Below are 72,089 nucleotides of genomic sequence, written 5' to 3' on the forward strand. Positions count from 1 at the left end.
AGCCCAGCCAGCTCTGCTCCGGGCTCAGGATCAAGGATGCTGCCAGTGGGCTGGTACATTTCTGCATCGCTGCCTATGAGCTAACCCAGCATCCTAGAAATGAGCATCCCGGGAACTGTGGAGCAGAAACACTGAGTGGGCAGAAAAAGAAAAACTATCTTGGTGTGTCATTATCCAGGGTATTCAGCCTCTCATTACCATGTGTAATGGAGAGCTGAAGAGTATCAAAACAAAACACTGAGGAGGACACTGGCTGTCTCTTTTTATCACAACATTTCCGGGTGCTGCTGCCTGTGTTCTTTCATGACAGAAGCAACTTCCAGCCAGCCAAGAGCTGGCAACACAAAGTGTGGGAGCAAGAGGTGATCCACGTTGTGTGGCTCCACTTCGTTGCTGGGACTTGCCAAAGGAAAAGATCTGTTAGCAAAAAAGCTGACAGGAAGCCACTAGTTTGAAGACAGTAGGTACTGAACACAATTGTCTAGGGGATGGACAAAGGCACCGTGTGTATGTGTTCATGTCTCCCACCATCACTTTTAGTCAGATGACTCTGCTTGAGTTTTCTGTTTGTGGTGGTAGTTTTTAAGTTTTATGATACTGTATTTTAATTTGGTTGTTAGTAAAAGCAGGATTTAGCAGGAGCCATTGAAAATATTACTAAATGTATGAGTGCACACTTAGAGTAGGTGATAAATTTCAAGAGGCAGAGTCTTTACTACTGCATGACATAGATATGCACATATCTACGTGTACACATCTAGTAAGTAAGGCTAATGCATATTACAGCCTCACTCCACACCAAAAGCAGCAGCTGAGTAACTCTCTTCAGTAAAATATTTTACCAAAATCACTGCTCTATTCATTTCCAAGTGGGTAGGACTGACATGTGGAGTAGCTTTGTTTCCACTGTAATACGAAGCCTGAAAGCAAAGGAACGCCGACCTCTAACCTGTCCCCTGAAATTCTTAACGAAGCAGCTAACAAACAGGACCAACAACTTGAAATACTTTGGTTTCAAAGAGAGTTTGAGAATGCTCTTAATTTTTGAGGAAAATGAAGTGACTGCTTTGAATTGTGATCCACTCAGAGATCACCTATATTCTGGAAGATAAAACAGCAGAAAGAGAGAGATACAATAAGATGTGTGTAACCAATGTCAGCGTGGTTGGAGGAGATAATCTGTCCAAGTAGGAAATCTGATGTTTTCAGACAGACTTAGTAGCAGACCTGGAAGACCAGACATTTACTGATAGATCTTAGTCACAGACCCTTAAATAAATCTTCATTTTGAGATTGTTTCTCATGCAGAATATTCAAGGTACACATTTTTGTCTAAAAATCTTTGCTTTGGGTAACAGCCATGAGCATGAGTAAAGGCCATGCTGGGTAACAACCGAAAATCTGGCTGCATGAAAGGGAAGCTCACTTCAGTTAATCAAATCTGACTTCAGCATCTTTGAACAAAGCCTTTGTTTATGATATAATGAGTGGGCTTATGTGCTTCATCCAACACAAAAATGTAAGATCCCTCATGTTTCCCTCCTCCTGTGTGCAGTGATGCACAGGTAAATGAAATAGGGTAAACCTCACCTAGTTGGAAATGGCAAATAAATTTATGTGTTTTGGTTTCAATGCCCAACAACAGGTATGGCCCCTGAACTGAGGGCAGGCCGCCATGTAATCATATACAACTGTTAGGGCACCATCAGAGATAGGTGCAGTTTTCACTCAGGTGTCCAAATTCAGTCCAAGTTCATTACTGACTTGGCCCATAATCTTTGGATCATAGCTGGCCTTTCTGTAGTGATTTACATGAACAAGTCATGAACTCTTGTAGAAAGAGGAAGAGAGAAAGGTTTTACCATGTAGTAGGTTCACATAGTAGGTCAACATCTAAGTGAGAACAGAGGATGGTGGCCTCAAAGGCCATAAATTGTTTCCAAGAGATCTGTGCAGGGTGATGACAAGTATACACATCCTATGGAGCAGGTGTGTGCTGCAGCACAACCCATCATGACAGCTCCCAAACACTGAGGAGGGACTCCTGGATCCACTAATGTAGGTATAGGCAAAGAAAATCATCTTTACCTTTGTTACAGAACAAGCTATGCCTGCAAAATTTTTAGGGACATCTGAACTTTGGCTGGGAAATTATTTTGGGGAAAGCTCAGAGTCTTCCACTCACCAGGTCTTTCTCCTACTTGAGGGACCCAAGGTGCATGCTGCTCTTCTGGTGTGAGGCTGTGGGCCACACTTTTAAAACCATTTGCTCTTCAAGTTGCGAGTAGGAAATATGTAAGGAGTCATAGTGATCCAGGGCTGAGCTAACTGGCCTGTGATCATTACATGGAAACTGTTGAATATATCTTCTCAGCTGACCACTGGAGGCTCAGTAAGCCAGAGTCCTGACTTATAGAATCCTGACTCTGCATATAAGAACAGAAAGCACAGACAAATATAAAGGTTTCTGCAAGACCACGCATAGCTATGTCACATCTAATTCCATCTAAGTGCTTAAACAGAAAGGAACAAATTTTCTGCTCTCAAACAATTACCCTAGAGCTTTTCCCACCAAATACTACCACAGGAATCAGAGGGCAGAATCTTCTCCATGTTATAACACCCCAAGATATCATGCACAGCTTGGCAGTGCTGGCTCTGTTGAAAGACAGTGTGGTTGCATATGTTAGTGTTAACTCCTAACAAGTGGAAGTGGAGTTCAAATTCTGCAGTTTTTCTACATTTCTCAAGCTCCGTGAAATAAAATATTAAATTACACATTATTATTTTTAAGGCAATATGTGCTTGAAAACCATTTATACATGAAGAAAACAAGGCATGGGGAGAACACAGTAGAAAGTTAAAAGTATAATTGGGATGGCAAGGCAACTAGGGGGTTAACATTGTTTGGCTTTAGCTGCTTAAAGCACTTACATCTAAATTGACCCCAGGTAAATAAAATAACCAATCCTGGAAGGCTTATATAAAATACACTGATGTGTTTGTCTTGTGTTTGAGAAAAGTACGGAGGCTGAATTATGTATGCTGTAGCCGTTGCCAGCATCAGAAACTTCTTTAAATAATTAGAGCAATTGGGTAGCCAGGCATCTGTTTTCCCTTTTTATGAATGAGGAGACCTCATGGGCCAAATGAATGCATAATGTTGGCATGCTTGGCTTAAATGGATGGATACCAAACTTACACTGTGTAAATTTGACCCACTCACTGAGCGTTTCTTAGGGAAGATGGCAATGGCCATGTTTCCTGAGACTGTAGAGAAGCTGGGCTCTGTCAGTAAGCCCCAAGTCACAGGTTCATTTATTTGCCCCATAGGGAAGGGAGAGACAAGAGGTGACAAAAATCAGCCTTTTCAGGTTTGCCAGTAGCTATATTGAAGTGAGAGCTGATAAGCCCCTGTCCCTGGATCTCCTACAGCGTATGGCATGGAAATGGAATCTGACTGGGGGTCTGCTGTCCCGAGTGGGCAGGCTCAAAAAATGAGAGTTCATAGTGGGAAATGGGAAAGCGACCCTTTTCTGTGACTGATATGTGGAGAGCTTGAGCCTTTCTGATTGAGCAGTGACTTTTTTAACTCTCGTGGATTTGAATTGTTTGTTGGTTTTTTTTTAATTTCTGGGCAGTCACTTTTGAAAACTTTTGACCTCATCTGCCTCTACAATAAACAAAAGACATAAAGCAAAGTGAACTTGGGCTTGGAAAGATAATCTAATAAGGGACTTGAGCAAACTCAGAAGTTACTACTGTCTGTAAAGACTGTATACTTTGAGAGCAATTTAATATGTAGTGCATTGGCTGTGGGCATGCAGAAAATACTAACTAGGACCAAGAAGTCAGCTGGGTTTCCTTATTCATCTTGGACTCTATCTTGTAGCAGAAAGAAACAATGCTCAGATATTGCTTTCCTTTAACTATTTCAAGATATATCTCTGTAGAAAAAAAGGAAAGAGATTAAGGGTGCACTTGCACTTGAAATACAACAGGGAGCTATCATGGGCATTAGGAAATCTTCATTATTTTTGCCACACAGTTGAATTTACCCATACCCCCTATGCCCATACCTTCCTAATGCCAGATTTAGAACAGAAGCTGCCACAAATTCGGTGTTGAAACATAAATAAAGTGAACAGTAAATGCCGGGGCTGGAACAGCCCCCATCACATTTGGGATCAGGAAATGCCAAGGGTAGCTGCTCAGGAAAATTTTGCCCTGATTGTGTCACAGACCTTTGGATCTGAAGGGATGTAAGCAGCTTTAAAAGCTGTGACGTTATTAAAGTGGACAGTGATGTTAGTATTTCATCAGTCCGCTGTCAGAAACAAAGTGACTGCCACAACAGAAATCCATTTTAAGAATCACTTTTTTTGTCAGAACTTGCAGTTATTGCAAACAAAAATCTATGGTGACTGAACAGAACTGGGTCTGTAGGAGTGCAGCATATGGATTTTGTTCATCTTGAACCCAGTGTAGGTGGGGATTGAGTCTTCCCAGGGTAAGTGGGATATATTTCTTTGCTTTACTACCTCATAAAACCTGATTCATCAGCATAAAGCCCCTTGTATGAGGAGTAAAGTCATCTGTTTAGGAGAGAGCTCTTTGTTAATCAAAAGTTTCAGAAGTGCTGAATTCAGTGCTGAAATTTGCAAACGAGGACCACGGCTCTCAGCAAACACAAATGGCTTTTTCAGCATGCTTTCCCTATCTGCGTCCTGCCAGTGCGGGCCATGCGCTATCACTGCCACTGTTAATTCAGTCTGGCAAGAATACCAGGTCTCACTCTGGATCCCAGTGCCCCTTACCTTGGCAGTAAAGCTCAACTATTCACTGCAAATCAGGCCTGGAAAATGTAAACCCAGTAACAGTCTTCTGTCTGTTCTTCCTGACTATTTTCCCGATGTGTTTTCTGTTTATGCTCTGTAGGGCATCAGGTGTCAGAGCAAGTAGGTGATGCCAGTAAAAGCCACTTCACAGTAGAGAGCTCGTGGCTGCCTCCCAGCAACTGAATGCATCCCCTCTGTGGTGCCCTTATCCTTGTCTTCTCCAGCTTTGGCTCTGGGCACTGAAGACTGTTCAAAATGCCGTTTTTTTCTGGAGGCAACATGCAGAAATCAGAGTGCTGCTCTGGCAAGCAGAAGTGTCCAAACATGCAGCAGGGCCAGAACTGCCAGTGTGTTTAATGGGTGGATTAATGTATTTTCTTTACTGGTATGTATCTTTCAGAACAGGTACTTGCCAGAGTTCATGAAAAGCCCCTCTGCATGCATCCCGTGCACAGGCTCACTGTGTAAGGGCTTACATTGCTCTCTCCCAGTTGCGTGTGGCCCCCCTCTAGGGTCTCCTTGCTCACTGTTCTTGTAGAGACCCATTTGCCTCCAGGGAGACAAAATTTCCGGCTGGTGGAGAGAGGAGCGGGTTTGCATACCCACGTGCCTGTGTAGGAGTGGGGGATGTCAGCACAGGTGGGACTATACAGGGTCCCCTCAACTCCTGTGGGGTGCTGCACCCATAGAAACCTATCTTTGTGTGGATCCAGGTGATGGCAACACCTTCTCTGGGGGATTGTATGCATTGTGGAGACAAACTGTCCCGTGTTTCAGCAAGGTTGAACTTAGTTGGCAAGGAAAGAAGAGAGATTGTGGGATCCTGGTTCTGGGGGATGACAGAATTGGGGAAGGCTATGGGCAAATGGTGTGGGGGGTGTGTGTGTGCGGAAATTGGGGTCCAAGCTGTTCATTGCCCTGTGAAGGTATTGAAGCTCCGGACTACTACTATCCGTCACTAAAACATGTTCAAAAAATTACTCTGCTGTGTGTGAACCAGCCCCAGATTGGAAATATTGCTGTCTGCCCAGGGTGGCCTGCGGGGCAGGGCTGCAAGCAGAAACCTCATCCACCTTCCTCCCGCTTGGGATATTTGCGACTAAGCTTTTATTGAAATACATGTGCAAACAGGTCAGGGTTGGGGAGTGCAGGATGTGAAGAACTCCTATGACCCTTTTCGCTGCCCATTTTTACCATTTTATCCAAGCATCAAGTTCTTTGGGGCATTTCCAGCCACACAGAGCAAGGACCTGTACTCTAAGTGACAAAAGATGTAGACACGAGTCTCTGCAGTTCAGTAGCCTGTATCTATACTTTTTGTAAGCCAGTAATTTCTCACAATTAATCCACTTAAAGCAGCAGAAAACAGGCATTACGCATAAACATCTCTCCATGCTGTAGCAATTCAATTAAATATAAACTCATTAATGTAGAAATAGAATAGGAAAAGAGAGCCATCTTTCTTCTATGATGCCTTCAAGGGCCACAGAAGGATCCAATGCAATTTTAAATCCTTCTCTGAAATCAAGTCTTGAGAAGAAATGCTGCTCTTTTTTTTACATTTAAAAGAAAAAAAAAATTCTTCAAATCCTATTAGAAAAATAAATCTTTCTGAATAAGCTCTATTCTCTATTCCTTGCCTCCAGTGCCACAACCATGTATTATAAGGTGAGCTCTGCATTTTGATCCCCAAATTAAGAAAATCGCTTCTAATAAATTGCTTAGTCACAAGCACAGTTAAGCTGAAAATACCATTTGCATTCTTGTAATTGCCAGCATTAAATCTCCATAAGAATTGTAAAAGGAAAGCCTCTACATTTCATGCATGCTAACTCCTCAGAGTGTTTTATACTATGGAAAATACTGTAAATGCTTTCAAGCTACTTTAATAATTGACATTTTCCACCTTAGGTTCTCAAAGCTCTTTTCAAAGAAGTGCAAACAATGAAAGAAGGTGAAAAATAGTTTTGGGAGAGGAGAATTAAATTACACGCTTGTTCTTATGAAGTAGCAGAAAAAAAAGAAAAGCAAGCAGCTTTTGCTGAAAAGAAAGCTGAGAACACAGCAATTATAGAGCTGAGTTTGAACAGGTGCTTGGGGTACTGAAGGTACAGAGGAGGATGTGTATCTGTAAAAAGACCAGGAGCCTGTCTCCCAGGCCTTGCTCCACAAAAGGCATCCGAGAGGTGTTGCTCCTCACAGCTGCTTGCTGTCATCTCCGGCTGATGGTTACCACCCTGCAGCTGGCCTGGCCAGCCCTTCTCTTCTCCACCTGAGCAAAGGAAGCTGCTGTAGGAAAGCCCTGTCTTCTAACCTGGCCTGCTTTACTCGGACTGATGGGGAGCTCCTTCTGCAAGTAGCTCAGTAAGTAGCTTCAAAAACCAGTAGCTTCTATCAGAAGAGATGTTGCAGGCGAGTTCTGGATTTAACAGCCCTGTGAGGGACGCCCATGGTCCTCATGGCTCCCAGAGACATCCAGGGCTGTAGAGATATGCGCTTCAAAGATGTGTGTGTTGGGGAAGGAGTTGCTTAGGTCCGGGCAAATGGGAAATGTTTCCTGCTGCTACACTCCCAGCCCTGCAATGCTGCCCTGTGTGCTGAGGTCTGTGCTCGGACTTTGGTTTGCAAAATCCTAAAGGTTTCTGTTGTGACCTGGTTAGAGGTTGTGAGTCCCATGGAGAAGTCCAGGGAATAACTAAGGTGAGAGGAAGGCTGAGTGGGCATCTGTTGTCTTAATTTTGGTGAGCTACAGCTGTAGCTATATCTTGGTGTGTCCAGATCCTGGTCAGTTTCTGCATCTCCACTGACAGTTCACTGAGGCAGAGCTGCCCAAAGTGGTTTTAAACTCTCCATAGTGAGTTTATCTTAGGCTGTTCAGTGCTGGTGGTGGTTTCTGAGAGTCCCTTAACATAAAGTAAAAGATGTTTTTGATCAGTGAGAAAGGCATCCGGCAAGTTGTGCTTCCATAGTGTACTTTCAGGGAGGACAGAGGGGACCATCCTGATTCACACCAGTGTAAGAGAAGGAGGTGTCAGGCCTGCAGAGCCACATAAAATGATGCATTCCCCTCCTGAGTGAGCCAATAAAGTATGGAACCAAGCTGTGTCAGCTGCGAAGTTAAATATTGCACACTACCCGGTGTTACAGATCACTGATTGCTTTGGCTGTTTGCTCTGGTGTGGTGGGATGGTGGAGCTGCTGCTGACAGCCCAAACAAGTTGTAAATAGTGGCTGGTGAGGCCCCTGGTGCATCGCACAGTGGTTCTGCGTTCAGCCCCCGTTGTGTTTGCTGAGCTCCCCTCTCACCATGTACTCCTCACAAGAGGAGCTTTCTGCCATTGAGAGGTCTTTGCCATGGGCTGGGATAGATGTATATGTACTCTGCATCGATACTTAAATGTCTGATGGGATGCCAGCAGAAGCTCGCTTTGTCTCCTTTACAGCATTGCATAGGAAAGCCTGTTAAGAAACCTGCAAGTGCTAATTATAATTGTTACCATCCAGCTGTTCTTGTCCAGCTAGGCAGACAGTGATTTTTTTTGGAAATTACATTTTAAAGCTTCTGCTGCTCTAAAGTGAATTTATTTGGTTTTCACAAAATTAATGCTTTATGGCTTTCTTTTTTCTTCTTTTCTTTCAAAATGTGAATACTTTTCATCGTCTAATAAAAAGTCAATTTACAAGAATGAGTAAGAAAGTTGACGCAAGTACTGATTTGCAAGTAATAAATTGGATTAATTTGTGGTAAGTGATTGTTTGCTTTTAGTCTGTTGTTCTGTTTGTTTCTTTTCACATGCAGTGGGGGAAAGGAATTGGTGTTAATGTGAGGGATGCAGTTTGCCAGACAACTCTTCCTAGTTATGGCAAGTTTTGAGTAAACTTCCTGTTTAGATTGTTTCATATTTCCAGGGCTGGACTTTCTGAAAGTCACAGTCAGGGCATAAAATCAGGCTGATGCCCGCTAGGAGATACAAGAAATGAAAGAGAACAGATAAATGGACTTCAAAAGAAAAGTGAGTATGGCCCTCTGCGTGCCAGCTTTTTCCATCATCACATCTGCTCTTCTACAAGAGCGGTGCATACAGAAGATGACATGCAAGCAGGGTTTGGAAAACGGGGTATCAAGAATTTAGCAGCACTGTAGGAAACAGTGACAGCGCAAGCACATCTCCATGGAGTCAGTTGCTATGAAAAATGTGGTTCCTAGGAACTAGACATTAGTGCTTGGGCTGGTATTTCAGAAGAGATTTGCAAAATTGTCACTTATATAGAACGGAAATCAACAGGTTGAACCAAGAGTGATCCCAGAGAGCCCATCTGTGGGGTGGCAGAGGTGGTGTGTGCACGTTTCATGAGTTTCTATGCCATAAACAACTGTTGGATAGTATATAATTTACTGCTTTCAGTGTGGCTATTGTTTCTAATCTGCAAAACTTCAAAAAGTCTAAGAACAGTTTTATGCACAAGAATTTCATTAGGAGGGACTAACTTAATCCTGCAGTGCCCGAGCACTTGGTCCTCCTGTCTGTTCCTGACAGAACATTTCCCTATTCTGTCACTGGCTCTCATTTTGAGATCCTGTGGATGAAATCTTTGTGAGTTACTATTAATCAATTTGCTGTTGCCTACAAAGCAATAGGACTTCTGTCCCACATCTCTAGGATAGAAAGGGGTAACCTTTTCTGCCCCTGCTCCAAGGGACAGACATAAACACATAAGCAAGGGCATGATGGAGAAGGGAAAGGGAATGTTTCCCCTCTGATGCCCTCTATTTCTCTTTCCCTCAGCACTGTGGGGAGAAGCTGTATGGAGGATGTAGGTGTTTATCTGGCTGTTCTGGCAGGAACAAACAGCTGTTTGGGAAGATTTTGGATTTTCCTTAGTGCCTCAATAGCCAATCTTACAGACCTGATCATGTCTTGAAACTGCCATGGCCATAAACAACAAAGTTGAGGCATTACTCAGGGCTGGGGGGATTTTGCCCTGGATTTGCAAGGCATACTGTTTGTGATGACCCTTTCTGAAGGATAGCATTGATGGTGGGGTTTGCTGCGGTCACATGGCTTCTTAATCACAAGGTTTTACGCGGCGAGCATCAGGACTGGAGTGGTGGTACAAGGAATTTGAGCCAAAGCCTTGAATTTTTATCACTCCAGGCAGGCAAAGGAGTTGTCTCTCTTTCTAAATGATATTTAAGGATTTTTGCGGCTGAATACCATTATCAACAACAACATTTCGAATGAATAGCCCTACACATATATTCCGCAGATGCAATGTGAGTAATTGTGAACACTCCTCAATCTTCCTCTTCCCACTCCCCTCTCCCCCTTCAGCCTAAGCACAAACTCTCATTTCAAGGCTATTCATATACTCTTAAGTCACTTCTGACATTTCTTTGTTGTTGCCTAACGAAGGCTGGGTTGATGGTTGATTTCTCTGTGAGAAATTCTATATAAGCCCGTGCTGAGATGTTGTCATAGGATCGGAACTGGGCAGCAGTTGCAAATGTTAGTATTTGTCTCTGGAGTTTGTTTATCTGCAAGCCTGAATGTCTGCATGGTGTATGGGGCTTTGTCCCACCCCCCCCTTGGTTTTCTGAGTCCCAGTGAAATGTCACAGTCCCAAGGATTGCGGGGTTCAAAGAGCAGCCACACTGCTGTGCCCGCCACGCTAACAAGGGGCCTCTGTGTGCCCTTGTTTGGAGGGAGACATCCCACCAGGGACATGCTGGCTGCTCCTCCTGGCTCTCCCAACCCTTTCCAAGCGCTTTTACACTCTTCTTTCATTGATTTGGTTTGTTTCTTTTTTTAAGCTTGTTGTTGAGCAAGTCAAGTCGACCCACGCCTGGTTAACAAAGCCTGAAATAATTGTGACTAAGTCAAAGCAGTGCTGAAGGGGGAAACCAGCCACACAGACCAGGCTAGTTTCCCAGCCCTAGTGAGTGTACTTAATCCTTGCTGGGTTTGTCCAGGTGTCGAGGAGGGGCTTGAATAGCAGCCAGAGGCTGGAATTGTGCCCCCTCGTTGCCTAATGGTCTGGTCTTTTGTCCTCTGTTTGTAACCTGGGCTACTAGAGGGATTTACAGACTGACAGGCATGAACTGGATTTCTTGTAAAGTTTGGAAAAGCTTGCTTTGCTGCGTTGTCCTTATCCCAAGGAATGAAAATGGTCAGTTGGGGGATTCCTATGATCCTTCTGCTCTTTGAAGATTAGGTAGGTCAGTGAAATGCTCTAAATTCATGAGAGATGAAGTAAACTTGGTTAGTGATTCAATAGAGAAAATAATTTCAACACTGTTAATGACTGTGGCTGCCCAGACTACAGCTAGTTTTTACTTTGCTTACTGTGCAAGATCCCTTATTAAAAAAATAAGATAAACCTGATGTTTTCATGGCAGACATGCTTTGGGTTCATTCTGCTATTCAGAAGGCCTGATTGCTTTGATTATTCTTCAGGATTAGAGGCACCTGAGGCAGATCATTTTCATTAAAGACCTTTGGACTTTACAGCTGAGAGACCATATGCTGAGCATCCTTAGACCTGACTATGCCTGCTGGTCTTGCTAGGTGAAGCACAATTCCAGATTTTGCAGATGGAAGAATTAGGGAAAAGTCTTTAGGTTATTGAGCAGCTTCAGCGTGTGCATCTTATTCAGAGAAATTAACTATGAGGCTAGAAGTATTGGCCCAGGTATAGATTGTTAACACTACTAACTTAATTCCCATTGCATATGGTTCTAAATGGGGGATGTTTGCAAATCCATGCTGTCTTTGCAGGAGGACTTCAGGGAGATTACTCTTGGTATTGGTCTTCTGATGCATGTGCTATGCCTATTTGCTGCTAGCGTGGTAAATGCTTAAAGGGCAGAACAGGTAAGAGCTAACATTGTGGGAACTCCCGTTTCACTATTCCATGGTGAACAGAAATAATTGTGGGTTAATGTGATTGCTTGGACTGTGTAGCCCAAGTGAAAGAGTTGTGTCAGAGACAAGGATGGTGGTAAACTACCTGCAAGGCCAAGTTGTACATGTGAGTGTTAATAACTGCGCTTTATGATTAATAACTGCAGTGATTATGGTGTAATACTCTTATGTTGCAAATTATGAATAATATTGATAATAAGAAATAGTCCAGAAAGAGCTGATGAGATTTAGATACACATGTGCCCTCAGGACTCTCTATGCTGTTTGCACTGTACTTTATTCTCCCTAAGTAAAAAGCAAAAGACCCCATGGTCCCCCTTCAGCATATCTAGTCTCATCCCTTGCTGACTGTCTCAAGCTCCTCGCTCCTCGCTGACTGGTAGCGTGGGCTCAGCAGGCAGAGAATTCCATCTGTGGCCAGCCTTGTCCTTGCATGTGTGGACCAGAGACAAGGGGAGGAAATGCAGGACACAGAGAAAGTGTTTTACAAATTTATTTTTGTTGATTTGCACACTTTAAATGCTGAAGCACATTCCCTTACCTGCACTTGAGCAGTAATGGATTCTGGACCTTTTTTTCTGCCTACAGCCACTTGCTGATGTCTTGGGTACAGCTGCAGAGCACTGATGCTTTTGGGCTGGAAGCTTTTAACCTGAGTAATTTCACCGACAAATGTGCTCTTGCTGTTACCGAACCTGGAGCACAGGTTGGTGCCTGCAAAGGCATCCATCCTCTTTTCCCCTGAGTAACTTGCAAAACCAGATATTCAGCCCCACAGCTATGCAGTCCCATGGTATTACCATACAGCCACAAAGGACTGTAGCTGTAAGCCTTTCAGGAGGGAGGTCTGCTGCAGTCCAGTCAAGGCTTTTTCAGTGTTGGCTCTTTCCAGTTGTCTCTCAGCAAGTACGCATCCACTGGCTCCTGGGCTCTTGCTCCCCTGCTTATCTCATTCTTCCCCTCTTATATTTTTCCCCTACTCTGCTCCTATTCTAGTTCATTTTCACTATTTCCACCACTTCCCCCAGTCTAACCTCAGTGCACATGCTCAATGGTGTATAAACTAGTAGAGAATTCAGCTGGACTTTGAGGGCACTTTTGGAAATGGTCTTGTTGCTCTGCCTTCTCCCTTGCCCTTTTCACATCATTTTGTGTCAGAGTCTGAATCCTGCAGACCAGCAGCACTGCTGTGACACTGCAGGGCAAGAATTTTCCCTACTTAGCATTAAATTAACAGAAATACACATTAAAAGCTAGTCTGGCATTTATGGCCATGGAGGCTCTATGAGCAGGTGTCTGGCACACCTGTGGTTGCAGGGACTTCCAAGAACCGCATCCAATGGGGATACATGGCACTCCTCTTTCTTTGCAGGAAAACCTAAGCTTTCAGCAGTGAGAAGGCTCAGCCCAGCAGGGTTACCAAGCTGGATTTTGTGTTACACTTAGAAGCTTTCAAAACCGGGCCCTAGGTATGGCTAGCCCAGCCTGGCTTCATCCAGCTGGGACAGGATTTTGCCCTAAATTATTTCATCTGTTTCTGCACCTATGGCATGCACTTTTATCTGGAAGAAAACTGTTTACTTATTTGCTTTTAATTATTTATGGTAATGAAATAGCACCCATATCCCAAGATTTTCCACAAAAATGAATACTCTTGTAGTTCAGATCTGGGGCCATGAAAGAAAACACAGTTCACCACTGTTGCTTATAATGTTTATTTGTTTTTAACTTCAAAACACAGGTGATTTTCTCAAAACAAATAGAGTAATGGGGGAAATGAAGGCGGATGCTCTTTGTAACTTTCCCAAGAAACACATCTGGAAAAGTATACTTTTGCAAAACAACTACATTTTAGCAAACCCAGACAGTGAGATTGCAAAAAGTCATAAGTAGCAGTGAGGTTAGCAACCATTGCTGTTGGGGTTTTTTTTCTTCTTTTTTTTTTTTCGCCCTTGTTTAATTTGTAAACGGCACTAAATGAACCCACAATTTCCACAGCTAATACAGAGACATTTGTGCAGAAGTCTCTGGGTAGGTAGTTAATGTCCAAGATGGGGAATTATGAAGATATATCTCCTCACTTTCAATCTGTAAAATAAACTTGGTGGAATAACTGGATATTGTAATATCTGATAGACTTGCTACTCATTTAAGTCTACAGTCTAGCTATTGAAATCACTATCCTTAATTGCTACTTAGTTACATTTACCTAAAAGTCATTTTTTACCCATAGGCAGGTACAAAAACTTTCTTTAGAAGCAGCAGTGAAGTGTTGGATTATTTTGTAAATAGCTCTGATGCCACACTTCATCAATACTCTCAAAACCTAAGTGTAATTTTTGGTTTCTTTGCCCGTACAACATCTCTTGCTCCACATTAATAGTCAGTAGAAGAACAACCACTTTGGAGACAGATCAGAAAAATTAAAGGCAAGCTTTCCTGAATCTGAATGCTACAGCCAGGCCTGGCTCACTGGGAATTTTGGGGAAGGTGGAAATAATTCTGCTGACCAACAAGGACAAGTATGAAGCCACTGTTCAGATGACAGCAACTAGCAAATGCCAGGATCTACAACTCCTAGCACCTGCATAGACACAGGCAGAGTCAGGCACAGGCAATCAGACACACACCCATGCAGGCACAGGGCTCAGGTGGTGGGCACCCCTTGGGGAGCACAAAGTTTTGCCTACCGACTCCTGGCTGCTGGAGCTGCAGCAGCTTCACGGCTGTCTCAGCAGGGCCCACCTTCTCCTATAGCACCACGGAGCAAAAATGATCCTCTGCGGCTGGGAGTGCTGAAGAGCAAAAAATGTATTTTGAAATTTAATCTCCTAATTAATAAAAATTGGTTAGGAACATATTAGTTATTTTTGTTAGCTAATGCCTGCTCTTCACAAGTCTGTCTTTCGTTTCCTGCATTCATGTGAAAATCAAATGTTTCTGGCACTGGCTGTGCTGCCCACAATGTAATGTGCTTCATAGCTTTTTGTACCTACATAGAAGGAAAATATCACTTTACCATCTGATTTGCTTGAGCTGTATAGTCATCACTGCTATAGCAAGAAACAGATGGACTGGGAATTAGGAAATCACCCAAGCACTGATCTGAAGAGAGTCTTCCTGAACACAAAGCGGGTGCGTGTGTTAAGTGGCCACAAAACTTACAGTCTATCACATTCAATATCAGGGTTATTAGACGGTGTATCAAGAATACCAAAACACACTTCCTTGTTTGCTGGAGGTGGGGTATTGGTTGGACTTCCCACCCCAGAATCAGGGCTTGGTGCAGGGTGCGTTTCTCCTGCATACTTCTCTTCTTTCTGAGAAGGCTCCTGTTGTTTTTGCTTGAGGTTTTTGAAACGTTTGAGCTTCACAGGGTCCTTGACTTCCTTGGCACAATGGAACAAGATGAAAATGTCCCTCCGAAATTTGGAGCTCATTCCAAAGTAGATAATGGGATTGTAGAAGCTGGCAGACTTAGCAAACAAACTGGCAAGGATGCTGGTAAGATTGGGTACAGGGTGACCAAAGGCAGACCATATAGAGATGACAGCATATGGTGACCACGCAATAATGAAGGCTGTGCAAATGACAATGGAAACCTAAAAGATAGCAGAAGAATAGTCTTAGAACTATTCTTAAATCTTAATTCCACATCAGGGAAGCAGCTTAAACACTTGGCTGGAAGGGAAACATCAGATTGTCCTGAGGGTATGGCTCACAGCAGAGTACGGGCAAGCAAACGGTTAGCATTGATGGGGCCAGGCAGTCCTAGAAGCAATATATCTAATTTTGGCATGGTGGTGTGCTTGAGCAATGCCTCATCTAAAGGAATGAAAATAGCTACAGTCCCCTGTATGTTTATATGAATTAAGGGGGGTTCTGGTAGAATTAAATCAACAGTAAGTAAATTGAGATCTCCACTGTAACTTCTGTGTATGCTCAGAAGTAATGTAACTTCTGAAAGAAAAGAATTTATGCCAAACCAAACTTTTGTTTTTGTATGGTATAACCCATTCCAATTATATTTAAATTATTTTTCACATGTGATGTAGCACCAATATTAGCCAACTAATGGGGGTAGGAGTTTTAAACAATCCTCATATTCTTCACTGAGTTCAGACTCTGTCACTAGAGATTATAGAGAAATAAAACGTGACTGATTTGTTTTGTTCTCTTCTAGTCTAGTCGGGACCAATTTTTGGAAAGACAGATTTCATTGAGATAAATCCCACACAATGAGAAACCCAAACTCACCCTGGTGACGTCCCGCTCCATTCTCCTCTGTCTGTCTGTGGGATCCCCCAGTCCTGTTAACGCATGGCTTAGCTTGACAGTATTGATAATTGACACATATGAGAAGACCATGACTGACACAGGTAGGAAAAAACAACAGATAAAAATGGAGACAATGTAGGACTTGTAGATTGTAGAGAAGTTGGCTTTTGCCCAGTCTATCTCACACGTGCCATACATGCGATCTGGAAAGCAAAAATAAGTTGGTTAGCATTTTTAGAACAAATTCAGTTCAAATGCTGCATTTTTCTTCTTCTAAGCACTAAAGAACAGATTGATTGTTCTGATTTAATGAGTTGTGACATCAATTTCCTACATAAACAGTTTTTCAAGACCAGCTAGACTGTATCAAGTTTTAATGTGTATTACCATGCTGTCCAGTTAAGATTTCCAGTGTACATCCATAATGCACAAACTGTTATTTCTGAACAGGAAGTTGTTATACTTTATTAGAAAGATAAAAAGGGCATTCATTCAGTAGGTTTGAGATTTTTGAGTGTTAACTACTCTTATGTCATGATCTTCTACATATTAACTTCCTAAGATGAGCACGTAACAGCATAACAAACAATTGTGAAGACACAATATGCCAGATGTAAAAACTCACTACTTATAAAGCAAAGTAGGAAATAAAAATAGCGAGGGGTTTTAAATAGAAACAAAAAGGCAATTAAATTTTTATTGTATTGAGAGCCATGAAAGCAAATTGATATAGCTAATAATAAAGATTATGGGAAGATGAAACATATAAGTACTTAGATAATGAGACATTTTATTAAATGGGAAGCGTACAGAGCTGCAACTACAAAGGACCTGGAGGCTCTTAAAAATGAAGCTGGGTGGATTGCAGCCAGTGGGATTTACAGAAGGACACTTGCTGATCAGGTACTTAAGGGAAAAGGCAGTGGGAATAAGGTGCAGTCTCTGCTTAAATACTTTTATGAATAACAGCTGACTTCTTTACACCATCTGATGTGTTTGCAAACGTATCCTGATATAAAAATTGAGTTCAATAGCATTAGAGGTTTTGTACAGATTGTGAATTATTGATTTTTCTTTTTAGGTGGAAAAAAGCATTTTTTTCTGGCAGCTATGGCAGCAAATTGAATTATAAATAAATGAAGCATGAACCAAAATTATGTAAGTCAAGTATTAACAAGCCCTGGAGATACAATACAGGTGAAGACTGCATGATTTAGCAACAGATCTCTCTCTGACATCCAGTAATAATTCTGAAGAAAAAAATCTCTCTTAATTCCTCACAGGTGGTAGGAGGTTTAGACAGGATGAATTAAAGAAGCAAAAGATTTAAATCTCTTTTATGATTCTCATCAAAAAGACCTCAGTATTTTTAACACCAAAAGCTCTAGGTGTTGCTATCTGGATGTGTTCAGTAATAGAAACAGATTTTTGTCTCCTTCACGTTTTTCTTGAGTAGACCCCAAGATTCAAAATATAACCATAATATCTGGCTTAATGTCAGGTTTCTGCATTGTGAAAACTTTTGACTGAAAAAAGCAAGCAGCTTCCAGATGACATGAAAAGAAAATCCTGTAGATTTTCTGTGAGTCAGAATTCAGAGATGTGTTTCCCCTTTCTGCAGAGACATTAGCAAGTAGCATTTCCAAAACTCAGCAGGGCCCCGGGGACTCCTGCATCTGCTGTGTGGAAGCAAGAGGACCAAGTCAGCCACGTGTAATGTGCTGTGGTCTGCTGGCACCGGCTGTCTGCTCCCAGACTTGCCATTTCTGGGCTCCCACCTCTCCGCAGGTGTCCTCAATGGAAATGTTTTTAGAATCAGATAGCCCAGGAACCTGAAGCCATTGTGTCTCTCAGTAGGGAAAAGTGGTCTTGAAGACCACTGTCAAGGAATTAAATCCAAAGGACAAACAGGATCCATGGAGGCACATGGATGCCCTGACAAGACAGTGATGCCCAAGAAGTCCCTGGCTCCAGTTTAAGGCCAAAAAGGGCATCAGAAACACTTCTACAAATGAAAACTAGTAAGATTAATGAAAAAAGAAAACACAGATCACCAGAAGATAAACCGAAAGTGACCAGTCTAACCCTGCCAGGTTTTTGACATATCCAGAGTACAAAAATATAACATAAAATTAGAACAGTCTAATAAACAGTCTCAGCCAAAACATCCACTGAGCCTACTATCCTGGTAACATTTTAGTTTGGGAAGGATAGGTTTAACCAATCATAGAATGGTTTAGGTTGGAACGGACCTTAAAGATCATCTTGTTCCTGCCCCCTGCCATGGGCAGGGACACCTCCCACTAGAGATGGAATGGAAACGTATGCTTTTCTCACACCCACACTTCAGGGGTCCAGAGATACCTCAAGGTTTATGTATTCAATCAGTAAGAGGATATATTCACATAGCTGCTTCCTAGATTTAATGACTTCTCAAAGGATGAAGATGCCTACACAATGCAGGCAGATAACTGCTGGACAATTTCAGTCACATGATTTCAGTTGTTAAGACTCTTGTATCATTATCATTTTTCCCAGAGATTAATTTCATTCAATTTTTAGAGACTTAATTTGAGACAATTTCTTCAACTTCTCCCCAGGAAGCAATTTTCTGATGTGGGAGTATCCCTTAGCCATTGAATTACCATGGTGTTCATACTAAAATTTTTGCCTTCCCCCCGCCTCCTTTTTTGCTATGGCCTTATCTTGCACCCTAATCACTCCTGACATCTTTTTATTCCTTTACTATGTTAAGTTTTCATATTTTCAACAAACTGTTTCACCAAATCTTTCTGGCTTGTCTTATTATAGTTTCAGGTTTAACTTGCTGGAACTTGTGTTATTTTCTAGCTTCCTAATCTTGACAGTTTTTGAAGGATGTCTTTTAATAGTTTCCTTTATCTCATTGCTTAATCATGCCAAATATTTCTGGCCTCTCTTTTTTCATAGGTAATATGCACTTGGTCCAAGTCTTTCCTGAGATATCTTCAAAAAAATCTCTTTATAGCTGATACCAAAGCGGGCAACACTCTGCACAAACGTCATGCATGATGAATGATTTTCTCAGTTCCACTGATAATCAGCCTTGTTTATCACAAACAGCAAGAAAGAAATGTAAGTATCTTTGTTCAGTTAAGTGGAGAGGTGCCAAATAAGTACAACCGAAAGATACCTGTTACCTGTATAACTGCCCCAGCCAAGTAATGGAGCTGCTGACCAGAAGAAAGCTGCTATCCAAATGAGAACCAGCGCCACTGTCATACTGCTGTTGCTGATGCAGTGACCTGCAATAGCATGGTTTAGTCAGAAAGTAATATCTAGAAAGGCAAACATATCTCTGAAATCTAAATGCACTCCTATACTAACAGCTCATAAGGAAAATACAGCTATTTAAAAAAATATTAAGACCAAAAAATGCATATTCATAAGAAAAGCTTAATTTTGAAATCATCTGTCAGGCTTGTGTTCAAGACTATTTGTGAACAGTGGAAATGCATGGCTTTTAAGCAGGAGACAATGTGTGTATTGAGCACTGCAGAGCTGGCAAATCCTACAACAGACATGTTTTGCAATTTTGTAAAAAGCAGGAACTGGTTGTATTTTAAGCTTCACATAGAAACAAACAAGATATGTCTAAATTCAGAGGTTTTTCTTATTCACGTCAAGGTTTTCCCTGTTAAAAAGCAGGAAATACATTAGATGCTAAAACAACATTAGCCATTCAATATAAATTATTTAATCTGTTCTGCTGTTGCCATACTTTGTGGTTATTTCTTCGCTTACATGGAAAATACTTAGGCATCCACCAATCTCTGTTCCTCAACGTTTCTGTAAAGTTGTACTGTGTACTTGCTCAGATTTCCTCAAGAGGCAAACACAAATTATGCACGCCCTTAGAAGGTGGCGTGATATAGCTTTGCAAAAGAGAAATGTAGGTTTTAAATATGACTTAATAATTTGCAATGAATATAAGATATAGAATACATAACAGCCAAATTCCAGCAGCTCCAACAGCAGTTTGTGTTGAAAATTAACTTCAACAAGTACATCATTACAACAAACTGCAGGAACTTCCTGTGGAACAAAGACCACCCTGCAGAAGTTCTTTTCACAGCTAACACTACTCATGCTATTAGAGAGAAAAACTCGTATGATATATTCAGTGTATTTGTGCACACTTTACCTGTGGACACTAAGAAGTTCCCGCTTGTAAGGTGATTCAAGCAAGTTACAACAAAGACATGAAAATTGATAATACATTAGCTAAGGATGGGTGAAAGGAAGACTAGGGAGAATTTATGGGAAGTATAGGGATAAAGAAGAGAGAGTACATAAGGTTCTCACTGGAAGTCAAAGTTTTCAGTAGGCAGGAGATCCAGGATGAACGGTAAGGAAAGGTTTCTACTGCTCCTGGGAAAGGGAGTGCCTGGGGTGAGTGTGGTGATGTAAAGAGGCATAAAGGAAAAGGGGCAGATGATGGCAAGTAGATACAGACTTGCTGATGAGGGTTTCACAGAGCAGGAAACACGTAAAGGATTTCAGACCAGATTTCTACGGTGTAACACTCATATGCCTTTAGAGAGGCATTTATACCAAAGGTTAATAAAAATGAAATTCAAAAAAACAGGGAGCGGTTATTAAAAGGTTTCTAGCACTGGAGAGAGTAATGAGGAGTGGTTGTTTGAGATATTCAGTTACAGATCAACAGGGCAATAGAGAAGGAAGAAGTGTGAGTGTGAGGCTGTGGTGATGATGCTTTGCAGATCTGGGACACAAGCAGGGGACAGGGACTATCTGGGCAGAGTCAGGTCATAGTAATGTCTGGGGATGGTAGGAGTAATTTTAATCTCCTGTGGTGTGAAACTGTCCAGGGAGGGGAGGCCGGAGAGGCATGTGGGGATGGGAGGCTGCGCAGTGCTACAAAAGCTGGAGGCAAGATGTGCAAACTGAATGTTCCCAGTGCCATCTAAACCAGTCCTTGATGCCTGCTGTGTGCAAACCCTGGCAAAACACCCAGAAGAGTGAAAATATTTGTATGTAGGACAGCTTTCTGAACCAAGGATCTTATTAGTGACTGGAAACTTCCCAAAAATCATCTCATAGAAGATGTAATTTGTTGCTTACAGTGTGATCCAGACACGCATCACTTGGGAGCCATTTAAGTTGCATTTTGAAGAACACAGAGGGTCAGCAGGACCTGTGGTGTCTTTGGCACAAAGGGGAATTTAACCCATGGTGACCAAAGTGTACTAGTAATAATTTGGCTTTTATTGGGGTTAACCCTGAAACCCTATTCAAACATGTTTGTAATGTAAATGACTACTTTGTGTTCTGGTTTCCAATGCATCTAATTTATATTTGATATAAATTATCAACTTCAGCCTGCAACTGAAAGAAAAGTTTTGCACTGGGTTCAGTGAAGGCAGAGCTGTACCTGCCTTTATTTCTTACCTCTCTCAGGATGGCAGCCCTTGATGTAGCGAGTCACACTGATTACTGTAAGGGTGTTAATGCTAGCCAGGCCAAAGAGAAGTGTCAGGAAGCCATCAACCTGAAAAACAAAGCAGTGATGTTCTTTTACTGGGGAGAGCTCAAGGGGAAAAGAATAACAGGAATTGCTCCTGTCACTTTCATGTCAATGCTCTCCAAAGTTTTTCCAGAAACCCAACTAGCCAGGAAATATAAAATGTCAGGGGCAGTTATCTTCTTTAGGATCAGTAAACTTATATAAGTGTTCTGTCGCATACATAAAATAAACAAGCAAACATACACTCACATCTATGGTTCCCAAAAATCACTTGTCAAATGAAGGTTGAACCAAAAAGAAGAAAAGCCCTGAATAGGCAAAAATGCACTGGATGCAGCTGCCCCACTTAGGCAGAACAAACAGGCAAACTGAACCCATGAAATTCAGGCCAAAGAGGGAAGAAGGTAGGAAACAGTGGGCTTGGCTGAATAAGAAAAGCTTTTAAAAAAATTAAATAAAACCATCCAAGGCTAAATCGTTCTGACAGATTGAGTCTCAGTGTTGGTGCTACTGATTGCCTGCTATGATTAAGCCCTGATCCTCAGCACCTCTGACTGACGCAGGCAGATCCACACGGCTGTGCGGGCTCCCACTGACGTCAGTGTCTCAGCAATAGACACACAGGACGGTGACAACTCTGCAAGTTTCACTGATGGGTATAGGAAGGAAGCCGCTGCTGACTGTGGCGGAGAGGGATGTAGCCATCTGCTAGGGAGCACTGTATGACTGGGAAATGATCCAGGCAAAACGCTGAAGGCAGTCCCTTTTCAAAAAACTTGCAATGATGTACCAAACTGGCCAGAGCAGAACAACTCTTGGAGGTGCCAGTTTTACACCGAGTGAAGCTGGACTATTAAGCAAGTGTCTCTGGACTGCAACTTGGCATTCAAGTGGCAAAATTATCAGCGGCAAGGCACATCATTATTCTACAGGAACAAACTCTGCCTTTGTGCGAATGGGCACTACTCCCGTGGAATTCAGTTTATCCCAGCACTGAATCTGGGGCTTCAATCCAGCCTTAAAGCTGAGAGCATGGCAGATTGTATAAATTAAATTGGGTGAAGGGTTAGGAAAGGGCTGCTTCATCATTTCTTTCACTGGTGGTTTTTCTTGCTGCCAACACCCTTATATTGACTACTTACTTCTTACATGCCACATCTTAAATGCATGCATGACTTGGTACCACAACAATCTATATCCACCTGTGCTCCTCTTACAATCAGCTCATGCTTGGTATATAAATGCAACCACATTTACACCAAAAATCAGACTTCCTTGGATGCCACAGCTACTTCCTAGAAGCTGCACTTGGCTGAATTTGGCCTGCTCCGTGCTGTGGAGATTGGTGAAATACCTGAATATGCAAATGTGCTCTGCATTTCATTAGCCTTATTGATGCAAACAGCTGCCACTTCTCCATTTGCTCTAACAATGCTCCACAGATGCAGAAAACAGCGTGGCCAAGGACTACTGAGAAACCAGGCTGCATAAGCTTCAGCAACTGCACTAGTTAATAGATTAGAATGGAAACAATGTTTCAGCAATGATGCAAATAAACACTTTGAAATTAATTTTAAAGACCTATGAGATTGCATACTAAAGTAGTAGGACAGGCTTCTTAGTGTGTATCACAGCCCTCCTACGCTGAAAGTGGTTGAGTTTTTCTGAAATACATCAGTGTATGTTTTATCACCTGCAGAGGTAGCCATTATTCTCCCATCCCCCTTCCCTGACATCAAACCAAAGAGAGACAATTATATTAAGTGATCAGTTCAAACAGCCCTTGAGCACGCTCAGAAGGGAGGAAAGTGGGTCTAAAAATACACTCTTGCCCTTTACCATTTAAGATGAAAGTCTGTCACCATAAGAAAGAACAAGCCAAAATGTTTTCTTTGGAGTGGTGCCTTGCTAAAAAAAAAATGCAGTTTCACCTGAGTCAATACAGTTCATAGGACTGAGCCATTGTCAGCACCACGTCTTGTTTTCATACTATTTCATAATAGCATTTCAGCAGATCAAAGTACTGTGGCTTCTGCTAGCATGGGGGCTAGCGTCAGAGATTTGAACAGGGCCACAGGGTTACAAAGGGTTAATAAGTAGTTAAAGGAGCAGCAGTCTCCTGTGGGTGGCTGTGCTAGTAGCCCCTGTGCTAGCCATAGGCTCCATGGCTTAGGAACAGGTGAGAGGGTGAAATGCCAAGGAGGAGAGGGAGATCTGGGGATAACAAGAATGCCAAGATGAAAGGAATAAAGGAGGTGACTGAGGTGGGTCTCAAGCTGCAGAACAGCCCATACAGAGACCATGGTGTCTGGAACATTAAAACAAGAGAGAGTATCCAACAGGGTTAGGGCTGCTTTGGGAGCAGAATCCTCAAACCAGTATCATCCCTGCCAAACTTCTATTGGTGATGAGCCGGCCCTTCAGCCTAGCTACGCACGCGCCATTTCCCAGCAACTCTATCAATTCTGCAATACATTTATATTGGTGTCACTTAGACATATGTCTTCAGAAGAAAACGAAGCATCTTACTCCAGCTGTAGCCAACCTATTTCAAGCACACACCTACTGGATACGGAAGAAAGATCTCTGCTACTTTTTATACTCCTGAACAGACAACACTGACTGTAGGTAACAACCAAAGCAACTGCTTGGAACCCAAAGTAGTTCGCAACAGAAAAAACTGCTTTAGCACAGTCCCAATTTCTATAGGCAGAGATATTAATATGAACAGGGAACAAAACCATGATATTTTCTGCATCTTTAAAGATATATGGAATGACAGCCAAGGAAATACATAACATTTAATTACTTTGGAAGATCGATGCTCTTCCCCTTCCTGGTTCTGGTTTTCCTTGTTTTATCCCACCCCCAGCCAGCTCCTCCCTTCCACAGTCATATTATTTCCGCCATTTTAAGTAATGCAATTTTGTCCTTCCTATCATTAATTATGATCAACTAGCAGCAGTGCTAATAGACAATAGTGAATTCTGACATAAACACAAAGTTGATTGCATGGTAATTTTGATCCACCAGCTTTCCTCTTCGCCAATTAAGAAACAGGAGTAGATTAGCATTTTTAGAAGCTTTTCTCTCAATGTTATACCAATATTACTCCCTTGGCTATATCGATACTCACAGAACTTGCTCATTATCTTTATGTTGCCTGGAAGCTAAGATATAATTGAAGAAAAGTCCGTGTTTTTTTCTGCTTTGTACTTGTGCCTGATTTTAAATCTCGCTAATGTTCGTGGTGCACTATTTACAACCGACAATAAACAAAGCTCCTAGCGCATGCAAATTTATTTCTTAAGCTTTGCTGCAACACAGGGAGCGTCAGGCATCCCCAGTGCACCATCAAATTTTTAGCTACGAGCTTGGGTGTGCCCCAACTTTTATTAGCTTTAATACTTATGCATCCCTACTGAATTCATGAGTGTTGTCTTTAAAGGAGATAGAGTAAAATATAGCCTACTGTTCTCATTATTGGATTAATCAAGGTTTAATGGCACAAAAACATATTGCCAGAGCAGCTATAACGTTTCAGTTGAGGCTGAAACATCAATCTCACAGCCAGCGCGGCTGCATTGCTCCCTCCTCTGGCCAATGGCGAATTTGTTGCAATTGCCTGAAGTGAATTTCCTTCCCCTCAGAACCACCACGACCTATCTTTCTCCTCTATTAAAGATGAGCTAATGAATATGTAAAGAAAAACTTTTAACAGTGATTATTTTTACACTGCATATACTTAAAGTCACCATGACAAGTTCTCTCAGAATATTTCTTTGAATACAGATCAGATTAGCCCAAGATCATTATGTAAACAGATACTGGCAATAAGCCTCCTTCAACCTCAAGAGATAAAAAAGCACCTAATCAATATTTAACAAATACGCTTGGAAAAACAATTGTAGGCACCTTTGAATTCAACATGTTTTAAAATTTAACAAGTTCTTGAAGTTTGCAGTAAGTGAGAAAATATTCCACTTGAGTCTAATGACAACATTATTCTCCCATACCTCCAATATATCTATAATTTGTTAACTGGATTATTTATGCTTACAGTAACTTTTCTTTCAATTGGAAGAACTAACAAGGTTTGTAATCAAAATCAGTCAGGAGACTACATAAAACTCCCAATGCACTCCAGCTCTCCTAAAGCACTCAAATTGTTTCTCTAAGATTTACTATAAGACAGGAAGTAAAAAAGACTTATAATTTACCACAATTTCCACAACACGAATCTTTTGCTCATGCCGCACTGCTGCGCTATGGTTGCATTCTGCCTTCTAAAATGTCTCAGCAAGCTTCAAGGGTAGCTCTGCTTGGAGGTGATTACAGTAACCCAGGCTATTATAGGTCTCTGACACAAACAGTACTTCATTTACTAATAAACAATGAGAACTGATATGCTACAGAATTAGATAGCTTATGCCATTAAGTGAGACGATCACACAGTGTTTTGCATTTACCAAGTGATTGAACCTTTCTGTTGATGGCATATATTTTAAAGATAGGAAAAATATGGATGCAATATTTAAGCTATACAATTGTATGTACTGATATATAGTTATACTAACTATACTATATAGCTAAATATACAGCTCAGATTTTGGCTTTGGTAATGTTAGGGAATCCAGAATAAGGCTACTTGTTTGCTTGTAGTTATTTTAGGTTTATATACTGAGTTAATCAAGTGTGATTCAGCTTATACTGAATTTGGGCTAACTTTTAGCCATTAGACTTGTAGCCCTCTCAGGTCACAATTTATATTTGTACTAGTACATGCCCCTGTCAATGAGCAGGGTGATGAATGCAACAACCCCACCAAGGTCACATCATTTTTTAACAAATAGACAGAAATTTCTTTCAGAATTGCCTTACACAGCCTCATCAAATTAGAATCTCACTTCAAGTACCTCATCTCCACGTGCTTTGGAGCACCTCCTTTCTAGGTCTGGGTTGATGAGACCATGGCAGGTTTCATGTCTCTCCTGTCCACCCATAAAAGAATGAATGTAGCATGTAGCTCGTACCACCCGATGATCCAGATACAAAGAAAAGACTTCCATCTTCAGGTTAAATGCTGTATTGCCATTGTCTTTTTGTGTACTACCATACAGGGAAATTAAGAAGCACTAGATGGGAAATTCTAGCATTGTCCTCTGGGAACATCAGCACTACATAGTGTAAAACTCTTTTCAGTGGGCCTGAGCCAACACTCCTCTCCACTTCAGTCATATAAATTCAGAGCCTACTTCTTTATTGCTAGCAGCACCACTACTATAAATAAACAAACACACAGACAGACAAAAGAAGAAAGCAGCTGCATGAGTCACCTGTCTCACCTTTACCTTTCCATAGAAAGCAAGGCTGGGCTTTGCAGCCTGTGGTGATCCTACCCCAAAAACTCAGATCCTCCATTAACATCAGGTTAAACTCACGCTTTTATTTTCCAAGTAAAGAAGTACTGTCTTTGCCTTTTCAGAATATCATGGTAAATGTTTCTGGAGGCCTATAGATGTCTCAAGGGAGGCAGAGGTCCCACGGACTGTTCATGGGCTCTGCCAGGACAGCCCAGAGATTACAAATGACCCTCCGCATTCTTCAAGTACAATTGTCTGTGCTGTTTCCCAGCAAGAAGGAATTTGCTTACGAAGCCATCATCAGGTTAATACAAGGTCATCTCTGACAGCTGGCTGAATGCCCACCAGTGGAGTTATTACTCTGCTCATAAGGCTCCTAGGCACAAGGCAGGGCAGGTTAGTGATGGTACCAGTTCAATCATTAAGAGACTAGGACAAGAACATTCTATGTCCCTAAAAGCCTGAAAAAGCTGTATGGCTGCTAGGAGATCTCCTCTTAGGTTGACACTCTTGGCTCCTCTGGAACCTCTACCAAAATAAACAGAGAAACAGTAGATAACTGATTTATCCCAAGAAAATTGTTAGTTTCCTAAAATGGATATGGACTGCAAGGGTCTTCACATAACAACTGTGTATGATGAATTGGACCAGACAACTCCTAACAGGAGATTCACATGCATTTCCAGACAGTCCTAGTAGCCCAGTGATAGCCTAGAAGAAAGTGTAAAAGATAGAGGTTATTCTTAGCTTAAGGAGCTATCTGGAAAGCAACCAGGTGCAATCCCTTCTGCAGTAACAGTGATGTGGAAATACTGGATGTTGTGTCATAGAAGCAATGGTCATCTTGTAATTGATTCAGTCAGGACAGGATCAGGGTCACAACCCAAATTGCTTCCTGCGCACTAACAGTGTGCTGACTTAGTGCAATAATTTGTGAAAGAGAGGATGAGCAAATGTGAGCTAGGACAGATATTATCAGAATTATTTTTAAGTTTCATATGAAATTTGGCTTGAAAGTCAGTGAGAGGATGTGGCACACAGAGAGGAGCCAGAAGAACACAAATTGTTCAGTCCCATGGTGAGAAGATCTTGAATGATGAAGGTAAGTGATGGACAGCACTTTTTGAAAGAATAAATTTAATCTTCTAGAAAAACACATCAGCACAGAAGAACAAGGAAGGCTATAATTTTCCATATGAGGAAACAAAGAAAGGATGTTTCAAAGCACTCTAAGAGAAAAAGCTAGTGCAGGAAACAAAATTTAGACTTGGGAAATTCCTGGTTCTGTGGGAGCACCACCAGACAACAGCTGCAGCAAAGGCAGCAGCATGTGGTTTAAGGAAGTGCTTGGGTGGCATGGGACAGGCTACATCAGACTTGTTAAATAAGGAAACAGAGAGTTTGAGCATTCACAGTTTTTCAAGTACCAAATATATAACTTCCCTAATTTGTTGCAATTGGCTGCAGAACTAATCATTTACAGAAAAATGAGGGAGAATTCATGGCTAATAAAAACTGTCATAATCTTCCTGCAGTCACGTTAGTTACACTGAAATGATCTTCTATGTTGTTAATGATTCTGTTTGTGTAAAGGCACAGTTCCCCCTCCGCTTCCCTGCAGATGTATATTTCTCATTAAAATTTAGCTCACAGACGTCTACGTGAGTTGCTTTTACTTCTTTGATGCAATGTATATGCTTTTCAGATTATAACAAGGTGGACTAAAAATAAAGAAATAGGGAACACTAATAACTCTGCAACATTTTTCCCCCCAGTATCCAAATCTCAGTTATTCGTGGAAACAAGATTGAGGATACATTCTAGTTTTCATAATATTTGAGATACAAAAATTGCTCAGAAAAACATCTGGGAGAGGAAGACTTGTATAGCATAGCACAGGGAAAGTAAAGGGCAATATGTTTTTGAATTTGCTTTATAGATTGGTCTCCACATCCTACCTTTCACAGTGAATTAGCGTGTTAAGGTGAGCTGAAAACAGAGCTAATGTTACACAGCTTTTCTTCAGCACTTTTAACACCTGTTTTATCTGTTAATGCTCTTAGTGCCAGTTCCATGATTTGACTTTGGGTTATTTTCATCTTACTGAAATGTCAAGAATGATAAGCTATATATAAGTAAAATCCCAGCAATATCACACCACAGTACTGTGCTAGGATAGTCAATAACTACTTTTCACTTCCTTTTTACATTTGGTTAAATTTCTTTTAACATCTTTTTGGGAGATAGCTGAACATTTTTCAACTAAGCAGACAGTAGGCCACATTCCTGCGCTATTATGATTTGACAGAAAAATAATTTAATTTTTCCATTCCAGCTACATGTTTGGACAACTAGGATATACACTGATATTGCAAGATATTTTATACTAAGCAAAGTTGAGCTAGCTCGGTCTTTGGATGAGAAACCTCTCCAACATTAGACCCCTGCAGAAAGCCATGCTGAGGATGAAGGTATACACCTGCAGCATGTGTTCTGGCTCCACTGTGCATGACCAGTGAACCTGAGGCTTGTCTGCACAGACAGATGTTCCCCACAGAGACAGAAAGGAGGACAAATGTGGAAGAACAGTTGTTCAAATGCTCTCAGATGTGGGCAAAGACAGTATCAGCGAACATCACTACGTCTCCCAGTAGCCAGCAGGGAGGGAGGGTGAGCAGGAATAAAACTTATCCACCTTGACGGATGTTGCTAGGGGTAAAGATGAACAGCTTGTGGATTTGTCCGGGTTTTATGAGCGAAAGCTCTACGGTGAGTAGGGTGCTCACGTGGATGGCTGCTGGGGAGAATGAGAAGCAGAGGTGGGGGTGAGACATGCACACAAAGGGTGCTTCTTACATATGGAGTGGGTTGAAAGCAGGATGATTTTGCAAAGCAAAAATTAACGGATGGTGGAGCAACATGAATGGGTGGTTGTGCTGAAAACAGTTCGACAAAGAATGCACACAGACACTGGGCTGAAGCAGTGTGTGTTACAGTGGCCTTCTAGGGCCTAAAGGGGGCCTACAGGAAAGATGGGGAGGGACCCTTTATCAGGGAGTGTAGCGATACAATGACAGGTAATGGTTTTAAACTTTAGATTTAGATAAGATATTAGGAAGAAATTCTTTACTGTCAGAATGGTGAGACACTGGAATAGATGTTGTGCATGTCCCTTCCCTGGACTTGTTCAAGGCCAGGTTAGATGGGGCTTTGAGCAACCTGGTCTAGTGGGAGGTGGTTGGAACTAGATGATCTTTAAGGTCCCTTCCAAATCTAACCATTCTGTGATTCTATTAGTGCTGCCTGCTGCTTGCTTCAGTAATCTCCCAAGTACTAGGAAGGTAGGAGAAAGAAAGCCTGTGAGGTTCCAGTTTGTTCCCTTCCATCAGACATTGCTTTTCTTACCTGGTCATGCTGACTGCTGAGCTACCACTTATCATCTTATCGAGAACATGAGGGAATATTGTACCACATACAGTTATACGTAAACACTGTCTTGGTATTTACAAATGCATAAAATCACAAACTAAGTCAACAGAGCCAATAGTCTAGCTAAGTCAATGGATTAGTTGGTTATACTGATTATATTAAAGGGACAGCAATCGATGATTCTCAAAGTCTACTCTATTTATAAAAGAACATAAATGCTTCAAGGGTTTTTGATTTATCAGACAATTTACAGAACATTTTGTTAAAAGAAGAAGGTATTAATCTTCTGTTTTCTCTCTCTGTGTATAGGAAGAGAGATAAATACATGTTCTAAGAAAGCAAATGCCATCAATAAAATATAAAAGAATTTATTCAAGATTACAAATCCTCCCCTCAAAACTTCTGGAGAGCCCATATATTTTCATCTATATTGATCTCAGAATTTCCTATTGTTGCAATTCTCCTTTTGGTGTTGCAGATCCCCATCTCTAATTTATACAAAAGATGGACATTATTACTTCTCAGAAATGTCATACTAGACCTCTGAACATCTAATAACACCAAAAATGCCGGATTTTTTTTAAGTGCTAGCAAGAGGCAGTGACTGGAAGCTAAATCTACAAAAGGGGCTAAGGGCCACCATGCTCAGCTATGCAGGACTGCAGCTCTGGTTGCTTGCCTGGTGCAAGGAGGGTGGTGGCTTCAAGCCTTAGGTTGGACATGGCAAAAGCTAGTGGGCAAACGATGCTCCTAAAGTAGCCAACAGAACAAGATGAGGGCCATATCTAACCTCCCTTTTGATTTTTAATGCCTTACTCCAGGCCACGAAAGATTAGAATTGCCTGGTATTCACAGACATATCCTATTCTTAACTGCACAATACCTTTCAAAAATTAAGCAGTGTCACTGTGAAAAGCAGAGGGATTGCTGATCCATTCTCTCTTTTTTCCCCATGGAGATTGCAGGAGAAGCTGGATTCACTTTTCTCCATCCAAAGGTGCTCAGATCCACATCCCCTGCCTGGGAACATAAGCCCTAAGACTATTCATTGTATGGGGATGCTCCACTCTCCTTAGAAAAAACAAACACCGGAGCCCGGACAAAGAGAAACTCCCAATGTGAGTGGGCAGACACCCATTGGAAGAAGGGGAACCCTCCTTGTCCAACAGCAGCATTGTTAAAGCAGGGGCTATTGCACCTCCATCTTTTCTTAGAGATCCCCATTTGTCTGGGATTTCACCTGGCAACTTGATCAGCTAAACCATGATAATTTGGAGAAGTCTGTTAAAGCACAAGAAATTCTAGATATTTCTTTGCGTCAGGCACTGAGTTTGGCACTTCTAGAAAATTTTGGACTTCCCAGCTACATCACGCCCTTTCAGGATGCACACACACCACAAGTCTGGTACTGACAGGCAGATTGTGCACAAATGAATTAGGGATAACAGAGTAAAACACTCGGTGCATGCAATGTGGGGCTCACTGCTGCTGACTACATTGTCAGTTATTTCTGTCCAGGGTATGCCAGGCAGAATTACTGGATAAAATATCCAAGCACTAAGCAGTGCAGGACTGAAAACCAGATTTCCTCACTGCTATGCAGCAAACCAAACCACAGGGTGAGACAGTCATCTCTCTTTCTCCGGTTCCCCTCCATGGCTTTATTATTTCCCACAACACAAAGCAGCTTCAGCAGAAGAGGGTGAAGGCAGCTCCTTCCAGGCTGGCCCTTGGTGGGACAGCAAGGGCAGGCTGCAGGGACAGAAGTGGTGTGGGCTGAGTCCTGTTGGGCAGGTGACTGTGCTGCTCACTAATACCTCAAAGCTGGACATATTTTTTTTGGTTCCTCCTGAGGCTGTTTCTGTGCAGAGCCGGATCTGCTGGGGATGCTCTGGCACCATCTGGCTGGCCAGATGGACCGGGGATACCTAGACTGATAGTGAGGTGAGTGCGTCTGCGATAATAGTGTCAGTCAGCACTTCAATGGTGTGTCTGTGACAGTACCATGACCTGGGGACAACTACCTTGTGCTCTGTTGCACACAGCTGAGGTGCACCTTATATGGAATAAACAGTCAGAAATAAGTAACGCTTCTTTAAAGAAGCCAGTAACAATAGAGTGAGCACATGATACAAGCAGTCAATTTTCTTGACCCTCATAGTAAAATTCTTAAGTATTTATAAAATTAACATCAAAATAACCAAACCATATTCTATAAAAAAAAAAAAGACAAGACAAGAAAAGAAACTAGAAGAGTGAACTACTGAAAACAAGTTTAAACTGAAGTACCAGGATTATGAAGGATTTAGAATTCTAAGGCAGCCTTTGGTTTCTGACATGACTGCATTGCACCTAAGGGGATCTAATAGGTTACAATCTTCCCCTACATTTAGAGGCTCCCTGAAGCCTGCATCTTTTGTATTCACCACGTGATTAACAGATAAAAGAAAGACTTTCTGTTGGTTGATTAGCAAGGTTGAGAAGAAACTGTGGTGTTTACCTGCAAAGAATTAACATTTCTCTACTTTCTACATGTAAAAACATTTGCATGCAATGTTATTTGCAGCTTTCAGTGCAACTTCTAATTCAGCAGAACATACGAATAAAAAAACATATGGTAAGGACAAAAATATATCCTGAGGCAGCTTTTCACTAGAAATATGGTCAATGGGGGAACAGATGGCTCTCGGTCACTGGCTTACATTCCCTGACATGAACTTTACTATACAAACTGGTTTACTGATTAAATTACCAGAGGAAAACCCCCAAATGTGCTAGAGACTGTCTGTCCTCCCCCTGTCCAGATCAGGGCTAAGGCACAGTAGAAGAGCAGGGGAGTGATAAACAAGAAAGCAGAGTCTGAAAGCCACCTTTGGGAAACTGTATCCCTACATAGGATTCAGTGGGGGCAGCGTTTGGATACAGGCCCCCCATGCACCCTCATTCTTGAGAGGAAAGCTCTGTTAGACCTCCAAAATGAAAAAGAACATTTGGCATGGGCAAGAATAGTGATGTTTCTTCCATACAGAGTAGGAGAACAGGAGCACACACATCTGTCCCACTCAGTGGGTATGCAATGAGATGGTCCTTTTAGCTGGAGAGGCATCTTTTGTTACAGAGTTTTCACAGACTGTTTCACTGTTTTGAAAGAGAAGTAGTATCTGCCTGTCTTCTCCCCACTCCCTCTAACTCAGGCAGCCAAGTATAGTAAACCTTAATTTTGGAAAATATTACCTGCGGGCACAGAAGGAGGCCAGAGTCAGAGGAAAGGAAAATAGGTGGATTAAGTGAGGTGAGCTCATGAAATTTCTTCATAAACAAAAATGACAGGCTACCTTGGGAAAATAGAGTTTCCCTAAACATAGCTGACAGTTGAAGCTGACTGATCAAATGAAACAGACAACAACAGAAAGCCGAGGCTGTCCTCTGGATTCAGCAAAATGAACCAAGCCAGGGAAAACACACGGGCCATGCTGTGGGAAGTCCTGTGTTCCTGTGCACAACAGCCCAAACTGTCCTCCCAGCTACTTGCAGAGGAGCTTGAGCGCAGCGAGGGGAGCAAGAGACACTGACTTTGGAGAGCTGTGACAGAAAGTGTGGGCTTTAGGCTTTACCTTCCTGGCACCGAGCTCCTCACTCCTCACCTTCCAGATGTGAGACCCAACTCTGTTTGGACTATGAATGTTTCATGCTTTGCAAATACCAAAAAAAAAAAACCCACCAGAAATCAAAACCCTGCTGCTGTTCAGCATTGTACAATTTAAGAATGACCTTCATGCTGGCTGTCCACGTGTACACAGAGAAAATTCACACCTTTTTAATGCACAGAAGCTTCTCGCTATTTCTGCAAAATAATCTTCCCAAAAACGGCCATACTACTTATAGAAGTTACTTTTCCATCACTGGCTTCTGTTTTGTAAAGCTTAATGACCAAGATGATGAACGGCGGGGTTTAAACACGTTTTTGAGACCCCCCAACACAGAACAACTTCTTGATGGAAACAGGAATCCTACCAAGTCACAACCAGCTCAATCACTAACAATTCAATCACAAGCAATTCAAACTCTTCATTCAGTGTACAAATTGCCTTTTCCAGGTTACCACGAATTTTTAGTTAGTATTACAACAGTATCAGTTCCTATTTGAAATGATAAATGTTAACTTTTAGAGCCTACAGAGGATTATCGAAGCAGAAAGTTTAATATTTTGCATATCAGAGCGTTCAGAAAAGCCAATGTATTATTAATGTCCTGAAAAAAATCTTTGGATTCCAATACCTCAACACTTTGCTTGATATCCATATTTTACAAATGAATGCTGTTTAAAACCAGGAGATTGAATTAAAATTATTTAACGCACCCTGACCAACAAACCATCTGGGTACCCTAAAAATGTTATGGACAGCTTCTCTTTTGTAAAGACAGTTCAAGCAGAGCAATAATAAGCAATCCTCCATCACATTAAGTTCAAGGACACCTCTATCCCAGTCTTTTTACATCTCAAAAAAAAAAAAAAAAAGCCAGATCCATTATAATGAGATTCTAAATAGCTTAAAATCAGCCAAAGGGGGACTCCAAGGCAGAGGCACTGTAGAAGAAAGCTATAAGGCTGCTGACAGAAGACTCCCATGCAAACCAAGAGGTACAGGCAGTGTGCTGTGCTGTCGCTTCCTCTGTGTTGTTTTTTTACAGCCCCAACAAGGAGCCATAGCACAGACAAGGCTCTGAACTATACAAAAAATGTCAGGGGCTTCTCATGCTCTGGAAGAACTTGGACTGGGGAGGCAGAAGAGTCACTTAAAGCTATCTCTTTTAACCAGCAGAGATGTAAATGTTAAGTTATCCACAGATCTCTGGTCAGGATTTCACACTGAATGGCTTACCCTGTCTTACATAGGAAGTCTGCAGCAAAGCTGGATTTGAACCCGGGGATCCAGGTTTGACCTTTCCTTTCTTAATCATAGCTCCAACCCTCCTTGAAACACAGGGCAAAATGAGGGTCTGTTTAATTCTGACTGTGGGTATGAATTTTACAGTTTGCAGGTATGGCTTTGTTTATATGATGACTTTAAAGGTTTTCATTAATAAAAAAAAATAGTTTTTACCTCAACAGACCTTAGTTTGCAGTTGTAGGTATTCTCATTAGAGAAATAGTGGCATTTTGCTGAGGAAATAATTATCTTCATTTTGATAAATTCTTTTTCTCCAAACGGCAATAGACACATTTTGAGCAAGAAAATAAACATTTTTTAGATCAAGCTACAAATCCCAGGTTAATCAGAGTCTTCCTCTCTGTGTAAACTATGCCTTTGTGTTGAAGGGGAGGTGACATGAGTTGTAAAAATGCTTTCATCTATGTTATACAATAATTCAACTTCCTTTTAAGAAAACCCCCAAAAAGCCACCAAAAAAAAAAAAAAAAAAAAAAAAAAACATGAGTTGTAAAAATGCTTTCATCTATGTTATACAATAATTCAACTTCCTTTTAAGAAAACCCCCAAAAAGCCACCAAAAAAAAAAAAAAAGAAAAAAGAAAAGAGGATTATTTCTCTCTCCCTTTTCCTTCATCATGATCTAACTTATACCTTGCCGTAGGCAATCTTGTCATTTTCAGATTTTTGACTCCCTCATGAAACAGACACTCACACTTAGTATAATCTTTCTCACAGATGTTACTGAAAGCACCAGGGAGCCAAGCTTGTGCCTGTCTGTCCATGGAATGCATTTATATTCTGTCTACACGCATGTGTTTCAGAATTAGCAATAATAACATTTTCTGAGTTTTCCAGCAAAAAGCTGCCTCCAAATTCAGGAATGACTGTGCCATAAAGTCAAGTCACTCATCCTACCACAGGCCCCGGACCAGCAATGAATTTAGGGGTAAGATTTAAGACCAACAAATGATTTAGTACAAGTAGTTGCATTCTAAAATACACAGGTATACCCAAGTGCTGTGTGAAAGCTTAGCTCTACATGTCTTGTCAAGTAGGAGTCTACATTGCTTTAAGTCAAAGTGCCAACAACCAGGGTAACTTCAGGGGAGCTGAAGACAAGCACATCCTACACCTTAGTTGTCCAACACAAGTCAGAGCTGTAACATGAGGTAAAAAACCCAAACTAGTAGAAACCACTGCAAATATCTTAGACAAAATCACTGAAAATTGGTCAAAACCTGATCAAATACACAGATTTATGGGTATAACAAAAAGAGAACACTGTCCTTTGGAAGATCAGTCAGTATTTCTTTCACTCTTGTGGCCTTGACTAGTTATTTATATACAGCATTTACACAGAAATAACCTTATTTTGTCCAATTCAGTGTAATATAGTCTTACCTGGCAGGTCCATATTGATGTGATAATGAATCCATCATCTCTGAAGACATTGAAGATTTCAATGATCCCCCGTGAATAACCAAACACGGAGATACTAGCATCTGATACTGCCAAGTTAAATGTGAGGTAGTCGGTCGGCTGCAGAAGATGTCTTTGTTTATACAGGACGAAAATCACAATGCTGTTTCCAAACCAAGACAGCCAACCTGGAAAAAATATTTAAAATCCATTAAATCAAAAAGCAAATAAATCAAGAAGCAGTTCAGTGCGTAAATGTGAGATGTCTCTTCTGAAACTATGCTTTTATACCACTAGAAGCAAATTAAACCAGCTTATCCACTGGAAAATCTATGCATGAAGCCTTTTTAAATAGCTGGGTACTTTTCAGAAGCAGGAACAAGTGAAAACTCTGGGAATAAAACAGAACACAACATGAAGAGCTGCTGCCGCCTCTATCAAAAATCCACTATTTAAAGACCCGGATAAGTTTTTTGCCCTAAGTGAGCAGATGAAACTCATGAAACATAACTCATGGGGAAAATAAGGAAGGAGAAAAGATTGCTAAGATGGAGCAGAGACAACAAGAAAACTTCCAAAAGCTGAAACTGTTTAGGTGCGTTGTATACGATAATGGATACGGAAAATTCACACACACAGCCTGAGAGCTGTTTTACTAGTCTTCTCTTGAGAAAGTGCTGCCTTTTCCAACTAATACAATTAAGTTTCTTCTCTTAGAACTAGTCTAGGATCTCCTTGCAGCAAAGTCTGTTCCAGCTAGGAATATTTTTCAGTAATACACCCATTAATCTAAACAAAGCGAACATTTATAGCAGACCTTGCAGAAGCTTTAAAGTCTTTACTTGTTTGTTTATTTATTTATTTTTAAATAAATTTCTGTCCTCTCTTACTCTCCAGGAACAGAGAAGCCTGCCTTCTATGTGTCTAGCTACATGAGGAAAATGCAAGGGAGATGACCGCAAATCTGATGAAAGTTACTTACGCAGTTGGAGAGACCCAGAATTTCCACCCATCAGTGCAAGTCCTTGGTAGGCTGCATCCCACCTTTTGGAATGAGGTAAACATGTGGAAATGAGTGACTTCACAAAATGTTCACTCATAAGCATCGGGCTCACTGTTGAAAATGGGGCTTAGCCAGTGGCTCCAGGGTGGCTGCCAGAGTGGGGCTGAGCAGCAGGTCGGGCAGCACCCTGTTCATGTTTCCACCCCTCAAACCTGCTCTGCCACTGCCAGTGTAGGTGGCCTCACTTCACCGTGGCAATGTGGAGCAAAACACCACCTCTTTTGAGTGCCTGCAGCCTAGGGCAGGTTTAGGAATTCAACAGCTGATAGTTTTGCTCCCCACAGTCGATGCCAGGGTACAGCATTACCTACCTGATGAAGGAAAAAAGCCTTGATCTTAGCCCTCTATCCAGGCATGAGCAACAGGTATCCCAGAGTGTGGGTGCTGTATATAGACGCAGCAAGAAGCAAATAAATGCACTGAAAAGGGATGTGACACAACAGCATTGCACAGCACCTCTGGTTATTCAAAGGAGTTCACAAGATGGAAGATGGCTGAGGGGTTTAATATTGTAGCAATAGGGCAGCTGCCTGCCTTCAGGAAGCCTCAACAGCCCTGTGTGTCAGAACTCAGAGCTTCTCTGCGGAGTTGCTTGGGCTAGGAAGGCTGTGCCTCAAAAGCAAGGGCTAGGGAAGAAATTGCCTCTGAATCTCCAGTCTACCTGGGTGTATCATGAGCTGAACTGAGAGGTTAGGTGCTTACCACCCATTGAGGTGTTGCAGGTAGTCTGGAGTGGGAAGGGAGGTGGTTGATGGGACAGTCTCTGTATAGCACTATGAACTGCAATTCCCTTTTCATAACGTCTCTTTGCAAAGCTGCCACGCTGCTGCTGCTCTGGCCTGCTTAGCAAACCTACATGGTTTACCAAAGGGCTTCCCAACTGGGGAGAGCTGACCTGTCAGCCTGTGGTATTAACCCAAAATAGTCACTGATGCAATGACACTGAGATACGGAGATCGATCTATCTATCTATCTATCTATCTATCTATCTATCTCATTATAAAGATGAGATCAAGAATAATAAATACATCTTATTCTGGCCACTAGGTGACAATGTTTCTTAATTGAGTCTTGCTTCCAACCGCCGCATGCAGCTTAAGTCAGGATTATTTTTTGAAACTACCTTCACACCCTGAGGGTGGGGATGGGGGAAGCAGCGAGGGAGATAAAGTTACAGAGTGAGCATGATTTCTGCAGGTAGGTACAATCCTTTTAGCCAAAGCAGGTAGAGAACCTGCACTGGCATACCCAGTCCCTAAAACGTCTCATCTGTCTGGTAGTAGACCACATTAATACTGTGGTAAAAATTAGATTCTCAGTAAACCCTGGAGTAACAAAACTAGTGGTCTCATAAAGATGCGATCAGCCTGACCAGTGACTACGGGACACCGGATCTCTGCACCACCAGATGGCTGTGCTGGTCTGGGGCTGCTGACTATAGTGACTGATTCATTTATTTTATTTTTTAAAAAACAACCAACCCCGACCAAAGGAACACCTCAAACCAAACAACCTCCCTACCCCCTCCCCTGAGAACGCAATAGGATAAAAGGTCGCAAATGCACTGCAGGGGAAGCATGGCAATAGCTCTGACACCCTCAGTGAGGGCAGGGATCTCCTCAACTGCTTTGCAGGTGGTATGTACCTCAGGGTAGATCACAGGTAGATCAAGAGCCCAGAGAGAAACCTCTGAACTTCAAAGTGCTATAAGGCGTTGGTGTCACCAGGTGGCATCTCAATAAAACAGAGGATGGAAAAGAAAACCTAGTGAAATAATTTCATTTTTTTTTGCAGGCTGCCAGCAATATTCAGTCACAAGAGTGTATGAAAAAAAACAAACCACCAAACCCAAAACCTATCCCCAGCATCCTCAGGTAATTCTGGTGAGAAAGAACAGGTTCCAACTGAGATCAAAATGTGGCTGAGAGAGGAAAAAAACCCAGCAGATAGGAAGAAACTGGGCACACTTCTGCCCAACATAATGCCACCACATTTCCCCCATAAGCTGTAATATTGTCTGATATGGGCTGCTCATCAATAAAAGATGCTAACCCTTCTGAAGTGGCAAAATACACAGATAACATCCAGTTACTGAAGTTTGTTAACACAGGGCAGGACAGAGCAGCTGCAGGGAGAGTGGCAGTATCAGAGCAGAAGAGGTTAAATGAATGTTAATAAATGGTAAATATTGGACAGCTAAAGAGTCATCTTTACTCCTCAGACATCCACAAAAAAATACTTGATACCACATTTGCAAACGTTGGGAGCTAGGAGGAACGGGATGGACAGCAATATTTAAAATGCTGTATTGCTCTTATGTAATTCAGTAGCAATCCTTCCCCTGGAATAACACTCCCTAACAGAGCATTTTAATCCACAGATGTCAGAAGTGCTCCACAAAGGATGCTGGTGCTGTTATCCATGATTTCTGGAGGAGGCACAGGAAGGCTGCCAAGCAAGGTGGTGGTAGTCAGGAGCCTGTATCAACGTGCTGTCTGCCAGCCCGTGCAAAGAAAGCAGTGAAAGAGTAGACAGCAAGAGCGACTAAGGATATTGAAAAATGTCTCTGCTGAAAGCGACTGGGAACAGTGAGACTGTTTAGCTTCGGATCAGCTAAGAGTGAACACAACAATTTTGCAAATATTTCTGCCAAATCACTCAAGCCTGAGCATTCAGACATACCCCCTTTTTCTCTCATATACTTGAGATGGCCTTTGAACAAGCGATAAACACCTGAGGCAGCTTGCAATTTCATTGTTAACATTCAATTTATACTTTTGCAGAGTTATATTTGGTACAAGGGAAGTGATAGCACTGAGCTGGTCATTCACATTTCCAATAGGTGCCTGCATCTGTGCCCAGCTAAGACAGGTTATTATGCTTTGTACTTAGACTTGTTCTTATTAGACATTGCTGCATGGCCTTTGCTTGTAAAAACTGACATGAATGAATGAGAAAAATGGGGGTTACAACTCACCCATCTGCAGTTTAAAATATACAGGGAACCTTGAGTAGAAGAATTCAAGAAATGAGAGCAAAAGGTGAAGGCTTAGTGTCACAATGAAAGCTATGCATTTCCCTCAGCAAATAACCTTATCTCTAGGACAGAAATTAGATTGAGCATCTAGATATGGAGCAGACATGAATGAAGTCAATTACTGACTCAACTACCTATACACAAGCACAAATGTCTACCTGAAGTGGTTTGCTGTAAAAGATTTTCAGACTAGAAAACTTTAAAAGAGCGATATGATCTAGGGAATTTGCAAAGCTGTCATTAACTATTGCAACTGTGAAGTGACCCTGTTCTGTTTTCAGTCTTTGCTGCTAATTATAATACACAATATTCTATCCAGGGCACATTGCCAATTTTGACAGGAAGAAGACTCATCATGTTTTAGGCTTGACAAAGCGTGGAGAGATTATTTGTTCAATAAATGCAATCATTTTGTGGCTGAATGTTTTATTAATAGCTTGTTTCCTTTCCCACCTTCTCAGATTTATCTGTCAAACAATGTCCCAAAGTAATGCTCATTCTGTCACTTGTCAAATAACAGTTTACTGTTACCATTCAGAAACGCATGCCATTTAAAAGCATGTTTGGGTTTTGAGGTCTGTGCCAGCTTTCTGATGGGATTGGTAATGCTCTCAGCATGCCTTTCTGATATGAGCACTCGCAAGAAGTCAGAACTTGTTCTCTAACAAACATTCTCTCATACTGACTTAAAATTTCCTTTTATGCCATACATTCACTTTGACAAGCACAATTAATTGTGAAACTAGGGAAAATGAGAACAAATTGTGAATAAATGCAGAAAAGAACAATTAACTGAAAAATTCCAATTAATAATTATGGAGAAAAAAAACCCAACCTGTGCTTTTTTTCCCCCCAAAGTCTAGGTTGACTTAGCTAGCAGCTCTGGGCAGTACTTTTAAATCGCACCTAAGGATTTAAACTATAAAAGGGTTCTCCACAGCACTATATTACTTAGGGCAAAGGCAAAAAGGGGTCAGATGTAATGCCAGCAACAGGACAAGCTCCCCCATATCTGTCAAAGACAGTTCCGAGCTCGTGGAAGGGAAGGATGGAAACAGAGCACTGCCTTCAGAAAGGGGATGCTGACATGGCCAGCCTAACGAAGGGAAAGCCAGTGGCAGCTGGTGCCTCTAAGCAGCTGTGATGGCTCACCGCCATGGGATCACCATTGCACTTCCCCCTACACTTTGCTGGTCCCCTAGCCAAAGCATTAGCAAGGAGAACGGTGGCACAGTGACTCGGATGTCAAGAAGCACTGCAGTGATCTCAAAATCCATCAGCATTTGCAAAATGCACTCTTACACTTTGATGCTGGTTTGCTTGTGACATCAGTGTGCGATGCCCGTTCCAGCATGGGCTGTGAGCTCAGGTCTCTGTAGAGTATTCTGAGAGTCTCTCTATCTGGATCTGACAGCTTGGCTGGAGTATGATATATGACAGATACATCGGTGTCCTGTCTGTCAGGCATGTCAACTGTGCTACCTGTGACATGCAAGAATTTCCAGAAGGGGACACACAAAGAGGCCTCATCTCAGCAAAAGGAATTAGATCATGGTTCTTGGATATACATGTCCTCTGTCAAGATGTGTGATAGTGGAAAGACTTGGCCAAAGAGAGTTGGTTTTTTGGACTTTGGCCCGTCAAGGTGAAGACATTCAGAGATCATTCACATACATCCCTTTGGTGTTGGAAATGTACATCAGAATTTGCAAACAAGCTGCACTAGCATATTTAGATGTAAAAGAGAAGAAAACATGTAGAAGTCACAGAAGTGTAATCACTGAAGCTGTTTTCCAAGGCACCAGTAAACCAAAAGTATGAAATATGAACATCTTTGAGACTTTGTGTAAGGAAATACTCATAGAATCCTGCAAATGTAGATTGTCTTTCCAGACCCCTGAAAAACGCAGGTATGGGAAGGTAACACACGGACTGGCATTTGTCCTCTGCTGCCAGAAGGGCAAGAGAGTGTTTGCGTAACGGAGTGCTTTGTTCTGTCACATCACTGCTCCCCAGACAGACTGAGTAATTGGCTTACATAAAACTAATAGTTGTGAATTGTTATGGCTGGTGCTTGCAGAAATGCGGCAGAAGACCTTTGAGGAGAAAAAGACACAGGGAATTTTCTCATTTACGTAATATGAGCAGATTTTTTTCAAAAGTTCCTATTGCAAAAACATAAACCTACCTCCATCACATTTTAACCAAGTCCAAACTACACTTAACTTGGAGTAGTACTATTACTGGTTATTATATACTCTGCAAGAAATACAACTTGAATTTTGAGTCTGGAGGTAATTTTCAAGAACAGCAATTATGACATGCCAAGCACTTGTAAGCTTAGCAGAAGGATCTGGGGCATTCAAAACCCAATAGACATAAAACCTCAGGCACCTAAAGCACTAAGTAAAAAAAATAATAATTAAAAAAAATAAAAAAACCCCACCTGGTTGGAAAAGACACCATAAAAGGACAGCATAAAAGGCTGCTAAGATTACATGGTGGGATGACAGGGGAAAGGATATTATGACAGGAGAGAATACATAATAATAATAATAATAATAATAATAAACCACCAAATCAATCAACCAACCAAAAATCCCCCCAAACCCTCACTTGCTTAATATAGGAATACAAAGGTTGACCACAGGGCATGATCATTCCTCCAGGAACACAGAGTGGCTGTTGGACATTAACGTCAGGCAAAAAAAAAATATCTCAAAAAAAGTGACAAAAAGGGTGTACAGTTGGTGTGATCGCTTTAGCTAAGAATTTAGGGAAAGGCTCCTACCCAACAGAGAAACAAAATCAGGAACAGGATGTCAATTGGAAGCGGGGTAGAAACACCAATAAATCCCTCGCCAGTCACATGAGAGAGCGTGATAGCTTCCTAAATGAGATTATATATTGTCACAGCAGGGGGCTGGCCTTGCTGACCTAAGATGTTCTTTCTAGTCTTAACTGCAACTGATTAATTCATTAGCTGATGGTGCAGCCATTTCCCAGCCATTCATGAAGGGATACACAGATGTGAACAGATTGGGGATAAATTGGAACCACACTCGTTTATTTTAGGGCCACTCTTCTAATTAAGTCTCCTAAGACAGAAGCCATACGTTTTTCTACTAGAATCTCTGTTTTTACTCTAAACACAACTTTTCTCTCCCTAGTTGCTCTAGGTAAAAAAAAATATATATCATGTAAACAATGTAAAGTACTTATTTTATATTGTATCTTCCGTAGACCTTTCTCAAGCATAAACTGAGGGTTAGGTAAACTACTTGCAATATGTGATAAGCTTAGAAAAAGAAAAAAAAAAAATCTGTTCAGATCAATCATATAAAAAACAGAAACATTTTTGTATATGCTGTTTAAAAGAACAGATTTAATGAAAATACAAGAAAACCTAACTTTTATGTGAGATTTTATTGCTGGAAATTTTGATTACCCAGCAAACCTGCACTCTGAAATTTTATAAAGTTTCCTTGTATCCTGCACCGAGTCTGCCCCAAACAGACAGTATTTAAACAAGCGAAACAAAACTGTGTTGGGAACTGTGTTCATATTTATTGCCATTTGCAAATCCTTATTATACACGTACAATAGGTGTCTTGCAACAGAACCAAAATAAACACACAATACTGTGAGGGCTAACACTGGATCTAGTACTTGGATCATTCATAGATTCGTTTGAAAAAGTCTATTTCTATGTGCACCAAACGTTTAAAGCAAGAGCAGTACAAATGGTTAAAAAGTAGTTTAAAACTACAGAACCATATTTTCTGTCTCTGCAGGAGACAGTTGTAGGATTTGCAAAATGATGCAAATATCAGCAGTCAAAACTCTGGAAATCACAGAACACTAATTCAATGCTACTGAGACATGAGAAGACATACAGGTATCATATACTTCTAAGAAGGTACTATTTTATCTTCCCACATATTAAGTTTAGTGAACATCAGTTAAAAGTTTATAGGCTTGACATTTTTTTTCCCCTCAAGATTTATGCATTGATTATTAACCTCTTCTTAACAAAAGAGAAACAAGTTGCATTTTCTAACATCCTGCTCCATTACGGATGAAACTCAAATGCATTACTTTGAACTTTATATCAAACTCTATTTAGGATCTTCCTTTCAAATCCAAGCCAAGTACATACCTAAAGCCAGGAGGTAGAAACCTATGATAGTCTCTCCTTGCTCTGTTACTGCTGCCTCTCTGCTCAGAAAACTGATGTTGTTGTTCCTCCAGGGTGCCTGTGGAGAAACCTGGACAGACATTTTCAGTGGAGCTTATGACCCAGCAATTGCCCTTTCCCCAGTATGTCCTGATGAAATAAAATGGTTCCAGCCTTTTCGTCAGTTTCTGCTCCCTGTATTAGAGGGAGCCCTTCAATGAGACTAATGATCTAAAGAAGGAAATCTCAAGGGGCAGGAGCTTTGCAGCCTTCTGACCGGTTCTTCTTCACTAATCCTATCTATTAATACAGTCTGTGAATCTGCAGCCAGCCCAGGACAGCAGATTTCCTTATTACTGCTATGTGCAGAAATCTTTAATGAAGAGCGTGTATCTGACAAAAAGACGACTTCCTTTAAAATAGGGTGATACCACATAATCTACAGACTCAGAGGCACACCCACAAACATACTGCATATTGACATGTTGCTAAAATAGCAGTACTTTTAAGAACAGTGGAGTTTTAGTTCAAACGAAAGATGGAAAAATCTCACACAGATTAAAAAAAAAGGCACAATAAAAACCCCAATGGGTAGGTGTTGCTGCCTGAGAACATGACTTCAACATAGCAGAAGAAATCAGCTATGAAGTTACTTTACCAGCAGAATAATTGCTAATATAAAAAGAAGGGAAGCTAATTTTTAGTACAGGTTGAAGAAAAAAAATTTAAATCCTTTGAATCATCTGCTAAACATTCTCCAATTTAGTACACTCCAAGCATAATTGGGTTTTCCCACACTGTTGAAAAATGAGATCTTGTCTTGTTGAGGAGATATGTTACATGTGATTTAAGTGTGTCAGTCTGCACTATTTTTAGACTTCACTGAGGTATCGCTGATTATATTTCGGATATGGCCCCTCTTACCAAACAGGTTGGAGTCATAATTTAAAAAATTGAGTCTGAATTAATTCACCTGGAGCAACAAAGTTGGCTGCAAAGTGAGCCACACACTCTTACTGCATCGGAATCCCTGTGCCCTCTCGGTGCCCTGACCAGCTCACCCCTGCCCACCCCAGGCAGCAAATCAGCCCCGGGGGTGGCACCCAGCCAAAGGAACCAGGGCACTTCACTGGGAACCTCCACTGTCCCCAGGCCAGTTTTGTCCCTCCTGAGGGTAAATTAATTCCTCTCATCAAGCTTTCCCTGTGTTTGTTATGACAGGCTCACCACAAGAGAGGGGAATAAAGGAAATGGGACAAGAATAAAAGGGGAGAGCAGTCATTTACAGCAAGAAGAAGGGAGAAATAGCCGTGATGTGGTGAAAGATGGAAGACTCTCACTCTCCTGCTAACAGTGAGGACAATGACCCACACACTCGCCTCACTGAAGTCCCTTGCAAGGGTGCTAGGTCAGCCATCTCGCTCTTACGGGTCACTGGAGTGCTGCTCTCACTTTCTCCAACCTACAGAATGCAGCATGGGTCTGACAGCTCCTACGGATCCCATTTAAGCAGCTAAGATTTTCCCAGCCACTAGCCACATCCTGCTGACTTTTTGTAGAGACATCTTCCTAAGTCTGTCCAAAGACAGCTGGGGTTTAACCCTGAGAAACTTCCTGAAGCACGCTGCTAAGTGAGACTGATGTCTGCTACGTACCAGCTCGGTGACTATACTGTTCCAGGAAAATGGCCCTAGCAGTGCTTTCAAAGCCAAAGTCTTTCATCCCTGTGCTCCTCCAACAGTCCCAGGATGCCCCTAGTATTCTCACCACCACCACCCTTAGGGCATCACCTGACCATGCTGCACACCCCTCACAAGGCTGTCTGGCACGCCTGGCGTATGTGGCCTTTTCTATGCTGTGGTGCTGCTCTCTGAGGTTGCCATTTAAGTGCCCTGTGGTCACCAGCAAAGTCCAGGATGTGCTTCAGCCTTTTGCAGGGAATATACACACAATCACAGCTTTTCAACACTGAGATACAGCAGACATTTCTAGCCACTTATCTCTCCATCTGTAAGTGGATCACTAGACCATGGGAGTACAGTTGTGCTTGAAGACAGTGCTCAGGGACATCCAAAAATGCTCAAAATGACCCACAACAAATCCCAGCAACATCACCTGTTCTTCAGGACAAGGAACTCGGGTCAAAGAAGAGGCTTTCAGCAGAGAGCCCATCACAAAGCCTGTGTCCATGGAGGCTCATGATGTCACTCGAGTGTATTTCACCACCTGCCAAGAGAAAGATGTGGAAGAGGATGACACTTTGCATTAAGCAAAAAATAGTCTATATGGTCCATGCTCCCTCTCCTCTTTTGTTAAGAATCAATCAGCCAACCAAAGGCCTGCTTGTGGGACAAGCCACTGGGTGAGAAACCTCAGCATTGCAAGAGGAAATAGAGCAGCTCCTCGATGAGTTTCCTCCTGCCATGAGGCACATCTCACCCCATGCAGGTCACTCTTGCTGTGCAGTCAGGACCTGGTGTCCCGGAACCAGGTGTTGGTCCCAACCTTGCAGGAAGCCACATTCAGGACAAGTACAGGGAGTGCTGATCCACACCACAGGCAGTGCTGAGGTGGCAGAGCACCTTGGCTAACCACTTCCCCTTATGCACAAGCAGTTTTTCCATGGCATTTGGCACAGGCCTGTACTTCCAAATCTGAGTTTGGCATCTGTTGTCATACAAATGCCAGTGCCCGTAACTGATTAAATAGGGACAGGGACAACCAGTGGTGAGTATTTTTCATGTAAGCTGTTCAAGGAAACTGTGTGATATACATACATGTGACTTCTTTAGGCAAAAGCACTTTAAGTGCTAGTAGAGTAACAATAATCATTATTTCCCTTTTCTTACAATAAAAAACAAATATTATTATTTGCCTTGATATCCTGAACTTAATCTTGACTTTTACCAGCTGCAAGTTTCTTTTGGTTTCATATAAATGCTACAGTTCCATGGACACTTCAATACAACTTTCCATTTCAATAAGAAAGTCTTCTGACAATCCTTGCACCTTGCAATAATAGTGAGATTAAAAAAATAGGGGGGCTTTTGATATCAAGGAGAAAAAAAAATAATAATCGGAGTGAACTGCTCTCCATGGTCAAGTATTCCTTTTGATGATATTTTTCCCCTCCTGGTCTTCACACACTACACTGAGTGACTAATATCTTGGCCTCTTTGCAGTTTTCTCCTTACTCCCTCCGGTGGCATCCTTCAATAAAGGACAGAGGCTTTGCAAACCCCTGTGGCTTGTTTCATGTGTCTGCAGGTCACCGTACTTCTGAAGGAGAGAAAGGCTCCCTCTGCAGATTACAGTCACCTTGTTTCATGTCTCTCAGTGCTTTGGTGGTGACCAATTTACTGGCCTCGCAGAGATTATCCCCGAGTGCCTCTACTATCTTTACAAAGTGCTTTGGAAAGATTAGAGCACTATATGCTGCGGGCAGTTCTATAAAAGGGAGAAGAAAACTAAAATGCTGTGTGGTGGTGCGGAGAAATTTCTGTGTTCAACATAGCTATGAGTGCGGGAAGGTATGTGAAAAGGTATGTGAAAGGTATGTGAAAAAGACCTGACAACAGGACCCTAGAGTTCCCTTTTCCTAAATGTGCAGGAGCTACAGGCTGGCTCCACAGCAGAGACACAAGCCATACAAACATGCCTTGGGAGACTGGTGCTGTGGCTTCTCCCTCTGCTTGCCCAAACCTCTTACATGTGGGTTTCTCCCTGCTGTAACCCACTTGTACAGCAGAGCCAGGTCCCCTGTCAGCTGCAGGAAGAAAGGCTGTGGTAGCACCAGAGACCTGGCTGGAGGGTCTTTCTCTCAGCAGATGGCAGGTGGTCTTACCCATGCCCTGCCAAGTCAGGCAGGGAGCAGGCAGACACCCATCATGTGGCCAACACACAGGCCTGGGAGCAGGAGGAGCAATGCCCATCCGAGCCCAATGTCTCAGTCCTCCCACAAACGACTCTCCCCAGACTTTCGAGGAAGGGACTTGCACAACCAGCACGAGCAGACTGGAGTCCACCCTGCACACCACCCTGCCACCTGTAATCTAATGACCTTACTGATGCAAATAAAAGCAAAAGTTGGGTTTTAAGACCCATCAGTAAGCCACATTTTCATGTCTAACAGAAGCTGAAACTTCTATGCTATATAAAAAAGAATATAAGAAATTAATACTCACGGCTGCACTTGAGGGTTTAATGCAGCTGTTACTAGAAGGTTAATGAAGGAAGAAACCATCTGAAATCACTGATACCTCAAGATACCCAATTAAAATGAGTGATTAAATGACCTGGTTATGACTAAACTAATGACTAACACCACAGGTTAATAAAGCTAATTTTACGGATACTCCGAACCAACCAATGGCCTCTGAGGCGGCAGGCAAAGCCAATTTAGACTGGATATAAGCCAGCAGGTAGCTCCTTTTTGGGCTGCTAAAAAAGTACAAGAGCTTTTTAATCCCTATCCACCTCTCTGAACGCTTTCAAAGGGACATATATATACCAGCACAGTAAGGCAGGTATCACAGCAGCAGCACTGGCCCGAGAGGCTCAGGCTAGTTACGTTAGAGTTCAGTTTAATGACTGTTTCCAGTACATTGTAACAAAAAAATCATAACAATTAAAATTTGTGTTTGATGTATGTTTCTAACAAGCAGCTGTTTTCCCTGAGGAGCATAAAGAATTACGGAGTTGCTAAAGGAGTGATTTTGTCAGAAAGCTAGCCTAAGTTCTCACAGCACTATTTTTGCATGATACTTGTTACATAAGGATTAAAGAAAGGGAAAAAAGAGGGAGGAGGCAAAAGGAAAAATATGCAGAAGGGATGGGTTAAAATAGACCATAAGCAGATAGAAGTTGGCTCTTTTGACTCTGGAAGGTGTAAGGTTTTGTGAAATTTTACAGAAATATGAATCAAGGGGATTTCAAAGCAAATCCAATAGTATATTAGTAGGAACATCTCTACATGGAAATTAAAATAATCTATTTTAAAAATTCTACTTCACATTTTTCATTCTAATATTCAATGTAAAACAAAAAAACCCTATCAATATCCAACAAAACGCCACTTAGTCTTGCAAAGAATCATCATGCAATGATCAGTTACGTCTATGGATTTCATTGGGGGAGCCAGAAAACACATTTCATATCAGTAAGGAACATGATTTTTCCAAAATCAGGTCATGTATTTGTTCACTGCTTCCATGAAAATACACTTGTTGATATGGTTGCACAGGGTCTTTTCTAACACCCACTGAATTCAAAGAAAAAAAAAATCCTGTAAACAGATCAGGTCAGTAATGCTTAAAACATGTCAATGGCTGAATGGGAATGATTGTGCTAGCTGCACGACCTCTAAGAAAACAGACCTAAATCTGCTCTTTCATTACTGAGTTCCAACTGTTGGTAACATAGTGACCTCCAATTGTAGAAGTGGCCTTTGACACGGTCCCCCACAACATCCTGATTGCCAAATTGGAGGAGTACGGATTTGATGGGTGGACTGTTCAGTGGATAAGGAACTGGCTAGATGGTCGCATCCAGAGGGTAGTACTCAATGGCTCAAAGTCCAGATGGAGACCAGTCACAAGTGGTGTTCCTCAAGGGTCCGTGCTGGGACCGGTGCTGTTTAACATTTTTATCAATGATATAGACAGGGAGATTAAAGGCACCATCAGCAAGTTTGCGGATGATACCAAGCTGTGTGGTGTTGTCGATACACTAGAGGGACGGGATGTCATCCAAAAGGACCTGGACAGGCTGGAGAGGTGGGCCCAGGTGAACCTCATGAGGTTCAACAAGAGCAAGTGCAAGGTTCTGCACCTGGGCCGGAACAATCCTCGCCACCAATACAAACTAGGGGGTGAGGTGTTGGAAAGCAGCCCTGAGGAAAGGGACTTGGGGGTTCTGGTGGACGAGAAGCTGGACATGAGCAGGCAGTGTCCAGTTGCAGCCCAGAAGGCCAATCGCATCCTGGGCTGCATCAAAAGAAGCGTTGCCAGCAGGTTCAGAGAGGTGATTCTGCCACTTTACTCTGCTCTGGTGAGACCTCACCTGGAATATTGTGTGCAGGTCTGGAGCCCTCAATACAAGAAGGACATGGACCTGATGGAGAGGGTCCAGAGGAGGGCCACAAGGATGATCAAGGGGATGGAGCACCTCTGCTACAAGGACAGGCTGAAGGAGCTGGGGTTGTTCAGCCTGGAGAAGAGGAGGCTCCGGGGAGACCTAATAGCAGCCTTCCAGTACATGAAGGGAGCCTACAGGAAGGCTGGGGAGAACCTGTTTAGAAAGGCCTGTAGTGACAGGACGAGGGGAAATGGCTTCAAGCTGGAGGGGAACAGATTTAGATTGGAGATTAGGAGAAAGTTCTTCACTGTGAGGGTGGTGGAGCACTGGAACAGGTTGCCCAGGGAGGTGGTTGAGGCCCCATCCCTGGAGATATTCAAGGAGAGGCTCGACGAGGCCCTGGGCAACCTGGTCTAGTTGGGGTTGTCCCTGCTGACTGCGGGGAGGTCGGACTAGATGACCCTTGGAGGTCCCTTCCGGCCTGGGAAATTCTATGATTCTATGATTCTAAGTGAAAAACACATCTGAAATATTTAGAATAAAGGGTGATCATATGATACATGTTCAACAGTTTATGTTTCAAAACATGCCTGTTTAACCCTAGACTGTTCCCTTGCTGTGACATTTTAGCATGAAAACAAATGCACTCAATGCATTCTCTAGTCAAATGTCCAAGCCACACTTCAGCTCGCGTGTTAGGTTACTTGCCAAATTCAGTTAAGAAAATGATTACATCGTATAATTAATATATTATAAAATCCATGCTTCTGCTATGATTTTAATGGAGTCTATCCTACTCTGCTTCATACTTTATTCTCATTCTCATCAATCTTGAAAGTTAATGTTTCTCTAAGGAATTGTGCTCTGTAGCTTGCCACAGATCTAGAAAATTACCTGTCAGAAAAAGAATGCTTGGTTAGCACTTATTACTGCAATATACAGTTTGAAATTAACAATTTCTCAGGGAAAACTGTGTTTAGATTGATGAAAACTGACTATCTTGCAGCTTCAAATATATGCTACTTTGATACTGAAAGATGATTCAGGAGAAGGGAAAAGTGCCTTGTGCACATTAGGTGGCTGAGACTTTGTATTATTTAAACTCCCTGCTCTAGGCTGAACTTAGGCTGAGGAGGTTAGGTGATGCTAAAGAAAACTAAAACCCTCTGAGCAGTTGAATCAGTTAATGAGAAATCGCAGTGAAGAGCGGGAAGTCCTGCTTCTGAGATGACAGAAATTGTTTCCTAAGGAAGAGAGGGGACCAGGAACTCTCAGCAACCACTGAGAAAGACCAAAAATCTGGCTGGAAGGCAGGAGCCTCTCTATGAGTTGGGGAGGTTCAAGACTCAAGCACTTTTATTTCCAACCTGTCTTCATGAGTTGCACTGAATTTTTTTTTCTTTTGTATTAAAAAAAAAAAAAAAGTTATTGTAGTTCCTGCTGTAGCAAAACTTGGCTTTTTAGCTTTAGAAGCCTTGCAGTCATCCTTGGTGATCTCATTATAGTATCAGGTTTAGACAAACCTACTTCAATGCAGTGGTTGACTTGGTGTTCTGTCACTGGGCACTTCTACTGCCTGTGTTGGAGCAGCACTTCGGTGCTCCAGTTGAGAGGGGAGCCCAGCTAGAGTACCATTTTTCCCCAATTATAGGCTTGCCTCATACCATATGCCAGCGATCTCATGCAAAATTTACAGACATTGCAAATATTGGGAACTATGAAAACTGAAGAACATGCTACTAACTTACAAACAGAATCAAAACCCAAGCTACCCTTCACACATTTGTTCTTTTCTTGTGTCGTAAATGAAATATATTTTGAGATGCTTTATGTTTCCCTTGTTGCTTCTGCATAAATCCCTAATTATCTTGTGAAAAAACATTCTTTTTTAGGAAGTGAAATTAGTTTCTTAAGTGTTGGTTCAAAAAGGCAAAATGTACTGGGTTTTTTTCTGCTTACCAAACTCTGAAGTATGCTAGAAGAGGCAGGTGCACCAAATGAACTGTCACTTTGACTCATGTGAAGAAATCACTCTCTGCAGAAAAGGCAGGACAAAAACCTCAACATTTCATGTATCAGCAGGACTTAACTGTCAGAGGAATCTTAAAGTTGCATTCTAGGGACTAAGCAAGCTATTGCAAATTTGGCAAATTTGTGAATGATACAGGAGAGAAAAAAGGCAAAGCTAAACCATCTCAAAGTGTATTTAATGTATGACAGAGGGTGAGAATAAAGAATACTAACATAGGGAAGAGTCTCAATAATAATTCAATAAAACATACTCTTCCTTGCGTTTACCCTTCTCCCTGGTGTTATACTTACCCTTCCACTCTTTCTCTTGAACTCTTTGGGTTGTTGGCTTCTGTCAGGAAGAGGGAATGGTTACAGGGAGTCATCTGTTTTCCAAGTTTTTTCTGGGAGGACTATGATGGTGGTGGTAGAGGTTTCTCTCTCCCTCTTCTTTGCCAGGAGAAGCACAATGTTGAAGCTGCTGATTTCTTCCTTCTAAGGTCCACTTGGGGCGATTTTTATACGCTTTCTTTCATGCTTTAGACCTTGCTCTTTTTATTTGTTCTGCAACTCCACATTATGCCTGAACATATATAAAGATTATTTTACTTATACTGTATACTTCTTACCTATTTTCTCTGCTATCTAAGACGGTTTTGCCCTCCTCCCAGGTTTACATTTAACTGTTTGCTGCTGAGCTGTTCATAGCCCTGAATTGACATCCTGTACCCTCTTCTCTTTATCACCCCGTGTCTGCACTCCTCTCCCCTGCACCTGGGTTGCCATGGGCAAGCCCTCCGCGGCCAGACCAGACCTATATTCTCCTACATTGCAACATTAAAACAGTGTCATAAATATTTCATTCTACACAGAATAACTACTTGCTTCTCCTGGCTGTACAAAAATTGTGGTTATATCCCATGAGTATAAAAACCAAGTAAAACAGATCAGGAAATAGTCAGCTGGTAAAAAAAAATATAAATGCTGTCACAGCTAAGTCAGCTAAAATAAAGTTCCAGGCAGGCCAAGGCAATTTGAGGCAAAGCAATCCTGACATTCCTTAATACTGCAATGTTAGTACATAGCCTGTGGCGTATAACTAGCAATAGCAATAACTGCATTTATGGGGCTACACGCTACACACATCAGGCAGTAGCTGGATTGGCTTCCGTGAAGTTTTGTTCATTCATATCAAAATTATGCAGCAAAGCAAATCTCCTGCTTAACTCCATCTATTCTTATCCTGTGTCAAATTATCCCCAGACTGATTCTGACAACTTTGAAACAAATGTGGGTTTTCTTTTTGATGATGCTTTGGTTTTACATGCTCAGCCCAACATCCTAACTAGCAAAACAACACAGACTTTTATCTTAATGTGTTTATATGAGACTGTGTGCAGGCAGCATAAATGAGAGCAAACCCCAAGGCACTGTGCTCTCGATCCATCACCTTTGCCATGATGTCTGAGAACAGAGAATGCAAGGATTCTCTCTTTGTTATTTAATTTGTTCTTGTCTTGCACAAAATGTCCAGAAATTACAAGGCAGTAAGATTCACAGCCCACAACATCCCATTCAAACCTCAGATACGTTGGCTTCCTAAAACTTCCATTCAAATTGATGAGCTTTCCAAGGATTTAGCCACAATTAGAATTTAATCCTGGATTAAGAGAATACAACGCAGGAGGAGGAAATCACTGAAAATGTAAATAATCTTAACCTGGTATTATGCTTCCGCCATCTGAATCCACTTAATTGTTTCCAGGTACCAGTTGCTATTATAAACTATATACCATAGACTCCTGTGAAGGCCTTAATCCTGGCATTCCAGCAGGTGTGGGAGCCGACAATAGAAGTGTCTCATAACAATGACCAGCCTAGGAGAGTGCTACAAGAAACGAATCCTAGACATGCTGGTTTCTTCTGCTCTTACTTTTTCTGGATTTCTACAATAGCATTATTGTTTTTCTGTAGTTGTAGATCAGAAATAATACATCCTCTCAGGATGCTGAAAAGGAAAGATGCTTTTTTCTCTGGTATCTAGTTCATCCTCTGGTACATCCCATGGGCTAACATGACTAATGAACATTTCCAGAGTACCAAGAATGTCACTCCCCCATACGGGGTTAGACTTGGAAACATTTAGAAGTGGTGAGAGAACTCCCCATAAGCTATATAACAATAAATAATCAAGTCAGAAATATGAAGTTTTTATGGAGAACCAGAGACGTCTGCTTACTTTCTACCATCAAATGTTACCTCTTTATTTTTCTCTAATACGACGTTTTGATTCATACATTAAAATAAACCCACAAGCCTTTATGTCTAAGCTCCTAAGAAAGAGGAAAATAGAAAACTCCTTCCCATTAAATAAATTAATTTGCTTTTTATAGCACTTTTCCATATATCAAAAATATATTAACAAAAGACCCAGGCATTGTACTCTTACTTACACAATGGTGACACAATGGTGAAGGTTCCTTGTTCAACAGGATATATGAATATAACATTTATGTCCTCATTCTGGAAAGTTAGTGGGACCACTATTTTTGGAAAAGCCACTTCAGTTTCTCTTTCAAACTTGGGGAAGGAATCAAGACTGCAATTTCTGGAAAAGTAAACTGAGGTTTGGACTACTACTAGGTACCTACTGGCTCTTTTGTGTGACTGCCAAAGGAATTCCTAGGTATCTGGGCCATGTGGTAAAGAACATAAGTTTTATCACAGATATTACTTGCTCACATGAACAGTTTTAACAGAAGCATCATTATGGTACAGAATACAAGTGTTTTGTGCAGGGACTCTCTTCTGGCTCAGTATTTAGGTTGGCATTTTATAGCAGACAGCTTTCTGCCAATATATTGTATATACAGTATTTTATAACCAAAATTAAAGTATACTCACTCTATTAGAGAGGAAAGGGTTGTACATCCATGTAAGCAGTGGGATTTTACAGAAGAAACTTAAAGACGACTCATGCTCGTTTGCAACAAAACAGTGAAAAAAGTGAAAGATGTCACAATCCCTGTATATTTTGTAGTGCCAGAAAGCTCTGTCAAACATTAGGGTTTAAACTTCCCTATCTCTGCCCAAGAATATTTTAGAAGCACTGTAGGTTCCTTATAGATTACCCTATAGACAGAACACAACCAGCTGATGATTTCAAACCAGCACATATCAGTCAGGTGAGAAGAGACAGCACAGCTGCTCCTCTGACTTCACTGCACTTGAGCCCCATGAACACCACCATCAGCCATGCTGCACTCCTGGCACCTCCAATGAACTGCTCCTGCCTCTCAAATTCACAGTGTAAGAGCTCCAGACTTTACCTTAAAGACAGATAAATCATGCACATAGCCATACGTGTTTGCCAAAGCAGTCTGTAGGGGATGATGAGAGCATAGAGACAAGGGCTTGTGATGTCCCCTCAGGAACACCACCTGTGTGACTCACTCTCTCTTCCTGAGCCTTTCGCCTGTAGGTAAAGGCAGATTCTCCATACAATCTCTTTTGTAAGGATTTCATGGAGTAAAAATGCTCATTTATTTTCTTTCCCATCTAAAACCCAAGACTTGTATAAAACCAGGGTAGATTCTCTTACTTCATTGGGGTGTTTTTTAGAAGCTGACAGCTTTTCAGCATTGTTTCCTAAAAAAATAAAAAAGCATGTGTGCCATCACTCTATTAGCCTGCCCCTCTTTGGCAGATTTGAAGCTATATGCCAGTCCCAACCACCTGCAGCAGAGAACAAGTAGTTTCAGACATTTGGATTGCAAAAGATTTAAGGAAAAGCTTTCTCAGCCTTTAATAATGCCAACTGAGAGTTACTAACATGCTTTCTTGACCTCTTCTGTTAAAAGGACACTAAGAGCGAGCAATAGTGCTATCTATCCTTCACCACAAGGTTCAAAACAACAGCTTTACAGAAGACAGAGACAACATCACCTCAGCAATCTTCAAGATGCCATGGTGGTACACAGAAAGGCTACAGATGCCAGCATTTCCCATGGTAAACATTGATGGAAGACATATCTAAAGACAAAACTGCACCTTAATTTTTAAACTTTCAAGTATTTCACATTTCTAAATTGATCTGCTTAACAAAAGGATATTTACACTGCAACTTCAAATGCAAAGGCTGACAACAGGCCTGTCAGTCTGACCTTGGTGCCTGGAAAGGTCATGGAACAGATCATCCTGAGTGCCATTATGTGGCACACGAAGGACACCCAGGCGATCAGGACGAGCCAACATGGGACGATGAAAGGCAAGTCCTGCTTGACAAAACTGATCTCCTTCTATGACTAAGTGACCCACTTGGTGGATGAGGGAAAGGCTGTGGATATTGTTTACATGAACTTTAGTAAGGCCTTTGATATGGTTTCCTATGGCATTCTCCTGGAGAAACTGGCTGCCCATGGCTTGAATGGGAGTACTCTTTGCTGGGTAAAAATCTGGCTGGACACCTGGGGCCAGAGGGTGGTGGTAAATGGATTTAAATTCAGTTGGAACAAGTGGTGTTCCCCAGGACTTGGTATTGGGGACAGTTCTGTTTAACATCTTTACCAATGATCTGGACAAGGGGACTGAGTGCACCCTCAGTAAGTTCGCAGACAACATCAAGTTAAGTGGGAGTGTTGATCTGCTTGAGGGTAGAAAGGCATTGCAGAGGAATCTGGACAGACTGGATCAACGGGCCAAGGCCAATGGTATGAAGTTCAACAAGGCCAAATTCTGGGTCGCGCACTTGGGTCACAACAACCCCATGCAGTGCTACAAGCTTGGGGAACAGTGGCTGCAAAGCTGCCTGGCAGAAAAGGACCTGGGGGTGTTTGTTGAGAGCCAGCTAAATACAAGGCAGTAGTGTGCCCAGGTGGCCAAGAAGGCCAACAGTATTCTGGCTTGTATCAGAAACAGTTTGACCAGCAGGACTAGGGAAGTGATCGTCCCCCTGTACTCAGCACTGGTGAGGCCTCACCTCGAGGGCTGTGTCCAGTTTTGGGCCCCTTACCACAAAAAAAGGCATTGAAGTGCTGGAGCGGATCCAGAGAAGGGCAACGAAGCTGGTGAGGGGTCTGGAGAACAAGTCTTATGAGGAGCAGCTGAGGGAGTCAGGGTTGTTTAGCCTGGAGAAAAGGAGGCTCAGGGGAGACCTTATCACTCTCTACAACTACCTGAAAGAAGTCTGTAGAGAGGTGGGGGTCAGTCTCTTCTCCCAAGTAACACATGACAGGACAAGAGGAAATGGCCTCAAGCTGCACCAGGGGAGGTTTAGATTGGATATTAGGAACAATTTTAACACTGAAAGGGTTATTAAGCATTGGAATGGGCTGCCCAGGGAAGTGGCTGAGCCACCATTCCTGGAGGTATTTAAAAGATGTGTAGACATAGTGCTTAGAGACATGGTTTAGTGATGGTTTTTGTTAGTGTTAGGTTGATGGTTGGACTAGATGATCTGAAAGGTCCCTTCTAACCTAAACAATTCTATGATCCTAACAATGTCATCTGAGAATTTCTCATATTACTTTGCCAAGGTCTTGTTTAAGATTGGTAATAGGTATCAGTAGCTTTGGTGAAGAACCACACGGGGCTAAAAACAGCTTTTCCATGTGACTGAGTGCCTGAGTAAAGTTAGCATTCCTACAAGAAAAAAAGACTCAACATAAGCCCCACAGAAGAGAAAAAAACATCTCTTCTTTCCATGGAAAGTTTTAAAACACCGGTACTGTTTGCAGAGACTCTGCTTTGACAGCACTTTAGTGAAAGGATGGAAGTGGATGACTTCTTAGAGGAGAAAGAGAAGCAAACAACTCCAGCAGGGATTTCAGGGCGGCTTGCCTGAAAAATACAACCTCTCTGATCTTGCAAATGAATGGCAAAGTTCTTCAGCACTTCAAAAGGAGCAGTATCGGCTTTTCAGGACTGTTTGCTTGGTGTATAAGTAAATGGGCTGTTTATTTGGGCAAAAGTGCACACTGCCAAACGAGGTCAGAAGAGGTGAGCAGCTACTCACATCAAACCTGCACAGCTTGACAACGCGGCAGAGGAGCCAGGCACTGCACCACGTTGCCCACTTTTGCTCATAATCCTTTGCGCAGGTCAGCCAGGGCTGCATCTGCTGAGGGGAAAACAGAGACCATCACTGTTCATAGGCGCACAGAAAGTGAGCTTTCAAAATGCTGTCAGCTTGTGAATCCTTGGGTCACTTTACCAATGCAAACTGGAAAAATAAAGCCTAAAATTTGAACAGCACTTTTCACCTTTAGGTTGCCAAGGCTTTCCACAAAGGATATTTTATTTGCCCAGGCAAACCCCACAGATCCCTGCCAAGCTCAGGGTTTGGTCACACATCCACTGTGTGATTTGAGCCGTATTTGCACCTGTGGTTGAGTTTTAGGGATCTTTCCTAATACTAGGTTAGAGATCAACTGTATGTGCTTTAACATATTCAATCATGTTCTGTCATTTGAGGAGAACTGTAAACCTCAAGGCTATTGAGAGTTTTCTTTAAAAGGCTACAAGAACTGATCCTTAAACAGCCTGTCTGGAAAGAGGAGCCAGTAGAGCTATCCATACTGTGGCAGTACTACTACTATTCTTCTCCCACATTGAAAGCTTTTATTCCTTGAATGAAAGATGTGCATCCCTTCTGTCTTTCCATAGCTGTTCTCCTGTCATCAATACATCTGCATGCACCGCTCAAAAAAAATCTGTGTTTGTGCATTAAATTCAGTATGTCCTCTGTGTAGAGGTTGAAAAATGTGGACAGCCAGCTGTGCCCCATTGCTACACTCCCCAGAGAATATTGGCACTCACTTGGCACATGCATTAGACATCTCAAAGTCATCTTTAAGCAAGTAATTAACCATGAGTCAGGAAGGTATTTTAGAGATATAAACTGGATTATAAAAACTGTGCCTTTATACATGTATCCATCTTTGTATTTGGGGGACCAGGTTGATACTCATAGCTACAAGAGCTGGCTCAGGATGGCAAAACCCCAACAGCCTGCAGGACAGGACTGAAGAATCTATTTCACCTTCAAATTTGCTTTCTGTCCCCGTAAATAAAATACTGAACTTTGCTTATCATGTCATATCATCACATTATGGTCACACCCAAGCACATTCTGGGTTTTAGCCAGATCAGTTATAAAAAGAAAATGTATCAGCACAGGGAATCCTTGTAAGAGCTGGCCAAATGCTTTTCCTCATAGCAAAATTCTTGATTTGAAAACACTGTTGATAAAGCAGTGTTCACTCTCACTTGGGGCAAGATAAAGCCACATTGAAAGACATCCAGGTTATTCCAAGTGACAGAGACAAACTCACAAAAATGATAGCAATTGGTCATAGACAGGAGGTCATGCCTCTGTTCTCTACGAGGTTCCTTCTCTCCATGCAGCAAAACAGGCAGGGAAGTCATTCAAAGCACAGCAGCCAAGACGGCACTCTGCAGAAATGCTAGGTTTTTCACCCTGTTTGGGATTTCTGGGAAGAAAGCCACTGCCTGCAGGAGACTGAGAATGGATGGATACAAAGACTGCAACCAGCTTTTAACCAAGAAAGAAAATCTTCTGACCTGTGTGAACAGCAGAGCATCTGAAAGACGGCTTCCCTTTCTCGACGCTCTCCCTGTGACCCAGTACATGGCTCAGGAACCTGCATGGGCACTCAGGAGTGAATGTGTTCAGTCAGAGCTCTGACTGAACACATCTAATTCAGAATTATCCTCCTAAATCTTTAAATCTATAACCTAAATCTGTGCCCCATACAAGATCATACAGATCTTGGTAATGACTCAGTTGTGTCCTCTCCTTACATACACTTACTAAAACCTCAGGGGTAAGGAGGAAGTATGATTTGATAAACAGGTCCTTGATCCTCTAGGCTGACGCCTGCAATGGTGGCAGATCTGGGCTGTGCCTTTTCTACCCTCCCCAAACTATTCTATCCTTCCACATGCGATTTTGTTTTCTGATGCCAAGCACCTCCACACCAGTCAGCAGAGGGCATCCTTTCACTTCATAGACAGGGATGTGCCCCAATCTGCCCCCAACACACGCAGCCAATGCCAGCGAAGAGGAGAAGCAGCACCTCTTCTTTTAGTACTGCTTCTGGCACAGCCTCAGATTACCCACTTCTCTGATATAAAAATGTGTAACCCTGGTATTATACTGTCTCCAGATATTTTCCTTCACATACTGAGAACGACTTCTCAGACTCCAAAGGGACATGACGTCAAACAGTTGAGCAAAGACACTCAGGACACTTTCCATCATCTGTACAGGGGGAAAAATGGACAAGAACAAACATTTTTTTTGTGGACGGCTCCAGACCAGCAATTAATACATTGCTATGTGGGCTAACAAGAGGCAGCCAGGAAAGTCTGCCTGCCAGAGTGCTATTAACAGAGAGTCTCCTGTCTTGTCTAGTACCAGGCTCTCCAAACTGAGTCATACAAGCTTATTATATTAGCAAGACTCTTGAAATTTATAGCATCCTTTTTTTTTGCTTATTGTAAGGCTGAGATTTTCCTTCATGTTACTCTTCTACTTTGCTACTTCTGTCGCTGCGAAGCTGAAGACTCCACCTATGAGCCACCTGAAAGAGCCCAAGTCTGGTCTCCTGAAATCCAGGGCTTTCTCTCTGTCATTTGCCTTCCTCACACCCCCTTTCATTCACATCAGCCACCACACTGACTGCCTCACCCCTGTTTTTAGGCCCTCTTGGGAAAGTTTCTTGTCTCTAGTGCTCCCTAGGCATCAGGTGGCCTCCTTCTCCCAGGAGAACACATCTCCATCTCTTTTGCGGTCCCAGCTGCGTCTGCTTCACCTCAGGTGTGCCACATGTGCTGCACACTCCTGCCTCCTGCACAGTGCCCCACTGACACAAGTCCCTGCCTTTCTGACCCTACGTGGAGGAGCTGCACCTGAAACACTTGCCAAATATCCCAAGTTAAAAGATTTAAAAAAAAAAAGAAAAAAGTGAAAGAGGAAAACTTATGAACACACCCCCTGACCAAAAGAGAGAAGCGACTGAATTAACCTGTGACTCAGTGCAGTTACCCAAGCTGGTAGGAAGAAAAGCTGCTTCCCCCATTGGTTCTGCAAAATGCAGCCTCTTAGTAGCACCATCCTGATTTGTGTGATTTACATTTGTAAACCTTATTAGTCTTGAGGGGAGAGAGACTGACCCCGCACTGCAGCGCTGGGGTGCACACCTGCAGTGGTGGAGATGCAGATGCAGATCCCTGGCTGGAGGCAGCAGGACACACTGTCTGCCAGGGCAGAAAGTTTGCTGATTTCAAACCCTATTTTACCCCTGTAACTTTTTGATTTTATAACTGTATTTTCTAACAAAAAGGCTCAACTTTCACAAAGTAGGACTTTCAAACAACACTTTAATTTCACCAAATCCTTTACGTGGTAAAGGCTGTAAATCCCCTTCAGGTTTCACATAGAGACTTACTGAATGCAGTGCTTTTACTGGTCAGTGCTGGGGCAGGTCACTGGTCACAGCTGATGACATTGACACACAAACAACCAGGGACCACTACAAGCTACTTAAAAGAAGCCTGGATGTAAAAATTAATTTATTGTTTCAGATGAGATGGCAGCAAACCAGCTGTAAGTAAACATATATAAACATGATAATGCTAATGACTTGCTCCAGGCACTGAGTGCTGTCAGGGAGGCACTGAATTCCAGGGAAACAGAAGGTATATCACAGTTGGGCATCACACTGCAGTGATAGATTGTTTAGATGACCTTAGGCACTGGAAACCCAGGCCCAAAGGTGGAAACCCTTCAGATTTTGGTAAGAATTAAATATGTACTCAGTGGGGAGCATTAAAAAGAGATTACATACCTCACCCTCAGTATTTAATTCCCCAAAGAACGAACTCTCATACAAACTACTATATGATAAGGTATTCAGAGCTCATCCCCAGGCCAGCTTTTGTAGCTCAGCAAATTATCATATTGTAATAAACTTTGTAAAACATGGCTGTCATTAATAATGAATAAGAATAAATAAAAGATTTGCTGTGTTTGTCATACCATCTTCACAGAGTGATCTAGTGTGAATAGCTTATCTTTGGACTTCATCTTGAAATCTGCTCCAACTGACAGAGGATTCTTCAAAGGTGACTGATTGCTGCCATCCTGTGGCAGGCACATGCATTTCAGACTGACACTTGCCAGGGAGAAAATATTCCTTTAAAGGCATCATTTTAGTAAGAACTCCTACTAACTCATATTATTCTTAAATGCCACAGAAAGAAAGCCATAAGTCTGTAAAAAGCAAGCTTCAGATCTTAGAAAACCATGGGCCATTACAGTGATTCTAGCAGAAACGATTGTCCTAAGCAGAAAAGGAGGACCAGATGAGAAGGGGGTTATATTCCCCTTTTAAATGGAGAGCTAATGCAGTATTCAGTGGTCTAACTCCAGAAAGGATGCTAACTCTAACCATATCAGACTACCGATTCCAGAATGCATATACATATAAGGATTCCCTGGTTTCTGATGGTAACTCTGCTGGTGTCCTCGGTTGGAAAAGCCATCAGATGGCTCAAATAACGTGAGCCCTCTGCTAAGACTGCATCCAAACAAAACATAATAGCATCGTTCCTAAAACTGAATCTAAAAGGGGTGGGGAGAGAGAAATAAATAGATCAGTGGATAACCAATGGGCTGTTACTTTCTAAGAATCTATTTCTCACATCTTGCCCCCAGTTTTAGTGTTTTGTGGGAAAAATAAGTTTTCTGTAATGTGGCTGTGAGACCCAAACACCTGGGAACATATGTGATAACTTGCAGACTGACAGTAACACGCTTTTTAACTCCAGATGAGCTGGATATTCCAGAAAAAGAAAAACTGAATGCTTAAGAGATCTCAGCCCGAACAAAATTTGAAGCCCCTCAAACAGTCCGGTGATCATGCAATCCTGGAGAAGCTACAGTTTGCAGAAAAGACCAGAACTGTTGAGGTGTGGCACTTAAATCTCACCCTTGGCCAAGACTAAACATAATGTTGGACTGAGACACCAAACCTGACTGTAACAGAGAGAAGCAGGATCTTCAAGAGGCCTGACAGGCCCTGACAAACGTGGCCACAACTGAGACCCAGATTTCCAGAGCTGTATTCTTGTTAGAGAACCAAAAGACTTCACAGGGACTGAAAACTAGCTGGTATCCTGTGCAAGGCCATTGTGTCCTACAGTAGGCTGTGCTGTGTCCTTGGAACGGGCCCTGGGACAGAGTGGAGACTAGGTGCAAGAGACTTTGCACCTAGTCACCCACAGTCTTCTCTAGCAAGACACTCTCCACTCTCAAGTGTTCCTCACAGGCAAAATTGCATCCACTTGTTGAAGAAGCCATGAAACAACACACTGACGGATTCACAACACTATTTAACAACCTTTGCAGAAGCCATGAAACAACACACTGAAGGATTCACAACACTATTTAACAACCTTTGCAGGACTCCTGTACATCCTGCAACTAGATGGCCTCCCTCTCCTTCATAATACAAGCCCTTAGATACCACTGGGAGCAATTCACAAGCACCAAGGTCACCGATACCAGTCCTGCCTTTGATGCCAGATTGTGAATGCTCCGATTTCAGAGTGAGGGCACAGTCCCTTCCACCCTGCAGATACCAGGTTCTGTGGGGGTCCAGTTCCAATTCACAGCAGAGGAAATATCACTTACCTCCTGCTAACTTCACCTGTGCTGCCCTCAGTAGAGCAGGCATTGAGCCAGATTGTTAAAACCTAAAGGACAGGTAGACACTAGGAAGGTTGATATGATGTGCATCATCTCCGAACTGTGAACTCTGCACAAGGACGATGAGAAGTCATTACAGACCACAGCAGGACTGTGCCCCATGGATGCACATGCCAGCCAGCTTTGTTTTCCCTTTAGCACACAATCACAGAGCAGGCAGATAAACCAGAGAGTCCCTCTATGCCCAGCTAACTGAGAACCAGACCGTAACGGCCCCCACAAACAAACCAACTTAAAACACAGGCAGAATGGGAGTTTCAGTCTCCCAACACTCTCTTACTTTCCGAGTCATGCACTGACAAGCTCCTCTCTTCCACCCAGACCTGCTCCTTCTCAACAGCCCCTTCCCCGCGCTGGGCTCAGTAACACGCAGCAGCCAGACCGTGTGTCTGTCCATCAGCCTCACACCCACCGCCCCAGCAACCGCCCCTGGCTCTGACTGTGGCTCTCTGTGCTGGAGCCCACCACAGCCAGCCCACTCCTGCAACTCCTTGTTTGCCCTCAGTGTTGTCAACACCCCCCAACGCATACTCACTCTGTTTCTGAAATGCTTATTTACTTTGACACAATTTCCCCAACCCGCTTCCCTCCAGACTATCTCCTCTTCAAAGATAGGAGTTTTAACTACTTATGCTCCACAGGGTATTGTCATGGTTTGGGAGAAGGAGTTTAGAGCTGGTAACACAAATGCAGAGCCACCAGGCTAGGAAAGGGGGAAAACAAAAACATTGGGTTGGAGTAGCAAGGGGAGGATCAAGAAGGCTCATCATGTTCCTCTTAAAGAGTCATGGAACAAGGGTTATTTGCCAGTAACACCGAGTATCTGCTCTTACCTTCTGAGGTTCATTCATCTGAAGTGGATCTCCTGATCAGAGCTCCCGAGCTCTTCCATAGTGGCAAAGAACACAGCTGTCTCCTGACCTTCCAACCCTTGTGGCATCTCAACTCTGTGATTGCTTTCAGCTGTGAGAGGAGGGCTGTTTCTCAGTTCCAGGGAATAGTTTCTACAAGCGAATGCTGAAGGTATGGTCTGCATGGTGTGTTCTCATTTCATGTTCCTGGTACTGCTCTTACCTACTGAAATATGTGTGTGAATTGTTTAGGGATAATACTAATGGAAAGTCCATTGAAATCCACTCTGTGTTCTTCATACACTTGTTTATTTAAATAGGCTTTTCAGAACTCTGAGCTTTTCTCTGAAAAAAATTCTGGCTACACTGGTAAACTTTGCTCTGGGAGCCATTGGTAAGAGTACAGAATTGTCTGTAGGCAGCCAACAAAGCTGTTCTTCAACATTTCAAAACAAAATGTCACTATTTGCTTATGTCAAACAGTACATGACAAAGAATGATCATTAATAGTTTGCTAATCCAAACATGCATGATTAGATACAGAGCTCTTAAAATTATCCTGGAAACTATAAGATTCTACTCAATTTTTACCCCAAATTTCAATACTTACCATTTTAAGCCAGCAAAGTCATACTTAACTCTGATTTCTTAAGCCAGCTCTGAGCAGTACAAAAATTTAATGAGGCACTGGAAAAGCAATGTTTACAGAAAGAGGAAAAAAGACCTCCCTGTTCATCTCTTGTGGCTGAAATGCCCTTTAGAAATCTTACAGATGGCAAGCGCCCTGTCCTACTGGAGCTGCCACCACTGTAAAGTGCAGTGGTTCTGCAAAACCCTCCTTCACCACCAGCTGCAGGTACTGTGGCACAGCTTGCTCTTGTGCCGCTCGACCTAAGAGGCAACGGCGGTGCCACAATGCGCTTTGGCCTCCAGAAAGTTCTCAGGGGCATTAGTCACTGCATCGAATGCAAAGGTAAGCCTTCTAGGGCTCAGTCTTTTATGATCTCCAGTATGCACCTACAGGAAGCAATCGTTCAATGTGAGGCAAAAGCTGAGTGGTTCTGGTGACAATGAGGTTTAGATCAGGCTGATATGACTGTTCCCTCCATTCATCAATGCCAGACGCACGTAGAAGGAAGCAGCTCTCTACTCAAATATCCTCATGCTATCGCTAGCAGACATTATCAACTTCTGCAATGGGAAGTGACAGAGATTCTGCATTTCTCTTTTTCAAATCTATCTCAAGGACAATTTCTATCTCTCAGGTTGGAAAAAAACTGAGTGCAGCTAATACTGCAAAGATGTTTTTTCATGATGAAATAGCTCTAAGGTGTTTTGAGGGAATTCCATGCTAATTTAGGAATCTTCCAATCCCAGACTCCAAAATACGCAAATAAGCAGCGTGATCTACACAGGGCTTACTTTGCACAATTAGTTTTCCTGTGAAGGCAATACAAGGAGGAGGAGAAACACTCCTGGGAGCAGTCAGTGATCCGTCTACAGATAAAACTGAACTGACATTTTAACAGCAATGCTGCCATTCCACTTGAGAGACTTCCCATATGCCAGCTTGTTTGAGTTGGGCAATGGAATATTCCTGAAGGCCAAAAATGCAATCAGTGGGGAAATCTGGATTGTTTTCTGTGAACTGGTCAGTCCCTTGAATGTCACCAAGCCATACAACTGTGCAGGATCGCATATCGACATAAACAGATCAAGAACCAGAATTCGCTTTTCATAGTTTTGAAAAACTGGGGCATTCTCCAAACATTTTTCCTGATCTAGAAAATTCAAACACTTTACCTTCTTTGCTCAGTTTTTCATCCCATTGTATTCAGCCTAAGCTATAACATGTTGTTGTTTCCAAGAATTCATAAATTTGCATGCAATGCTACAGAAAATTAAAATTAATATTTAGTACATAAAGTTAACATAAAATCCAAACACAAAAGAAACACACAGGCTGGAAAATGAACAACAAAATTATGAGCTCAGATTAAATTAGCATTCAGCACATAGAGAGTTTTTATGGTTTCTGAGTGACTATATATTCAGGGATAACTTAGAAGTTCATGAGAAGTTCTAAAAATGAGGATTGCTATCTGAATCACAAAATCATCCCAAACTTATATGGATTCTGATACTGTTACAATGCAGCCCCCCATGGCCCCAAAGAAAGATGCACTTTGCAGAACGATGAGATGAGTCAGTAAGTTCACACTTGGGGCATCAGAGCCGAGAATGCTTAGCTAGAAAGCTTTGCATTTCTAAGGCCCTCCCCCAACCGAATTAGGTAGGTGCTGTTTTAAGTGGAGCAAGCTGCTGCTGCTGCCACCACTGGAGAAGCAGCCGTCCTGCTACGCAGGCTCTGCACCATCTACAGCTTCAGGACACTGTGCAGAGATAAACACTTGATTATCAGCACCGTTGCCAAGCTCACAAAGTGCATTTCTGGGCTAGCTGCAGCTGCCAAGTGGCACACTTGCAGAAAGGATACCAAAGTAATCCAGTCTGCAAGCAACAATGATGGGAAATCTGCAATACAGCCACCAGTCCCAGTTAAAGGCTACAACTACCTGGCACAATCAACAGCAGGTGTTCTTTATCGCCAATTACCTTCCCCAGCTCAGAGTTCAGCTAAATCACTTTCACCAGAAGGCAACTGACATTGTTTACAAGCTTCTTTCCCAAACCAAGAAAGCATAATTCTAGGACTCTTGACTCCCTCTGACATACTGTCCAGACAGGATCTGACTCAAAATTTGACTCTAGCCAGCAAGCAAATAAGCTTTTATCAAATGAAATGGCTGAAACTAGGAAAAAAAGATCGAAAACAAACAAACAAAGGCTATTAAAGCAAACGATACAAATAACTTCACTTCAAGTAACTTAAAATTCAATCATTTTAAAGACGCTTTGCTTCCAGAAGTCTCTATATCAAAAATTGAATGGATTTTGCTAAAAATGTATTTTTACTAAATCTCTTCTAGGGTATTTGTCAGCTACTGTTCTTGCATGGCCATTTACAGCTATCGCATGCTAAAACTAAAAAGAATAATGAAATCCATCTCCTTGAAAGAATGCAAGATTCAATAATGCATCTGGAAAAAGGATAAAAGGAAGCAAAATAGAGACTATGAAGTACACAGAACTCAGCAGAAAAGCAGATTTGCATGGTTCTTTTTATTCAAATATTTTGAGATCTGTTTTTTTATGTACATATGTAGTTATATATATATTACTTGCCACCTTTGGCAGCTGTTGTTTAATGCCAGGATTCTACATACAAGGTACACAGGTACTTTTCATAATGAAATCTTGTTTAGTCTGATGAGGGGCGAGATGCTTAGCTCACTAAAGCTGTTTCTTGTCTTTAGTGTTGGGATTTTGTTCAAGTTTTACTACCTTTAGCATTTCATAACTTTAAGTCATCCAAGATATGCTACAGCTAACAACACAAACTTTATCAAAACGTTTTGGTTTTTTTCTTCTTGTTTTTATTTTGTTCCACCTTGTCACCTCAAGCCTCAAAAGAAGATTAAAATATCTCTGAATAGAGTCTCCATTTGGAGCCGTGGTGTGTTTCACAACATATGTGTTGTTTTTTTTTTTTTAAATGGAGCAAAGCAGAGTCATCCTTTTTGCCAATTTCCAGGCATCAACAGCCAGCATCAAGCTTGTCTGTAGAACAAACATGCCATAATGAGTTCATAACACATCAGCTAAAGAAATAAACGGCAGCTTTCTTGTTAGAGAAACCTCAAATGAAGTAGAATAAAGCAACAAAAAAATTTTGTTGCATATGACACACTTAATGCAGAGAATCCATTTATTCCTGAGCAGGCTGGCAAGTATCCATTGGTGGTCAAGTGGGAGAGGGAGGAGGAAAGAATTTTAAGCTGAAAACCTTACTGAATTGAAAAAGGCACAAATGACAAAAATATCGAGGCCTTTACAAAAAAAGAAAAAAAAAAAAGAAAGCATTATGAGAGCTATTTTCAAACTAATTTTTTTTCTAATCAAGATGATTATTTGATGATGATGATAAAATTGAGTATTAAAGACGATGGTAGGTAAAGACGACACAAGGTATTTAGGAGCAAATTTCTCTTCCATTAACAAAAAGACTGAAGGCTTACAATGGAAAAAACTGTTTGAAGAAAAGATATGTTTATCTCTTCTGAACCTTATATTCCACTGCCTTCACATGTAGGGTATATAAATCTGGATGTAGAATCAAAAAGAATTCAATCTAGAAAATAGTTCCTTTTTTATTACTACTCCTTATATTTCAATCTAATCTTTAAGACTGGCAAAATTATTTGTGACAAGCATTTAATGTTGAGATTATGGGGTATATTGTTGTTTTTGTTTTTTTTTTTTTACAAGGTTTGTAAAATACATTCTCTTCTGTTTGAGTGCAGATACATCACAGAGGAGAGAGTGCATACAATTTACAAGAGATTTGTAGTAAAATTTAGAGATACACAACAACAAACATGTCAATATAATACTAACTTGGAACTCAGGTGCAAGTTTTTCAAACTGTACATGTATTTTTAAAAAGATATAGCCTTTTAAAATGTTTATATATTGAAGCATTAAGATCAACCACTTATTAAAAACAGTAAAATTATAGCAGCAATATGGGAGAATATCTAAGCCACATGAACATTAATAATTAAAATAAAAACAAATATGAAATACTACATTACAGAGATGTTTATGTTAAATAACAAGGATAGCTAACACACCAACTATTTATGCCAAACCATCAAAGAATCTGGATCTGTTAACTGTATGAACAATACTGTTGTATAGTTCAATCAAAGTTACTGTGGTAAAAGAAGTGTCAAATGCTGACTTCCATCAACATTGTTCTGGAGTGCTTCCTGGAGAACTCATTTCAATTTTTTAGTCCAAGACCCAACTATGATCCTTTTTGCATCTTTGCTATAGGAACTAAGGATGCTTTTAAATATGGATTCCTTAAAACGAGGCTTATTTTATTTACACTATTCAAAGTTTGCTTTTCCTTCCAACAACAAAATGTGCGGGAGGATTTACTACATGCTATACAATGTAAAAATAGACTTTAAAAAGCCAGAACAATGTGAATAAAACTGTACAATGTTTGTTCCCTGCTCCAGTTCATTGCACTATTAAGTTAAAATGTATGAGTTGTCATGCCCAGATGACTTACTGTAGGATCAGAAAATCCACGCACATACAGAAGAAGCAAATGCATACTGGTTTAGGTATAATGCCAAATGAAAAAATACTGAGTTATATCCACAGAAAGCGCCTCATCACAGGAAGGAGCATGGTTAATTCCGAAAGGCAGCATTCTTCATGTAGGACACAGAACTGCAAAAGAACCACAAATAGATCTTGATAAACATTACTGAAGTTAGTCTGTATAAGAATTCATTGTGTATACTAAAGCACTTAAATGTTGAATTCTACCCTATCAGTAACAAGTTAAAATCTAGAAATCAATTGAAACTGGCAATTAAGATATTATTCTCTTCTCAAAAGATAATTGACACAACCCACTAGCTTTAACTAATATTACCCAGAAATGAGTTAACTAAAGGTCATGTCTTAAACAGTGCGTTTTGAAGTGTTCTATTAGAAAACAAAACATTAAAAGGTGACGCATGCAGTTATATTTTTAAAATATGCACTGACAATTTCAGATTCTAACTCTACTTTCTCATTCTGGTGTGTGTACTTGAACCACAGGGTAGGAAGATAAGACATGTCCTTCACATGTTTCTCATTCCTGTTTCACATGTAATACACAAACCTCAGAGCAATCCAGCTTTCAAACCAGTGCTAGCACAACACAAAAGCAAATAAAGAAGTCAAAACTTCAAAGGCAAGAAAATAAATGTTGTCATCTGAAATAACTTGCATAATTTAAAAATAGAACGAGTAAATTCTTGCTTTATTAGAACAAAAATTCTGGGTTTTTAAAGCCATTACTAGAAGATTGAAAGATCAGATAAGACACAGCAAAGCAAGCTAAAGATAGAAAATGATTCTGCTTTCATGACATCTACTTTCAGAAAAAAGCCTAAAAGAAAATAATAATAGACATATTTCGTGCATGTTACTCAGTAGTAATGTATATTATTCCTAGCAGTGTATTTTTATGTCACAATTACTATTTAAGGACAATTAGAAAAGAACACAAAGCTTAGCAATAAATACATCTTAGTTTACTGTAAAGATTCATCTGATTTCAAAGGCATTTATTTTAGCTATAAATACATACTTATATATTGTTATTTATAGTTATGTTTTAAGAATGTCACAAATATTTTCACTTATATGTGTTTTGGAATTAAGGGGAAAAAAACAATTAATCT

The 72,089-nt window shown here is 41.6% G+C and overlaps 2 protein-coding genes across 3 annotated transcripts in view; both read right to left on the reverse strand.

Annotated features, from left to right (window-relative positions):
* Positions 1-13,583: 13,583 nt before the first annotated feature.
* On the reverse strand, positions 13,584-42,279 carry LOC106892911 (visual pigment-like receptor peropsin). Its single transcript, XM_014950481.1, has 6 exons — positions 42,114-42,279; positions 36,694-36,899; positions 21,491-21,590; positions 19,219-19,323; positions 16,019-16,242; positions 13,584-15,363 (listed from the first exon to the last, which is right to left on the reverse strand). The coding sequence occupies exons 1-6, from the start codon at positions 42,277-42,279 to the stop codon at positions 14,923-14,925; spliced, it is 1,242 nt and encodes a 413-aa protein (XP_014805967.1). The 3' UTR covers positions 13,584-14,922.
* Positions 42,280-68,878: 26,599 nt separating this feature from the next.
* Positions 68,879-72,089, reverse strand: part of FEZ2 (fasciculation and elongation protein zeta 2 (zygin II)) — a 26,140-nt gene continuing 22,929 nt past the window's right edge. For both annotated transcript variants that reach the window (XM_014951145.1, XM_014951144.1), the window contains one exon: positions 68,879-71,082. In XM_014951145.1, the coding sequence (XP_014806631.1) occupies positions 71,066-71,082 (17 nt within the window). In that variant the 3' untranslated portion in view covers positions 68,879-71,065. The remainder of the gene's footprint in view (positions 71,083-72,089) is intronic.

Source organism: Calidris pugnax, unplaced genomic scaffold (genome assembly GCF_001431845.1).
Source record: "Calidris pugnax isolate Ruff unplaced genomic scaffold, ASM143184v1 scaffold24, whole genome shotgun sequence".
Lineage (NCBI taxonomy): Eukaryota > Metazoa > Chordata > Aves > Charadriiformes > Scolopacidae > Calidris > Calidris pugnax.

Coding starts and splice junctions, on each gene's coding strand:
- LOC106892911 (XM_014950481.1), bottom strand. CDS start 42,279: ATGCCTGACAGACAGGACACCGATGTATCTGTCATATATCATACTCCA. Junction 36,900..42,113: donor AAGCAAACCAGCATCAAAGT/GTAAGAGTGCAT, acceptor TATTTTTTCCAG/GTTGGCTGTCTTGGTTTGGA. Junction 16,243..19,218: donor TGGCTGGGGCAGTTATACAG/GTAACAGGTATC, acceptor TTTGCTTTCCAG/ATCGCATGTATGGCACGTGT.